Source organism: Camelina sativa, chromosome 19 (assembly GCF_030686135.1).
Source record: "Camelina sativa cultivar CO46 ecotype springtype chromosome 19, ASM3068613v1".
In the NCBI taxonomy this organism is placed as follows: Eukaryota; Viridiplantae; Streptophyta; class Magnoliopsida; order Brassicales; family Brassicaceae; genus Camelina; species Camelina sativa.
The window spans coordinates 18050239-18121138 of NC_141898.1; the positions used below are offsets into that span (position 1 = coordinate 18050239).

At 37.5% G+C, this 70900-nt stretch overlaps 7 protein-coding genes, 2 non-coding genes and 1 pseudogene across 10 annotated transcripts; 4 read left to right on the plus strand and 6 right to left on the minus strand.

Moving 5' to 3' along the window:
- Positions 1-2523: 2523 nt before the first annotated feature.
- On the minus strand, positions 2524-2630 carry LOC147920740 (small nucleolar RNA R71). Its single transcript, XR_015591850.1, has one exon. It is a non-coding gene; the product is annotated as a small nucleolar RNA R71 (small nucleolar RNA).
- Positions 2631-10390: 7760 nt separating this feature from the next.
- Positions 10391-10497, plus strand: LOC147920741 (small nucleolar RNA R71). Its single transcript, XR_015591862.1, has one exon. It is a non-coding gene; the product is annotated as a small nucleolar RNA R71 (small nucleolar RNA).
- A 20456-nt stretch (positions 10498-30953) lies between these two features.
- On the minus strand, positions 30954-33158 carry LOC104766706 (uncharacterized). Of its 2 annotated transcripts, XM_087500861.1 has the most exons (6): positions 32772-33158; positions 32271-32503; positions 32076-32131; positions 31658-31957; positions 31398-31564; positions 30954-31329 (listed from the first exon to the last, which is right to left on the minus strand). In XM_087500861.1, the coding sequence occupies exons 1-6, from the start codon at positions 33097-33099 to the stop codon at positions 31280-31282; spliced, it is 1134 nt and encodes a 377-aa protein (XP_087356987.1). In that variant the 5' UTR covers positions 33100-33158; the 3' UTR covers positions 30954-31279. The 2 variants fall into 2 exon arrangements, with proteins under 2 accessions (XP_087356987.1, XP_087356986.1); XM_087500860.1 differs by having other exon boundaries at positions 30954-31564; positions 32772-33157.
- Positions 33159-35230: 2072 nt separating this feature from the next.
- LOC147920742 (uncharacterized) lies at positions 35231-36229 on the plus strand. The gene has a single exon (XM_087501206.1). It carries the CDS (start codon positions 35231-35233, stop codon positions 36227-36229), a length of 999 nt encoding a protein of 332 aa, XP_087357332.1.
- A 16039-nt stretch (positions 36230-52268) lies between these two features.
- On the plus strand, positions 52269-55629 carry LOC104766705 (uncharacterized). The gene is made up of 10 exons (XM_010490642.3): positions 52269-52679; positions 53041-53108; positions 53436-53461; positions 53756-53846; positions 53941-54036; positions 54391-54459; positions 54655-54713; positions 54792-54914; positions 55001-55072; positions 55162-55629. The coding sequence occupies exons 1-10, from the start codon at positions 52590-52592 to the stop codon at positions 55224-55226; spliced, it is 759 nt and encodes a 252-aa protein (XP_010488944.1). The 5' UTR covers positions 52269-52589; the 3' UTR covers positions 55227-55629.
- Positions 55630-55861: 232 nt separating this feature from the next.
- On the minus strand, positions 55862-58300 carry LOC104766703 (triacylglycerol lipase 1). Its single transcript, XM_010490641.3, has 9 exons — positions 57938-58300; positions 57741-57845; positions 57483-57623; positions 57172-57282; positions 56946-57089; positions 56831-56871; positions 56646-56722; positions 56447-56542; positions 55862-56300 (listed from the first exon to the last, which is right to left on the minus strand). The coding sequence occupies exons 1-9, from the start codon at positions 58085-58087 to the stop codon at positions 55978-55980; spliced, it is 1188 nt and encodes a 395-aa protein (XP_010488943.2). The 5' UTR covers positions 58088-58300; the 3' UTR covers positions 55862-55977.
- A 1158-nt stretch (positions 58301-59458) lies between these two features.
- Positions 59459-60256, minus strand: LOC104766702 (uncharacterized; annotated as a pseudogene).
- A 3866-nt stretch (positions 60257-64122) lies between these two features.
- Positions 64123-64716, plus strand: LOC147920743 (uncharacterized). The gene has a single exon (XM_087501207.1). It carries the CDS (start codon positions 64123-64125, stop codon positions 64714-64716), a length of 594 nt encoding a protein of 197 aa, XP_087357333.1.
- Positions 64717-65383: 667 nt separating this feature from the next.
- On the minus strand, positions 65384-66353 carry LOC104766701 (Plant basic secretory protein (BSP) family protein). The gene has a single exon (XM_010490640.2). The coding sequence runs from the start codon at positions 66227-66229 to the stop codon at positions 65552-65554; it is 678 nt and encodes a 225-aa protein (XP_010488942.1). The 5' UTR covers positions 66230-66353; the 3' UTR covers positions 65384-65551.
- Positions 66354-66401: 48 nt separating this feature from the next.
- LOC104767992 (uncharacterized) lies at positions 66402-70203 on the minus strand. The gene is made up of 6 exons (XM_087501208.1): positions 69823-70203; positions 69460-69726; positions 68491-69378; positions 67525-68409; positions 66844-67431; positions 66402-66413 (listed from the first exon to the last, which is right to left on the minus strand). The coding sequence occupies exons 1-6, from the start codon at positions 70201-70203 to the stop codon at positions 66402-66404; spliced, it is 3021 nt and encodes a 1006-aa protein (XP_087357334.1).
- Positions 70204-70900: the final 697 nt, after the last annotated feature.

Below are 70900 nucleotides of genomic sequence, written 5' to 3' on the forward strand. Positions count from 1 at the left end.
ATTGTTTTTAGTCTCTTTTGCATAATATGCATATTTAGGTAGTTTTTGCATTGGTCTTGCATGCATCTTGCATATTGGAGTTATTTCAGGTATTTTTCATCATGCATTTCACATTCATCATGTTCTCTTAACTCATTGTTTTGCATTGTTTTTAGTCTCTTTTGCATAATATGGATATTTAGGTAATCTTTGCATTGGTCTTGCATGCATCTTGCATATTGGGGTTATTTCAGGTATTGTAGGAGATTTCCAAACCATGAAGAGCAAACAGGGAGCAGGAGAGAATTCCAACGACTCGATCTACACTACCCAGCGTAACCCAACCTTCCACGTCCTTGATCGAGTCGAGTGAAACTTTTACTTTTTGATTCATCCTTCGATGTCTTCATCAAAATTGTAGCGAATTGCGTCATCTTTCCAATGCTGTTGATTTCAAGCCAATCGGAGGCAAGGTTCAAAAGTTATCACCGTTTTAGTGGAAGCACGTACGTTCTGAATTCCGACTCGATCTGCACACAAAGAAGAGCTCCCACTCGATCGGACATGTTAGCACCGACTTGACCAAGACGTCCCAGGAGGACTCCTGAGCACCCTCTAGACGCGACTCGATCAGCAGCTCCCAGACGACACATTTCAAGCTGCCTCTCGATCGATTTTTTCAAGCTGCCTCTCTATCGATGATCTCAAGCTGCCACTCGATCAACGATCTCAAGCAACGATCTCAAGCCACCATTTGATCAAATTTCCTAAACTCCCACTCGATCGATACTCTCACAAAGCGACTTGAACGACGTTCTTAAACCGACGTCCTGGATTTGTTTTGAAGACGCGTCCGAGAAGGGTTCCTGAACCGCCTTTCTATTTTGTCGTTTTATGTTTTAGGGCTTTCCATGTTTTGCTATAAATACTCTTTTAAGTCTTTACTCATGGGATATAGCTTTTATCCTAGGGTTTTTAGGCAGCCACCAAAAAGTTTCTAAGTTTGTAAACGTTTCTAAGGTTGTAATCCTTTTAGTTTTTGCAATTGAATTCTTCTGCAAAATTGTTTATCTCATCTTTATCTATCTAGTCATGCTTAATTCTGTGTTTTCTGGGTTTTCTGGGTTTTTGATGATGATTGTTCTTGAGTAGTGAAATAGGGTTCTTGAGGATGGGATAGATTAGGTGGAAATCTTAGTCTAATAGGATGCCTAAGCTTAGATTGTTTGATTTTCCTTCTGGATTAGTGTTCTTACTGCTAATTTCTTACTGATCATTCGAGATTAGATCTTAAGCATCTCAGCACCCAAAAGGTGTTCCATGGGATGCTTGAACAAACTAATACCAAAGATTTGCATTCGTAGCCTAAGAGATTGGATGTCTAGGGTGTTTATTGATGTGAAAAAACTTGTTTGTCATGCCAGCTTAATCATGTTTCTCTAGCGAGAGTTAGGTTTGGAAGTGATTGAGTCTGAGTTGCTTCTATCAAGAGATTGAATTAGCTAAGCTGTGATGTTCGTTGTCTAGGGATAGCTTGATTGTGTTCTGTTAGGCGTTCTAGGTAGATTAAGAGACTCCACCAAAATCAATAACCCCATCTTTAAGGCCTCTACTTATCTGATTGTTTCTACATCTTTAAGATTGTCTTTTGTTTTAGTTGCAATAGGTTGCTCATTTGTCTCTGCTCGTTTAGCTTGTTTTTGCTCTCTTCTGTTTCTGCTAGGTTGTTAGACAAAAACTTATTTTGAATTTGGCTTAACTTGTGACTGCTTGATTGCATTTCGATTGTTAGTAAAGTTTCCCATTTGGATTTACACCTTCTGTACTACAACTGCATTAGGTTAATTGAGACCTTCTAAGAGACACAAGATTCTTAGTATCAATTTGGCGTCGTTGCCATTTAGGATTCATTTTGCTACATTTAAGATTTCAAGTTTTGCAAGATTAAGTTCTACTACACTTATCATTCCGAATACTGACTTGTTTTGGTTGTATGTGTGTTTGTTTTGCATCTCAGGAACCCGTTGATTGCAACCTTGCATGCACACCAGATCAAGAGGAACTCATAATCTCATTCCTGCTATTGACAACATCAATCGGTTACAAAGACCATGACAAGCTCCTCCTCTCACTGATCATCCCGCACCAGTCACTATGGAACCTAACAGACCCAATCCAAGACCGCGACACATTGGTGCTGGAGATGCATCGAACACTCATACTCAGCATGCTGAAATCGTCCCTACTGCTGTGCAGAACAACAATTTCGAAATCAAAAGTGGTCTGATCTCCATGATTCAAGTAAACAAGTTTCACGGGTTGCCTATGGAGGATCCACTCGACCACTTGGATGAGTTCGACGGTCTGTGCAGTCTCACCAAGATCAACGGAGTGAGTGAGGATGGTTACAAGCTGTGCCTTTTTCCATTCTCCCTGGGAGACAAAGCTCATCAATGGGAGAAAAACATTCCCAAGGGATCAATTACCACTTGGGATGACTGCAAGAAGGCCTTCTTGTCCAAGTTCTTCTCTAACGCCAGAGCACGTCTCAGGAATGACATATCTGGCTTTGCTTAGAAGAACTCAGAATCATTCTGTGAAGCCTGGGAGCGTTTCAAGGGTTACCAGAGCCAGTGTCCACATCACGGATTCAGCAACGAGTCATTGCTGAGTACTCTTTACCGTGGTGTGCTACCAAAAATACATATGCTGCTTGGCACTGCTTCAAACGGCAACTTCGTGAACAAGGACGTCGATGAAGGATGGGAACTCGTTGAAAACCTCGCCCAATCTGATGGCAATTACAACGAAGACTATGATCGCACAGTTAGAAGCGACGCAGGTTCTGAGGAGAGGTACAAGAAGGACCTCAAAAATGTCAATGAGAAGCTTGACCGCATCTTGCTCAGTCAGCAGAAGACTATCCACTTCGTATCTAAGGATGAACCTTTTCAAGTTCAAGATGGGGAGGGTGAGCAATCTGAAGAAATCAGTTACATCCAGAATCAGGGTGGATACAACAAGGCTCACAACCCCTATAAGACGAACCCACAATTTGTCTTACCGGAGTACCAACGTTGCAAATCCACAAGATCAGGTGTACCCTCCTCAATAGCAACAACAAGGTCAACAAAAACCTTTTGTGCCTTACAATCAAGGATTCGTGCCTAAACAACAATTCCAGCAAGGTTATCAGGCTCCCTCTGGACCACCACCAGGATTTCCACCTCAAAAGGTTCAACCTACTCAAGCTCCTGATCAGGAAATGAAGCAAATGATGCAACAACTTCTTCAAGGTCAAGCTAGTGGTTCTCTGGATACTGCCAAGAAGTTTGCTGAACTCAGTCAGCGGATGGAGTGCTCTTACAATGATCTGAACATCAAATTCAAAGCTCTTAATTGAAAGATGAGGTATATGGAAGGCGCTTCTGCTTCTACATGTGCACCAAAGCTGGAACAACTCCCAGGGAAGGCTGTTCAGAACCCTAAGGAGTTTGCAAATGCAATTATGCTGAGAAGTGGAAAAACACTGCCTCCTAGGCAAGGAGTCCCAGACTTCACTGAGGACAATGAGGAATTAGATGGGGGGGTTTCGTTCAAGATGAAGCTCAGATGAAGGATCCAGCCGAAGCAGTCAAGGAGCCAATTGAACCAGTGAAGCAATCCGAACGTGAAGCTGTTAAGGAACCTGCTGCTCCCACCGAAAAACCTGTGAGATTCATTCCTCCACCATACAAGCCTCCTTTACCATTTCCAGTGAGGTTTAAAAAGCAGCTTACTGATAAGTATAAGGCTCTGTTCAAAAAACAAGTCAAGGAGATTGAGTTGAGAATGCCTTTGTTGGATGCATTCGCACTTGTTCCTCACTACCAGAAATTCCTCAAGGACTTATTGATGGAGAGATCAAAAGAAGTTCAAGGCATGGTGGTACTAAGTCTTGAGTGCAGTGCAATCATACAGAAAAAGATTGTACCTAAGAAGCTCAAAGATCCTGGATCATTCACTCTATCTTGCACACTTGGACCTATGTCTTTTGATAGGTGTCTGTGTGATCTTGGCGCTTCAGTTAATCTTATGCCACTCTCTGTGGCTAAGCGGTTGGGTTTTACAAGATTTAAAGGTTGCAACATATCCCTCATCTTTGCAGATAGATCAGTGAGACTTTCACATGGTATGTTAGAAGACGTACCTGTCAGGATGATAGACGTGGAAGTACCAACCGACTTTGTGGTTCTGGAGATGGATGAAGAATCAAAAGATCCTCTGATATTAGGAAGAGCATTCTTGGCGACTGCTGGAGCCATCAGTGATGTAAGAAATGGCAAGATTGATCTTAATATGGGCGACGACTTCACTATGAAGTTGACATCAAGGATACCTTGAAGAAACCAACAATAGGAGGACAAGTCTTCTATATTGAAGAGATGGATCAGTTGGCTGATGAGTTGTTGGAAGAACTAGTGGAGGAAGACCATCTCAAGACTGCTTTAACCAAGTATGGAGAAGATACGGTCCTGAATGAAGAGACCACTTGTTACAAGAATTTGCTAGACTCCCATAGAAAAACGGATGGACCAGAGGAGCTCGAGCAGCTGCCTGATGCAGAAGAGGTATGTGCAATTGAGACAGAAACTTCAGGTCATGTGAACTCCCACTCGACCGGCGTCAAGACCCGACTCGATTCACCATCATCCTACTCGACCATGACCGCATCAGACTCCCACGCTGACGACTGGTCAGAATTAAAAGTACCAAAGGTAGAACTCAAAACTCTCCCTTCTGGACTCAGGTACATTTTTTTGGGAACCAAATCCACTTATCCCGTCAAGTGAATGCTAAGTTGAGTAATGAGGAATTGGAATTGCTAGTAATTGAGCTTAAGAAGTATAGAAAGACTATATGTTATTCTTTAGATGATATCAAGGGAATCTGAAGAAATTAAAGCTATGATGAAACTAGAACAGAGATAGACACTAAGCTAATGAACTAATGCAAGACAAGTAATGAACAGGAAACTACGTGAATGCAATGGAAATGAAACAGGAATGAAACAAGACAATCACAAATTAAAAACACAAGTTCTGGGGATGAACTCGAGCAGCACTCGACCGAGTGTAGGTCGAGTACGTGGTCGAGCTAGACTTAAACGTGAAAACAGAGCAACACAAGAAAAACAGAGCAATGCTAAAACTAATCAAACAACAAGCAAGCAATGATATTTAGACTAAGATTTCAATAAACAAAGAAGGCCTTGAGGAGGGATTCATGGGCTGAGCTAATCATTGTGGTTATCTAACTTGGTCAACAAATCTCAAGCAAACATTGAGCTGATCTCTAGACATACTATTCTAAGACATGTTTAATCCACTCTCATGGCAAGAAACAATCAAACCTATGCATTTCTAGACTTGTTCTCACAAAGAAAAGAATCTACACAAGCAGACATTAAGCAATACATCTCAAACCAAACAAGACTTCTAATCTCTTAGCAAGCCTAATGGTAAGCTCTAGATCTAGCCTTATCTATGCTCCTTAGACATTGGTGTGATGCTAAGATGCTTGAAATCAAACCCTACCTTCTCAGATATAGGATCAGCATTAAGATCATCTAGCCTAGAAGAGATCTACAACAATCAAGCTTGACCAAATCAAACAAACCACAAGATCAACCCAGCCTAACCCATCCTCAAGGTCCTAAACAAACTACTCACAAGAACACATGGTGAAATATGTCAAAAACCCAGAAAATAATGAAACTTGCATCATTAGAAAGATGAAACAGAGATCTACAATGTTGATGAAGGAATAAAACTCGAAATCTTAATACTTTGAAAGTTATGAAACAAACAAAATATAAGAATCTAGTCTTTCTCTCTCAAACAAGTACAAAATCTAAAAATAAAAGAAAGTGCAAAAGGAATAAAATCTAAAAAAGGTAAAAACTAGGTTTTAGACTCTCTAAAAAGCTGGACTCTATGGTGGCTGCAGGTACAAGGGCTTTATATAAGAGGTGAGGTGGAAGCCCTAAAAATACAAAAAGTCAAAGTAGTCAACGGCTCGGTCAACTCGACCAGTGCTCGGTCGAGTGGCTGGTCGAGCTGGCTTCTCTCGTGCATTCTCCACTCGGTCGAGTCCTCCTCATCACACGGTCGAGTGGTGGTCGAGTGGTGCGGTCGAGTTGGACTCCGGACCTTGATTCTACAGCCTTAACTCTCTTGTTTTCTCCTCAGGATTGCTTCACTTCTCCTCAGCATTGCTTCCATGCTCCTTAAGCTCCAAAATCACCTATTTATGCATGAAAAGATGCAAATACAATGCAACTATACTTCAAGGCATGATTAGTCCTTGATAGACTTAGCCATGTTGGTCACCTTCTTCTTCAGCTTATCAAACCTCTTCCCATGCCATTTGTTCCATTTTTGCAAAAGGGTTAATCTCTTGGTAGCCTCCCTCACTCCTCTACTATCTCTTGGGTCGAGCTCATAATCCTCAAAGTAAAATTGCTCCTCCCCATCAGCCATTTGCACATCTCCAGCTTCATCAACTCTAAGTTGAACTATCCCATCAAACAAATGCTCCTCAGCTGGCCAAAAGTCAATGTTGGCTCCTTCTTGAATGGTGGTGAGCTCTTGGTTAGGCAAAATCAGTTGCTTTTTCCCAAGTGTTGGAAGTTCAAAATTGAAAATGTGATTCCCTTGATGCATCTCCTTGGCTAGGATGAGAGTAGAGGTGAGGTAGCTAGAGTCAATCCATCTTGGTGAAACCCTTTCTCCTCTAAGTGGAACCTTAGCAGCTTGTAGGATTGGAGTAATGATGCCTCCAATGGTTAGTGCTCCTCTTGATCCTTTATTCTCCAACTTGCCTACCCAACTTCTCAAGTAAATCATGTGGTCAATGAGCACCATTGCTAGGTCAGTCTCCACAGTGCTCCCAAGAATGATGGTACCATTTCTTGCTTGGAAGATGACTCCATTGAGAGCCAAATCAATCATCTTTAGCTCCCCCTCATTAATGTTCCCAGTTTCCTTCCTAGCAAAGAAGGTGTTGGCAAGAGCTTTGTGGAAGTACCTTAGGACTGGGCTCCTTATCCTTGAACTCTTGGAATTGGAGGATGAGTAGTATTTGTTGTCCCCAATGGTTTCCCACACAGCATAAAGCTCTTCTCTTGGAATCATCAAACTCCTATTGCTCCCAACCTCAAAACCAAACACATTGGCTATCTTCTTCATTGAAAGTTCATACCTTTTCCCCTTTATTGTGAAAGCAATGTGACCAGCTCCAAACTCAGCATCCTTCCTTGCATATGTATGCAGCTTGACTGTGGCTAGAAACTCACAACTCTCTTCTTTGTAGCCCTCCATGCAAAGCCCCATAAACTTGGTTAGGTTGCTCTTCTCAAAGAGATACTCCACATCTTCACCAATGGCTAGCTTCTCCATGGTTTCCTTGTGTGGATATCTAGTCCCTAAGAACTCCATTCTCATGAAAGCATCATAGAGCTGCCTCTTTGACAACCCACAGGACTCAGCTTCTCCATCATCCTCTATCTCTTCTTTTTCACTTTCTTCCTCACTCTCATTCTCACTCTCCTCTTGTTCAACCTCAACTGTTGGCCTCTTCCCTTTGGCCTTGTGTCTCCTCATGAACCCATTGAGAGTTGACTCCCTTTCCTCCTCACTTTCAGTCCTCTCAGGATCTTCCTCAACTCTCTCTCTCTCCTTGGACGCGGCATCTGGCTCGACCGGCTGCTCGAACCACCACTCGGTCGAGTGCATGATCGAGTGGGGCGTCGAGTGGCCCTTCCAGCTTCTCCTCTTGATTCAAGGCTAGCATCATGACGTTCCATGGAGGTCGCAGCGGTTTGTTGAGACTTCCTAGTGATTCTTGAAGACATTTTTCAAATAGAACTGAAGGGAATAGACTCAAAGCTCAAAGTTAATAGGTTAGTGAACCAAAAACTTGAAAGAACTAAGCTTGAGCAAAAGATAAGCTATGAGAGAGACTTTAAAACTTGAATTCAATGGTTTTGAGCAAATGAGAGAATGTGAGAGGTATAATTTCGTGCAAGGTCTATATAAAGAAGCTATGGGGACAAAGAGACAAGGGTGGAGCGTCCATACCATTCAAATTTGAAATGGGAATCTTTGACCTGCTTTTTGCTGCCACTCGACCCCACACTCGACTGTACACGGTCGAGCACCTTGACTAAATTTTGAAATTTCAAAATTTTTCTTCTTGTTCTTCCCTCCACTCGATCGTTCTAGCGATTTGAAGATAAAATGGGCCTCAATTCCTTCCTAGCTCGGTCGAGTACCTCTCGTGGGTAGGTCGAGTGGGCTTGCGAGTCTCCTTCTCCAAGTCTAAATCTCTCCTTACCCAACTACATTTTCACCTAAAGGCCTGTCCAACACAAACATAAAAGAAAACACATCAAAACTACAAGGAAAATAAACCATATTTACAAAGGATACCTTAGGGACTTCCTCCGTAGTGAGCTTGTTTAAAGTCACTAAGCTTGACTTTGGTGTCCTTTTTAGACTTGGTTTAGATACCAAGGAGGTGATGAAATCCTCCCTGGAACCTCTTGATCACTGTGAAGTTGATCCTTGATCACCTCACCCTTAACACACAAACCATGTTTCTTCTTGATTTTGAGCCTTGGTCTTGCCTTCCTTAAGGACCTCTTGTTCAGCTTAACTTGAAGATCCTCAACCATACTAGTCAACTCTTGAACTGACCTCTTAAGCTTTTCCACAGAATCATCTTGAAAGGAGAGCTTAGCCTTTGGAGTTGCTTCACCACTTGAACCTTCTTGACCTCCCTTGTCCTTGATAGTAAAAGGTTGATCATCAATGGTAGGAAGGTTGGTTGGGTTATAGATGTTAAACTTCATGGCTATATCTTCAGCAATGTTCAAGGTCACAAGACCTTCTTTGACATCAATAACTGCTCCAACAGTGGCTAGGAATGGCCTTCCAAGAATGATTGGATCTTCAGGTTCCTTGTCCATCTCCAACACCACAAAATCAGTGTGAACCCTTGCCTTCCCTATCTTGACTGGAACATTCTCCAACCTTCCAATTATCTCCTTGTTTGACCCATCAGCTAGACATATATGAAGGTTGGTGGATTTGAAATCAGTTCTCCCAAGCTTTTGTGCTATGGAGTATGGCATCACACTTGTTGAAGCTCCCAAATCACAAAGGCATTGGTTGTAGTGAAGATAGCTAAGTGTGCAAGGCAGATAGAATGGACTTGGATCCTTAAGCTTGATTGGAATGATAACTCCTCCAAGGTCCTCAAGATCCTTCTCATCTTGAGCTTCAACCTTCTTCTTTGACAAATCAAGCAAAAAATCTTTGTAGAGAGGATATGGATCATACTGTTCCAAGGCAGGTCCTCTCTCCTCTTCTTGGTAAGCAATGGTGATCTCTTGTATGGCCAACACTTCCTCAACCACAGCTTCTTCAATCACAACCACTTCCTTCAAAACCTTCTCTTCCTCTTGTTGCTTAGCCATCATCTCCTTTCTCTCAATGATTTCCCTAAACTCCTTAATCTTTTGTGCTTTGAAACGTCCTGGGAATGGAAAAGGTGGCTTGTAAGCAGGACGAATGTACTTAGCAGGCTTGACAGCTTCTGAGTCTGCAACTCGATCGACCACTCGGTCGAGTGGCTGTTCGAGTACTTGGTCGAGTGCAATAACGGACTCCAGTTGCTTTGCACAAACGTCACTTGGAGCTTCAGTAACTAATGAATTCCCCCAAACTTGGACTTCACTGTCCTCAGTGACTTCCTCATCAGAGATATGAATGGCTTTTGCAGTGAACTCCCTTGGATTTTGAACAGCTTTTCCAGGGAGTTGGTTGGGTTTAGGAGCTGAAGTAGAGGTGTTGGCTGGAACACTTGGTGTTGTTGCTTGGGGATGTAGTTTTGTTGCTGTTGTTGAGGCTGAGGAGGTGGATAGACTTGGTCTTGAGGATTGGCCACATTGGTGCTCCTATAAGAGAGATTGTTGTTTTTGAAACCTCCTTGGTTGTAGCCTTTGAATCCTCCCTGGTTTTGCATGTAGCACAACTCAGCAAATTCAGGCTCCCCCTCTTGAACTGGAGCTTCTTCTTCACAAATGAAGTGAATAGACTTGGACTGGCTAAGGAGTATCTTGTCAAGTTTCTCATTGACCATCTTCAAATCCTTCTTATACTTGTCCTCTTGATCAGTTGAGGAGCTCCTTATTGTCCTATCATAATCCTCATTATAGTTGCCATCAGATTGAGCAAGGTTCTCAACTAATTCCCATCCTTCTTCCACATTCTTCTTGAGGAAGTTGCCATTAGAGGCTGTATCAAGAAGCATTCTTATCTTGGGAAGCACTCATCTATACAAGGTGCTTAGAAGTGACTCATTGCTGAAGCCATGGTGAGGACACTGAGTCTGGAATCCTTTAAACTTCTCCCAAGCTTCACAAAAGCTTTCATTATTCCTTTGAGCAAACCCAGAAATTTCATTCCTCAACCTAGCAGTCCTTGCATTGGAGAAGAATTGGCCAGAAAAGCTTTCTTGCATGCATCCCATGTGGTGATAGCTCCAGTAGGAAGAGTCTTCTCCCAAAGGTGACCTTTGTCTCCAAGAGAAAATGGGAAAGCCTTAACTTGAATCTATCTTCACTCACTCCATTGATCTTAGTGAGCCCACATATTCTTTCAAACTCATCAAGGTGATCTAGTGGATCCTCCATTGGCAACCCATGAAATTTGTTGGCTTGTATCATTGAGATCAATCCACTCTTGATCTCAAAGTTATTGTTTGCTACTGAAGGTGGCACAATTCCAGCCCTTTGGTTGTGGGTATTGGGTGCATCTCCTGCACCAATGTGCCTTGGTCTTTGTTCATGGATAGCTTGTTGCTCCATGATGTCTTGACCTTGTTGTTGTTGAACTACTCTTCCTTGCTTATGTCTCAAACCCTTTTGTAGCCTGTGGATGTTGTCAATAGGCTGTTGAAGACTGTCTTTGCCTTTTGACCTTGTGTGCATCAACAAACTCTACTACAGACTCGAACAGGTACACGGTCGAGCGCAGGCTCGAGTGGGTGGTCGAGTCGACTGGGAAGTAATGGCTATTTGGATCCGGCTTCTGGCTCGATCAAGTGCTCGATCATAGCTCGGTCGAGTGGTGGTCGAGTAGGTGGTCGAGTGGGTACCTGAAACACAAAACAGCCAAGCAAAGGAAGATTCGAGTTCAGTAATTTCACAAGTGTTTAAACGAACTTAATCTTAGACTAATAATGATCCTAAATGTCACAAAACACACTCAAATGGGCAACGACGCCAAATTGAAACTGACTTTCTTTGTGGTGTGGTGAAAGAAAGATGTATGGAATGATGATGTATGGAATGAATAGAAGTCAGGGTGTTTCAATTCCCCTTATGCAGTTGCAGTATAAGAGGTGTCAATCCTATCTGAGTGATTGTGAACAATTAAGATGTGCATATGAGTCTAAGTCAAGTCAATTGTAAAGATTGTTTGTCACTAACAATCCTAAAATGAGATATGAAATGCAAAAAGTAAAAACAACTAGAATAAGATACTAAATGCAAACAGAACAGACAAATTAAAGCTATGATGAAACTAGAACAGAGATAGACACTAAGCTAATGAACTAATGCAAGACAAGTAATGAACAGGAAACTACGTGAATGCAATGGAAATGAAACAGGAATGAAACAAGACAATCACAAATTAAAAACACAAGTTCTGGGGATGAACTCGAGCAGCACTCGACCGAGTGTAGGTCGAGTACGTGGTCGAGCTAGACTTAAAGGTGAAAACAGAGCAACACAAGAAAAACAGAGCAATGCTAAAACTAATCAAACAACAAGCAAGCAATGATATTTAGACTAAGATTTTAATAAACAAAGAAGGCCTTGAGGAGGGATTCATGGGCTGAGCTAATCATTGTGGTTATCTAACTTGGTCAACAAATCTCAAGCAAACATTGAGCTGATCTCTAGACATACTATTCTAAGACATGTTTAATCCACTCTCATGGCAAGAAACAATCAAACCTATGCATTTCTAGACTTGTTCTCACAAAGAAAAGAATCTACACAAGCAGGCATTAAGCAATACATCTCAAACCAAACAAGACTTCTAATCTCTTAGCAAGCCTAATGGTAAGCTCTAGATCTAGCCTTATCTATGCTCCTTAGACATTGGTGTGCTGCTAAGATGCTTGAAATCAAACCCTACCTTCTCAGATATAGGATCAGCATTAAGATCATCTAGCCTAGAAGAGATCTACAACAATCAAGCTTGACCAAATCAAACAAACCACAAGATCAACCCAGCCTAACCCATCCTCAAGGTCCTAAACAAACTACTCACAAGAACACATGGTGAAATATGTCAAAAACCCAGAAAATAATGAAACTTGCATCATTAGAAAGATGAAACAGAGATCTACAATGTTGATGAAGGAATAAAACTCGAAATCTTAATACTTTGAAAGTTATGAAACAAACAAAATATAAGAATCTAGTCTTTCTCTCTCAAACAAGTACAAAATCTAAAAATAAAAGAAAGTGCAAAAGGAATAAAATCTAAAAAAGGTAAAAACTAGGTTTTAGACTCTCTAAAAAGCTGGACTCTATGGTGGCTGCAGGTACAAGGGCTTTATATAGGAGGTGAGGTGGAAGCCCTAAAAATACAAAAAGTCAAAGTAGTCAACGGCTCGGTCAACTCGATCAGTGCTCGGTCGAGTGGCTGGTCGAGCTGGCTTCTCTCGTGCATTCTCCACTCGGTCGAGTCCTCCTCATCACACGGTCGAGTGGTGGTCGAGTGGTGCGGTCGAGTTGGACTCCGGACCTTGATTCTACAGCCTTAACTCTCTTGTTTTCTCCTCAGGATTGCTTCACTTCTCCTCAGCATTGCTTCCATGCTCCTTAAGCTCCAAAATCACCTGTTTATGCATGAAAAGATGCAAATGCAATGCAACTATACTCTAATGCATGATTAGTCCTAAAGCTACACAATAATGGCCTAAATGGATAGCAAAAGATGCAAAAGTTGTGAATAAACTAAGGGAAAACAAAGTAAAATATATGAACATCACCTGTCTTCCTCCACGCTACATCATTGCCTCTATCCTTCATTCCCATCCCCAAAACCATCTCCTCACCTTCCTAACCTCCAAGTATACCCAAATAAACCTCTTCTCGTCTCTAGGGCAGGAAAATGGCTGGGAAGAGAACCCCCCCCCTCCCCCCGAACAAGGCGTCTTCCCTTTTATAGGGAACTTAAAGGTATCTCCAAAACCACTAAACCACACAAAACCGGAGAACGAATCAAACCGACAACTTTAAAACAATATGGTGTCGAGCGACACCCCCTTGGTGTCAATCGACACAAACCTCTGAAACTGGAACTCAGTTCACAGGCATTATAATATTCTAGTATTTATCTTATATTAATTGTAAATTTTAAATGAAATATAAAATTTAGATTTCTGATTTTTGATAAACAAAAGCGGAAATTTACAATTCCTTATATAGTGTATCTATCTTTCTAAAACTATTTCAAATAAACAATACTTGTAAGTTGTTCTTCCTAAGCTTCCCTTAATCTTCCTTCTTTGTTGATAAGCATCTGAGAGATTAAGTCGCCAATCCAATTAATATTCCCTCCTTCTTCTTTCTATCAATTTAAGAGGAAGAAAAAATATTAGTCACAATATTATAAAAGTTAACCTAATTATAATTAAAATTCTTTCTTTTTCCTTTTTATTTAAAAGAAAAAAAATATTAGACAGAAACATTATATTATTATTCAAAAAGCAAAAAAAAAATATAATTTAAACTATTTGTAAACAGAAGTAAATCAAAGCTTTTAGAAAATTACCAAAAAAATTCCCTGAGAAGAATCCACCATGGTTATCTGCAACTATAACCATTACAAAAAATTGTTGGCATTAATAGTATTTTTTAAAAAATTAGTATTCGGATTAGCAGAAATTAATACGTGAAGTTTATGAAATTTAATTTTGTAGATCCACAATTATGATCCTCCATGAATTCACCTTTTTCTGTTATTTTTAAAAAATATATATTTATTATGCACAAACATTATATTTTCGAGAAAAATATAATTATAATTTAAATCTATTTGTAAACAGAAATAAATCCAAGTTTTTAGAAAATTACCATAATTTTTTTATGAATAGAATGCTCTATAGTTTTTCTGCAACTATAATCATTTCAAAATATATTAGTAACAATATTATTTTAAAAAGTTAAGAATTTGGATTAGCAAAAATTAATACCTAAATTTCATTATATTCAATTTTGTAGATCAATCATCCATGAATTCAAGAAATATAAGATCATCCATGTATTTACACATACAAAGTATATCAGCCCATCGGTAATCGTTGGCTTGTATAATCCTTAACCTTTTCCCAAAAAAAAAAAAAAAAGAAAAAGAAAAAAAAAAAAAATCCTTAGTCTTTTCATTGAGTGGCCTCTATAATATATGACTAAGAAATCTAATTGAAATCCGCCAAGAAAACAAACGAACAATATAATGACGCCTGTCGACACCTACCCAAATTGACATTATTTGACTGGTAAATGAAGCTCACGAAACACAGATCCTAGGTTTTAAAAATTAGTCACAACTCACAAGTAATTGGTTAAGACTTAACAGCATCATTAGTGGGGTTGCTCAGGAAGAGAATTGCTTAGAAAATAATATATAATAATAAAAGAGAAGAAAAAATTAAGAGAACTGATACTTAAGTTGCTCGGGCAAGAATCGATTCTCTTAGTAAATAGACAGGTGTCGTTTTTCTATTAGTTACTACAAATAAATACATTTTTTATTCTTTTAAAGAAACGTTAGAGTGTTCTTGGAGTAAAGATGGTCTAAGAACGTAGGATTTGCTTATAAACCACACACAAAAAAAACGAAATGTTTTTAAAGAAAATAGTAATAGTTAATCTCTCTTTTTATCAGAAAATAAAAGTTCAAACAAAACAAAAGAAGCAAAGAGGCATAAAATTAATGTAACGATGGCATAAATGGGACGCACAGATAACCACCGACTGATTCAAGTAGGTTACATATGAAGTAGAACCTCTCTAAGGCTCCGATTGGTAACGACTGTTACTTATGACTGTAAAGATTCAAATTTAAAAATATTGGCTGTAGAGAATTTGGTTGTAGATGTTTTGAATGTACAAACTTTAACTGTTAAAATTTGATTGGTAACAAACACTTTTAAAGTTGTAACTGTTATTTTTATTATTAAAAATATTGAAATGATGATATTAATTATGATAATAAAAATAAAAATAATTATTATTGAAAAGGATCTTAAAAGAAAGAAAAAAAATAAGAATAATTATTTTATAAAATAAAATATGTAATATATATATATATATAAACTTGTGGAGAGCTTTATTATTATTTCAATCATCATGGAAAATAAGAAAGAGAAAAAATAACTACATCTTTTTTTATTTATTTTTTAACAGCAAAAAAAAGTCTCACATTTGTGGCATTAAAAGTTTGTACGTACTAACTAAAGAATAGGCAGTTAAACTTTTAAGGCTTTTAAAAATAATAAAGCAATGAAAGCATAATTGGTAAAATTTTGGCTTTTAAAACTTTAAATTAATTTTAAAGTCTTTAAAGACTTAAAATTAATTAATACTCGCTATAAATTAATAAATTTTTCCGGTCCCGATCGTTGTAAAAAATTGACATATTTCGATAAAATAATAAAATAATAATTTTTTTGAAAATCCAATATAAAAATATGGTCCCATCAATATCATAAATTAATAATCGAATAAACTAATATATATATATATATATATATATATATAACTAAGAAAATCTAGTGAAATATGACTCTATTGTTGTTTGTCTATTCTTGAATTTGCATTATTGTTGGAGTTCATTTCTAATATTTTTCATTGATGTATTCTCAAATCGCATAAAAAATTGTGAAAAGTCCTAGATGCGATAAATGCTTCTTTAGTAATTGGTTTTCAAAGTAACGCAATATTTTTTTTGACTTCATCATTACCAGGAAGGATAGTAGTAGCGATTTCTTTTAAACTCTAAACTTCTAACATTTATCATTTTTACCTAGATAATCTAATAAACAATTGACATTCATCATATTACGATAACCAAGATTATAAATTAAGAAAATTCTTTAAAATTGTGAATAATAACAAAAGTATCTTATTTTGTGATAAAAAAAATTTCAATATGAAAATGAGAAAATCTCTTCATAAAATAATAAAATATTAATTTATCAATAAATTAATAATTATTAATTTATCGATAAATTAAAACCTCTATAAATTAATAAAATTTCACGGTCCCAAACTTATTAATTTATAGAGGTTTTTCTGTAAATAGAATTATAATTTAGATCTATATATGAATAGAATCGACCGTAATTTTTCTGCAATTATAATCATTACAAAAAACACTACAAAATTGAATATAATGAAATTCAAGTATTAATTTTTGCTAACGTGAACCTTCATTGTTTAAATAATATTGTTGCTAATGTTTTTTGTAATGATTATATTCAATTTTGTAGATCTACAGTTTTATTTCTGGGCGTCTGAGCAAAGACACTATTGTTGTGGTATAGGAGGCGGTAAATTCTATGAGGAGGAAAAAGGGCAAGAAAGGGTGGATGTTACTAAAGCTCTACCTTGAAAAGGCATATGATAGAATTCGATGGGATTTCCTGGAGGATACCTTGCTAGCAGCCAGTTTTTCAGAGGTATGGGTAAATTGGATATTGTGGTGTGTTTCTGGTCCGTCCATGTGTTTGTTATGGAATGGTGAGAAGACGGATCCGTTTAAACCACAAAGAGGATTGCGACAAGGGGATCCATTATCTACGTACTTGTTTGTTTTGTGCATGGAGAGACTCTGTGATATGATCGATCTGGCTGTTGTTGACAAGAAATGGAAACCAATAAGTTTATCTCGAGGGGGACCACAACTGTCCCATATCTGTTTTGCGGATGATCTCATTCTTTTTGCGGAAGCATCAGTGGCACAAATCAGAGGGGTGCTGGAGAAGTTTTGCATAGCCTCTGGTCAGGAAGTTAGTCTAGAAAAGTCAAAAATCTTTTTCTCTGATAATGTTTCTAGAGATTTGGAAAAGTTGATTACTGAGGAGAGTGGGATTAAGGCTACCAGAGACTTGGGGATGCTTGTTCTGCATAAACGCATTAATAAAGAGACTTTTCAAAGTGTTTTGGAGAGAGTCTCATCAAGATTGTCTGGATGGAAAAGTCAGGTACTGAGTTTCGCGGGAAGATTGACTTTGACTAAGGCGGTATTGTCTTCCATACTTGTACATACCATGTCTACTATTATGTTGCTGCAAGTTACGCAGGCTTGTTAGGATAAAATATCTTGTTCCTTCTTGTGGGGGAGCACACCAGAGAAGCATAAACAACATTTGGTGGCATGGGATAAGGTTTGTTTACCTAAGTGTGAAGGAGGTTTGGGTATTCGAGCAACAAAGGATATGAATAAAGCACTTATGGCCAAGGTAGGGTGGAGATTGATCATTGATAAAGACAAGCTTTGGGCTCGAGTGGTACAGAGCAAATATAAAGTCGGTCACATTCAGGATACGACATGGACTGGAGTTAAAAGCAACTGGTCTTCAACCTGGAGGAGTATTGGGACAGGTTTACGAGAGGTTATTGTTACCAGACATAGTTGGGTTATTGGTGATGGAAGAACTATCAAGTTTTGGACTGATAAATGGTTATTAAATGCTCCATTACAGGAGAGTTGTATAGACAACTTTTTACTTGGGAATGAAGGGTTATTGGTGAAACATCCGTGAACCAAATAGTAGAATTTGGGGATGGGTGTCGATCGACACCATGGAGTGTGTCGATCGACACCAACGTTTTCTGGTTCGACCAGATTGTTTTAATTTACGATTTTGGGTTTGTTTGGGTTAATTGGTTTGTCTAAACCAAGTATTTAAGGGGAGAAGCGACCCAGGTCTAGGGTTTGGTTGTTTTGTCGTGGTTTAGTGAGAAAGGAGAGAAAAAGTGAGAGTTTGTGTTCTTGAGAGATTTTGGCTTGTTCTTGGTGGTTCTTGGAGAGATTTGTTGTAGGGATTGCATTAGAAGCTTGCTAGGAGGGTATGGGCGTCAGTTTTGAGTCAGAATCTCCTGCAAAAGAGGTGAGTGCATGACCATGGCTTATCTATGCTTGAGAATTCTATGTTTTTTGTGTTCTTTGAATTGTTTGATTGATTCCTTGCTTGCTTGTGGTCGATTTGGGGTTTCTATGGCCTTATGTGGCATGTGGAAGAGTTTGGGACGCTTGGGAATCGTTTGGAGGTGGAGATCTGCAATGGAACTTCGGGGAAGACGATGTTCGACATCAGTGTCGATCGACACCTTTGGTGTGTCAGTCGACATTGGTGCGAGGACGGCTCGAGAATCTGTGAAATATCGATCGACACCATGTGGAGTTGTCGGTCGATACAACTTGGGTTTTCGGGAGGTGTCAAACAGGTGTCGGTCGACACCAGGTTGTCAGTGTCGATCGACACTCGTATAGTGTCGGTTGACACCAGCCCTCGTCGGTTGATGATTGCTTGTGTCTTGGTTTGATTGCAATTGATTGTATTTGTTTGATGATTGTTTGACATTGGATTCTCATTTGCTTGTGTGTATAGCCCAGTAGATGGGAGGATTTCCTCACTGAGTGTTTATGACAATACTCATGCATCTCAATATGTGTTTGTGGTGCAGGTAAAGGCAAAGTGTGATCGTGGAATCAAGGCGATGAGGAGGAGGATGTTCTAGAGGCTTGATTGATTGTGGTCTAGCTATTATTAGGTTGCTAGAGTTGAGTTGAAGGAACATTGTAGGATGTTGGAATCTGGTTATTGACTTGTTGGTTCATTTAATTATTATTGTTGGAATCTTTATTGGTTTATTGGAATTATTTGGTTATCCGCTGTGTTGATTGTTGCTTGGTTGTTAGTGGGTATAGGACCACTAGAGAATTATTATTATAAAAAAACGGGAAGGCTTGTTTCATTTTGGTAACAGAGCTCTTACGGTTCTAGGTCTAGGGTTCACTATAGTTTTTGATGTTGATGTTTAGGATTTCATGTTTGAGTTGATTATGTGAGTTAGTAAATTGTGTGTGGCATGGGGTCCTAGATCATCCTCTTTGAGCCTGCTGTGTGATTCCACGATGAGTACTTTTCTTGTGTAGTTAGAGAAATTTGTTTTGCTTAGCCTTCTGTTTATGATGGTACAGATGGCTAGAGGTGTGGGAGCTGCTGGTCACGGGCGTGATCTTGGACGGGGGCAGGTTCCCGAGGTCAGCGTGAGTGTGACCCAGAGCATGGCCAGTGAGGAGGTAGCAGAGTCACAGGTTCATCCTAGAGTGTCTGGAGACCACGCTGGTTTGGGTGACGGCAGAGCTGATGGGCCCGGTGTCGGTCATGGTATTGCCCCGAGAGTGGAGGTTGTAGCGGAGGGTGCTCCAGGTCGGGAGGATGTTCTGATGGGCGTTCTAGCTCAGGTTTTGGCGCAGCTTCCAGCAGTAGTGCCGCCAGTTGTTGGTGGGCAGGTTTCAGCCGTGCTGCTGGTGGTTGGTGGGCAGGTTCCAGTGGTGCCGTCAGTGGTTAGTGGGAAGGTTCCAGCAGTGCAGCCTGTGGTTGGAGTTCAGGCAGGTGTGCAGCCGGGGGCCGGGATAGTGGATTCACAGTATGTGCAGATGTTGGTGCAGTTGCGGCAGGTGGGTGCGGAATCCTTCGCGGGAGGTACGGACCCGAGTGCAGCGGATGAGTGGAGAGAGCGGATGGAGGATATTTTCCAGTCGCTCTGGTGTCCCAACCAGTATAGAGTAGAGCATTACTTGTCAGGAGATGCACGTGTGTGGTGGAGGTCGGTGACAACACGGAGGGTGCAGCGAGAGATGTCTTGGATGGATTTTGTGGGGGAGTTTAAGTCCAAGTACTTTCCACAGGACGCACAGGATCACATGGAGGCGAGGTTCTTAGGGTTGACCCACGGGAACCGTACGGTGCGGGAGCTGGATGCGGAGTTTAATCGGCTTGTGGTGTATGCAGGTCGGGCTTTGGAGCCAGAGTCGGCTCAGGTGCGAAGGTTCTTGTTGGCTCTGCGAGATGATCTAAGGACTCGGTGTAGGGTGAGGAGTTACACTACTACAGCGGAGCTGGTAGAGGTTGCAGCTGGGATAGAAGATGACCTGAGGTCATAGGTAGTGGTGGTCAGTCCTCCGGTGCAGCCGAAGCGGACCCAGCCGCATTTTGTTCCTAGCAAGGGCGGCAAGCCTGCGCAGGGGCAGAAGCGGAAGTTTGATGCTATGCAGAGAGCAGGGTCCGGTGGTGCGGGATGTTTTGGGTGTGGTAGCATAGACTACAAGGTGGCCAACTGTCCGTAGAGGGGTGAGCAGCGGACAGTGACGGAGCAGCGGGCAGTAACAGAACAGCGGGCAAATACCCGAGTGTGTTACCAATGCAGGGAGACAGGGCATATCAAGCCGAGTGTATGCTTGTGATGGTTTTATTGTACTTAATTGTAGTACAAATATTACTAATAGTAATGCTGATCGATGTTTTTTATATTTCATAAGTTCTACAAAAGTTGAAATAAATGTGTGGCATTCTAGACTTGGTCATATTGGTGTTGATCGAATGAATAGATTGGCTAGAGAAGGTTTAACAACCCATCCCGTGGACCCCACTAGTCCCCCGCTAGCTGCCCCCACAGACCCTAAGCTGGTCTTGCAGGGCATCGATGCTAACCCCTCACCGTGGAAAGGAACTCACATCCAAATCCACCAGTAGGTTATTGGTGTGTGAGGCGTTCCTCGAACCCTGGTCCCCACCCTTTAACAACCCTCCCACAGGACAAGCTGTCACCAATTGATCTGCAGGTCAATGCCCTGTGAGGGGTTAGGATCGATGCCCTGCAGGGCCAGCTTGGGGTCCATGAGGGCATTTAGCGGAGGGCTAGTGGGGTCCACGGGACGGGTTGTTACAGAAGGCCTTCTCGGCTCTCTCGCCCGAGTTTATCTTGACACATGTAAGCCATGTTTAGCTGGAAAAGAAATAAGGAAACCATTTGGAAAACCAACTAGAGCTGAATTTCCATTACAATTAATTCATTCAGACATTTGTGGTCTGATGAATGTGAGATCGAGGCATGGAGCTTCATATTTCATCACATTTATAGATGACTCCACTCGATTTGGGTATGTGTACCTGATTTCTTATTAGTCATAAGCACTAGAGTGCTTTAGACGTTATATCACTTTGGTTGAAAAGTAGTAGGAGAGGACGATCAAGTGTTTAAGAACAGATCGAGGTCGCGAATATCTATCTGAACAATTCAAAGAATTGTGTGATGAAAAAGGCATTGCCAGCAATTGACTACCCAATATACACCACAACAAAATGTTGTAGCGGAAAGAAGAAATCAAACGCTTCTAGAAATGGTTAGGTCTATGTTGGCGCAAGCTAACCTTCCAATTTCATATTGGGGTGATGCATTAATGATTTTTGTCTGGGGTGATGCATTAATGATTTTTGTCTATGTACTTAACCGTGTGCCCTCTAAGTCTGTTACTTCTACTTGTTATGAGTTATGGAAAGGGAGAAAACCTGACCTAATGCATATAAGACCTTGGGGGTCTGCAGAATTTGTTTGTGATACTTCTCATCCTCATGGAAAATTGGGTCCTAGAGGAAAGAAGTGTATCTTTAGAAGATATTCTCAGAACTCTAAGGGTTATGTGCTTATCGATGAACACTCAGATGGAGGTATAACAGAAATAGAATCACGAGATATTACATTCTTGGAAAATGACTTTCCTCGAAGGGGAGAGATTGATCAGGCGTTTCATCTTCAAGAGATGGCTGACCCGACTAATGTTACTTCTACTAACCAATTTGTGGAAGTTGATGAAAGTTCAAGAGAACTATCTCAACTTAGTGGGAGAGATACATTGGTTAGTGATTCTCATAGGAAGGAATCACAGGAGTCAGAGGTGCGTAGAAGTAGTCGTGGAAACATTCCTCGACGTCGTTTTGAGATCGAAGGGGAAGCTTTCATGGTTGCTTTACATGATGACTTAGAGCATGACCAACGGGGGTTTCTCACACCGCTCATAATTATAATAATAAAAAAAATAGAAAAGGAAGGAGAAAAAGAAAGAATCGTTTCTTATGTAAGCAATGTAGAAAACGTTTCTTACCATGTTTCTTGCCACTTGTCAATATGTGATTAGTTATTTTTTATTTTTATTATTAAAATTTTAAATAAACAACTTATTTATTACAATATGATTAAATGAATTCATTAAAGAATCTCAATTAATTCATTAAAGAATCTCACTGAGTCTCCCACCGTTGGTCATGCTCTAAGAGCCTTGAACTGTTTATGAGGCTCTCTCTTGCCCAAAATCGGATGAATGGAATGTTGCAATAGGAGAAGAACTAGAATCTATGAAAGTAAACCAAGTATGGGACTTGGTTGATCTTCCGCCAGAACCTCGCGCGATCGGAAACAAGTGGATTTTTAAGATCAAACGAAAGGCGGATGGATTCATAGATAGGTATAAGGCCGCTTGGTAGCGAAAGGATATACCCAACAAGAGGGTATAGACTCTGAGGAAACGTTTTCACTAGTGGTGAGGTTTGCCTCAGTTTTCCTTATTCTAGCCTTAGTCGCCGAATTAGATTTAGAATTACATCAAATGGACGTTAAGACTATGTTTCTTAACGGGGAACTAGAAGAAGAAATCTACATGTAACAACCATTCGGTTTTATTGTAGAAGGCCAAGAGCACAAAGTTTGCAAGCTCAAACGTTCAATATATGGCCTAAAACAATCTTCTAGGCAATGGTATTTTCGCTTTCATCGAGCTATTGCCTCTTATGATTTTACAATGATTAGTGAAGACCATTGGGTCTATTTCAAGAGCACTGGACCATCCTTTGTAATTCTATCTCTATATGTCGATTTCATCTTGTTGGCTGGAAATAATATGGATTTTCTCATGACTATTAAAAAATGATTACCATCTCATCTCGAGATGAAGGATATGGGAGAAGCAGATTATGTTCTCGGTGTTAAGATATACAGAACCGATCAAGGAATTTATTAGCTCTTTCAAAAGAGTCATATATTCGTACAATCTTTGAAAGGTTTAAGATGCTTGACAGTAACCCAATTGACACTCCAATTGCAAAAGGTGAAAGCCTAAACCTTGATATGTGCCCTAAGCTCCTTGAAGAGAAACGAGAGATGGAAAAAGTCTCATACTCTAGTGCTGTGGGAAGCTTGATGTATGCTATGATGTGCACCCGGCCGGATATTTGTTATGTCGTTGGCTTAGTAAATTGTTACCAGTCAAAACCCGGGAAGAAACACTGGCTCGCAGTGAAGAGAATTCTTAGATACTTAAAAGGAAAAATGGACTATTCTTTCTATTATCAAGGAAGTGATTTGCGTTTAATGGGATATACAGAAGCCGACCATGGTGGCGACATGGATGGATGCAAATCCACTTCAGGATATGTTTTCTTGCTTAATAATGGTGCTATCACTTGGAGTAGCAAGAAACAATATTGTACATCTCTATCCACGATGGAAGCTGAGTTCATTGCATGTTTAGCATCAGTCCAAGAAGCTGTATAGCTAAGAAGATTCTTAGAAAGCTTACAGATCACTCTAGAGACTTTGTGCCATGTGACTATTCATTGTGATAGTCAAGCGTGTATTGCTTTCTTGAAAGATCATAAGTATCATGGAAGGAAAAAGCACATTGCAATCAAAAGTAATTTCGTGAGAGACATTGTGGCAAATAAGGAGGTGGTCATTAAGTACATATCTACGCATAGGATGGTAGCTGATCCATTTACCAAACCAATCCCAAGAGATGTTTATTTCGCTCCGAGCTTTAGGTCTGCGTAGAATTTGATTTGTGTACATATGAAAAAATTTTCATTTGTCGTTGTATCTGTATTGGATGTTACATATATATTTAATAATATTTCTTTTGATATCATATACATCGGTCAATTTTTTTTTTATGTTTGCATATTACACACAAATAATAAGAAGTGTCACCAAGTAGGAGATTGGTTCACTCACATGAACAATCACCTCAAATTTCTTTGTGAGATGTTGAGATGAGACATGACCAGCTTGGTGCTAGTGGGAGCTTGCCTTTGTAAGGCTAAATAATGTTGCCTTGATAAAGAGTCAAGATGAGATATGCTTATTAAGATATCATTCATGATTGACCCAAAATCATGAATACTTGGAAGAGCAGGATAAGTACATAATCAGGCGCTAGACAGTGAACTGATAGTAGCTTGATCCACATAGTAGTATTTGGTTTAACCAATTGACATATATTTTTTTGAAAAGAGTTAACTACTATGACATGTGAGTCATACCCCATGTGCTAGACCGACAATATAAGAAGCGAATGATATTTTATTTGTAATCCCTATCATCTGCAATGTGAGTTCCTATAAACCATACGATGGTTTCAAGAGTTACCCTTGAACCTTCGTCTATGTTCTGAAGGGATAAGCTAATGTTCCCTACTTTAGTATATTTATCCAATGGTGATGGAATAATTAGACTTATGGGACATACTAGGAAAGCGGTTAGTTTGGAATGGATGGACATGAGTACGGAAGGGAAAACTATTTAATTTTACATTCACATATGTGTTTGCTGGCCAGCCACAATATCGCTCAATTGGAGTTTGAATATAGTGAACACATGATGTGAAATGTCTGACATATGTTGTAGGGATAATATATGTTAAGATTGATGTAAAAGATAAATGAGTTTGAGGGACAGCAAGACATGCTGAAATGCAATTATTTTATTTAGGGTTGTAGCAGTTATGTAACAGGTGCATAGTTTAGCTCCCAAGTGCAGGTGTACTTGCAGGGTCGCACGGTTTATGTGTTGTATGATTTCCATGTTTCGATTCTCGGGCTGAACTCTAAGATTTCTCTAGTGCTAATTATGCTCTCTATCATGTGCGAGTGGGAGATGTTGGTTTTTGGTCGGTTTGCGCCCATGATTTGGCAGCATACCAAACCGGTTTAATTGAACCAGTGTCATTGAGAAGTTGTTTTTCAAAAGATGTGAAGCTCGTTTGTGGCTATTCGTGAAGTCTCTTTCCTTGTATATAAAAGGAGGATTACGTAGAGACATGAAAAATAACTTGGACAACACTTGTGTCCATTGACATAGAGAGAGAGTAAAATGTCCTAGAGAGAGAAAGCTTCGAGAGAGCAAAAAAAACACTTGAACGGTGGCTTGTAGTTGATTTCCATTTGTGATTTCAGCCCCGATCTCTGCATCAATTCTCAGAAGATTTTTTGCCATATTCTCTGCATCAATTCTCAGAACACTTGAATGGTGCTACATAAATACATTGTAGACCCCTACGAAGTTTTGAGAGAGAGAGAGGATGTTAAAGTGAAAATTTTGCCAAAATTGTGTAGAACATTAAAGTATTATTAATGTAAATTTGAACACCTAATCGTTGGGGATTCGATTTGATATATTGTTTATCAATATTTTCAAAATTTTACGATGATAACGACGAGCTACATTGCGTATTATTTTTTACTTATGAGGATTTGGTTTGCATTTCTGGAAGTTGTTGGATAAAGTTGCCAAAGTAACGACTCACTAAATCCTATAAAAAGAGAGTTATTTAAATGTGGCAAAAAAGAGAAGAGGAAAATTTGAAATAAATAACAGTTTTATTTATTTATAAGTTTGTCCAGTTATATGTTTATTAATATTAGCTTGATAGACTATAATGGGGGATCCTAAGTCATTAGGATCGTATGAACTTCTTTTGCATTGCTTGACTACTAAAATAAGAATTCTCATAGCATCAAAGGATTGAGGAATGATAATGTAAAGGTTGAATTGCTGGATGATCTTATTCATTCTCATACAAGTAGAATATATACACAAGTCTAGGGAACTAGGATATACTACGAGAGTTAATGTAAATATATACTTTACATAATTACAGATTCTAATGAAATGATTGGTATCAAATCATATCCTTTGATTGCTCCTTAATAGATAAAAGACAATTCTAGGTAATGAAAAAACTTCATGGGAAAATATACCCTGACCCAATAGATTTGAACCTCTATAACATTTTAAGAGAGAAGATATGAAGTTCTAATTTTGCCAAAGTTGCAACATAAGATTTTTTTTTTGTCAAAATGATCCATTATATTACTTAATATTTGAATAAAGAGTGGGGAAGATCCTCTTAACCCTTACGTACTCAACACATACGAGAAATTAAACAACACCAATCACCACAAAGCAAACAAGATATAGAGACATCAAATCGATGGAATAACCTAGCAAGGGTTAAAGCTGTGAGGCTTCTCACGTAAAAGGAGATCTCGATGTGTCTATGAACCTTTCACACTTGAGAGGAAGATTCGTTGAACGGTCACTTTAAGTTGTCATGTCAAAAAGAAATTTGAACCTCCGGTTCTCGAGGATTAGAGATCCGTCGCACACATGTACAACATAAGAGTATAAATGTAACCATAGTTTATGTAAATCTTACTCGAAAGAATACAGCTGTTCTAAGCGTTCAATATGGCACAACTCCATTCATAAGTTCTACATGATACACAAAACATGATACAAGCAATACTCTTTACATGACCTAGTTAACCAAGCATCCATAAAGATTTGTTTTAGCATTATATTTGATAAAGTCATTCATCTGATAACCTTATTTCAAAACCGAATCATATATTACTAAAGTAACGAAGAATCCTAGATCAGTTTCTTCTTCTTCTACAGAAATCCAATCCTCAATCGTCTACAAGAATCCAATCCTCGTCTTTGAAACCTGAGATCGGAGGACCACCGGTTGCATACCGCCATTTGATCTGGTTCTATTTTCCTACAGTTTGGGCATTGCATTAAACTCTTTGCATTGAAAGTTGACCCAATACAATATTTACACAAAGCAACCATGCATGGTCCATGTGAACACGAAATTTCTAGATGTCTTTATGAAATAACAAAACACATAAAACATCTTAACTAATCTCATGATACTAACACACAATAGTTAATGATCTATGATATAAAAGGCCCAATATGTAATGAAGTTAAAAGTATACTATGATCTTTGGCTGCAAGCTATCTTACACACTGATTAGGTAAATAATCATAATTAAATATCTTGGAAAATTAGGTCAACGAAAACCCCAGTATTATTGTCGGAACACCCAATATTAATTGTAATACAGAGAAACCAAAAAAACCAAACATTGATGTACTTGTGGATGACTTGACTAGAAGTCCTTGACAAATAATTCTTTCAAAGCACGTATGTTTTACAACAAAAGCATATAGAGGGAAGTATTTTATATTACACAATCAACAAGAGCAAATCAATGATTTTTTTTTCCTTTTTCAAATGGAAATTCCATTTTCAAAATAACATAAAATTATGTTGTGTACAAAAAAAAAATTACCAAAATGAAACTTCTGGTTACATTGAAGTGTAACAAATGTTCGATGATCATCATTATTGTTAACTAACAGTTCGAGACAAACTAAACACAAATCTGAGCTCTCGAGAGGAGAATCACGATTGGCATCATCAACCGCTTCGACGTTGAGGTCAAAAGTCGATGGTTTGCTCTCATTTCCACTCCCTCAATACAAAGTCATAGTATTACTATTATCTAAAAAAAATCACAACCTAGTTCTAAATAGCTTTTTGTTTTCTTTTCCCGAAATCGAAATGAAAAACAACAAAAGAACTCCAACCCAATCTCAAATTTTGTTTTAATTAGATAACCATAACAAGTTATCTTAAATAGAACTCTTCAAAAAAGAAGAAGAATAAGAGAATCGCTGGACTCTTGATAAAATGTACGAAACTCCAAAATATACATATCATGATTATATAGATAAGATGTTACTAAAATTCTACTTTGTTTTTCATAGCTCTTTTGACACTTTTGAAATATCTAATTGTTAAAAATTAATAACATATTTCGCGCCAATAATTTGTTTAACAAATTTTTATGCAAATCGGACTTTCATTAAATGCAAACAAAGAGTAATTACAAAGACGTTATACAGAATTAGTGTAACACAATTCTTACATACGCTGATGTATGTGCCATACACTAAGAAAAATACAGCATAAGGGAGATTGACGATGCTTTCCGAAGAGTAGTCTTACTCGCTAATCGTTCATAAGATCAGTTATTGTCCAACTTCATATTTATTTTTTTTCTGTTACGATTCGCATGCAGCATTTTGTGGCTGAAATTTTTTTTTGCGAACCATAACTGTAAACCCGATGTGTCCAAACATAACTCTGGAATATAGACATAATGGTACCAATGATTCCATACTGAAGTCTTTCTGACATATCACGACTTTGTAATATTTTTCGACATATTCACAAATAGTTTCAATATAGTAGTAGTCTCTACCATAACATCCTTTGAGAATATTTTCTTGATAAAATTCAATAAATCTCTAAAACTAACCGGAGAAAGCAACAATACTTTGTTTGATCTCATACTTCGACCAACACCATCATCAACAACACCCAAAAAGTGATGAATTTGAGTAGCCATAGTGAGAAGTTTTTGATTCTGCAAATGTAAAATCATTGCCACTAGAATAAACCAAGTAGTCTCCATCTCTTGTACAAACTCGATCAACAACGTAACATGAACATCAACTAACACAACACAATTTTCTCGTGACCTTTTGTTGACAACAGAGTCCCATCTAAGCTTTGTTAAAACATTTTTCAAACTCCAGATCTGACCATTAATACCAACAATATATAGTCGCCTATATGTCAAGCACTCATTCAATTTTGATAACCCAATACAACAATAGCCAAATCAATGTAGTCCTAAATTCATCACCCAAACAATGGAGTCACCAACATTCACTCCCGATCTCAAATCCTAATTTGATCTATGTTTCTCATGTTGTTAAGATACAAATTAGATTGAAATATCCATATATGGGAGATGAAACAACAACCATCAATAGATGGAAAGAGACTGACACAATTACTGTTGGATTGAAGCTTGACTAAGATCAGAAATACACTCTTCTAGAAGAAGAAGAGAATGAAAACGTGAGTTGGAATAAAACTCCAACCGCGACAGAGACAAACGACACAACCCAAAAATTTATTTAACGACTTTTGCATGCTAATTTTATCTAAAAGATATAACTAAGTACCCTTCAAGACAAAAAAAAACAAATAAAGAGATTACTAAGTTAAAATATTTTGTGCCAGTTTTAGCTAACAATTATTAGGTGCTAATTATATCTAAGAAATATATAGCAGATTTCTATTTAAATTATTTTGCACCACCTGTATAACAGAGGAAATCATATACATAATATATTGAACAATATTACACCTTGATTTTGACAATACATATATATATATATATATATATATATTACACCTTGAATTTGATTATACTAATAAATCAGTATAATAAACATATACTAAGAAAAGATATTAATGCATTTTTTTTTTTGAAATTTCAACTTGTTGCTTGTTAAAAATAATTATTTACAAAGGAGGAGATGAATGAATTATGAATTTAAATCTAAGTGCAACAAAATTGGGATAGAAAAAACATTGCATCGTGTGAATAAATTTAAGAAACAGAGCAGTCCCTTGTACATATCATTTCCAACCAGTCTAGGTTCAAAGAAGAACATTCCACCTAGTGATGATCAGATCAGATCGTGTAGTTATAAGTTATTTGAGAAAATTAGGAGGAATTTTTAGATCAAATTTATTGATGGATGGAAGAGTCCTTCGTTGACTCTCTCCGCATCTCCAGTCTTGTGGGAAGCCACTCTTCGTATTAGAAATGTCGTCTTAGGATACCTAGTTCCGGTATTATGCCATATTTTCCAGCTAATTTCATCTTCATTTTTTGTCATATTTGGTAAAAATTTTAGTGTATCTTGAATTATTGTTCAAAAAATAATCAGATTATTAATTTGTTTAAAACACATGTTTCAATTTAAATATGCTGTACAAAAAAATAAAGTATAAAGAAAATATGGATGGATGTATAAACTAATTTTTTTACTGTATCTTTATAACAAATAATAATTGCAATTAGTAATAACAAACTTATTTCACATATTTTTCTTATTAATTGCACAAATTTTTCTTATTAATTGCACATATTTTCCTATTAAAATTAGTAATTTATTATATAACTTTCCTAATAGATTTAGTCATATAATATATTACTTTTGGTCTTATATACTTTGAAAATATATTAATTGCAATCCTTTTTTTTTAGAATTTTTGAATTTTCCTATAATCTTAAAATAAAATTTATTTTCACACGTTTCAAATTATTATGAGAATTTGTTAGAAATGTCTTTTTTGGCGTACCCCTTTTCAAAAATGCCCTTTTTTTGAACATTTTCATTTTTGCCCTGTTTTACACAATTACCCTATGTTAAATTAATTTTTAGAATTTGTTTTTTTAGGTTTGGGTTCCCAATTTACATTTAGGGTATAGTTTTTAAGGGATAGGGTTTAGTATTTGGGATTTAGGATTTATAATTTTGTCATTTTATATATTAAAAAGGGGTATTTTTGAAAATGGACACCATCAAAAGGTATTTTTGAAAACTGACATTGAAAAAGAGGTATTTTTGAAAATCCTTCTATTATTATCGATATAATTTAACACATGTCGCGATTATACGAATTATTAACTTTGAAAACTAAGCTTCCATTACAAATTTAAGAACAAAACATTTTTTTCTTTGCGTAGTTGATAACAATTTTAAGAACCGTGTGAGTAAACCAGATAACTCCGATCTAAAAACAAAAATTTCAATTATTAACCAATATAAACCGAAAAAACAATTTAAAGTTTTCTGAAATCACCAAAAAAAAGAAAAAAAAAAAAGAAGACAGTTCATTTTATTTAATAAAACAAGATAAAGATGCTTAGTACAGCTTATTACAGCCACCACAAACTTCAGCTTTAGCCACTTATCCCATTGCCGGTTCCCATTGCCACATCCACCAACGTTGCCGATTCCTCCGTTTCCATTGGTTCCTCCGCCTCCATGGCTGCCGCTTCCACCTCCATGTCGTTTCCATTGCCACCGGTCTCGTCTCTGCCGGCAGAACTGTCACCATAAACCATGGTGTAGAACTCGCTTTCCATCATGATGTGTTGCACCTGCTCCAAGAAAGGCTTATCAGTCACCCATACGTTAGAGGAGCCAATGCTATTGACTTGGTTCGAACCAGGTAACCAAGAATCTGAGATTCCTCTAGTCATGGTTGTTATGTCATGACCACGTGAGATCGGTGCCAAAAATGACGGATTAGAGTTTAGTTGCATTGTGCTGCTGCTTGGATAACACTGAACCATTGGTGTATTAACCATTGAGTTGTCGGTTCTTCCAAGGGTACTACAACAAATAGAAAAAAAAAATGAAGGTAAAGATATATATAGGGAATTTTATTGAAAATAGTCGATCGAATACGTGATATATTTTGTTTACCTGTGATTGTGATATGGATGGCAAATATAATGCCTAGCTATCATCACCCCAGGACGTGAGACCCTCCAGAAGATTCTTCTCTCAGATGGTACAGGAATATGCGGAAACAACGGATATGAGCCAGAGCTGCGATTAGAGAATCTTGCTGGAATCACAGGTGAAACATTGCCATTAGGGACTTCTTCAGTGTCGATGCTCCCTCGCTCCCTTGGATCTGAAGTCTCAATGACTTGAGGACGAGGAACAGAAAAGTGTTGAGCAATGAAGAAAGAACACTCTACATAAATACATTGTAGACCCCTACGATGTTTTGAGAGAGAGAGAGAGAGGATGTTAAAGTGAAATTTTTTTGCCAAAGTTGTAGAACATTTAAGTATTATATATTAATGCATGTAACCATTATTAATGTAAATCTTACTCATAGGGATAGCGATGACCTGAGTTTCCAAAAGGGCACAACTCTGATCTCACGACCTACAAGATACACAGAACATTATTCAAGCATTACTAAACATCAAATGTATATTAGATGAGGTCAATAGTAAGACAAGCATCGTTTTTGTAAATATCATTCACAGAATAGCATGAATTCAAAAGACGAAAGACGTATTACCAGATCAGAGAAGAATCCAGAATCATTGTCAGCTTCTTCTTCTTCTTCTTCTGCTTCTGCTTCTGCTTCTCCTTCTGCTTCTGCTGCTGCTTCTGCTACTGCTTCTGCTGCTGCAGAATCCATAATCTCTTGAATCAAATCGCCGTTTGCAAACCGCCATTGACCTGGTTCGACATTCCTACAGTTTGGGCATTTCATTAAGCCATTTGCATTATAGGCTGAGCCAAGACAATCTGCATACACATGAAAAATATCAACACAAAATTGTTACATGTCTATGAGATAACAATAACGCATCAGACAACAAAACGTACTAAGCTAGTGATAGTAACACAAAAGAGTGCATGATCTATGGTATATGATTGGGAAATTAAGGATTTATGTATATGACTCATATCAACAAGAGAAAATTGAATTTGTTTCCTTCATCACAAATCAAAAATTATATTCAATAAAAATAAAATAATTTGGTGTGCAAAGAAGTTCAAAGAAATTACGTACCCAAGTGAAATCTGTGAGCACACTTAAGCGTAACAAGTGTTCGCTGATTACCACCATTATTATTGACCAGAGCCTCCTGACATACCGAACACGAATCCGGATCACTGGGAGAATTCGAGTTATTCAGAGAACCACCATTCTCTTCACCAACAGGATTTCCTTGTTCAACAGGATTAGCTTCGTCAACAGGATTTTGAGAATTGTGATTCTCTTGATGAGCAGGTTCCACGTTCAGGTCAAAACTTTCATCAGCAGGTGGTGCTACGTTGAGGTCAAAAGGGAATCCCTTGCCTTCATTAACATTGTTGCTGCTTGAATTCTTAGCCATATCTAATAAAAATCTCAAACCCAATTCTGAAATCCCTTTTATCTCTTTACTAAACTCTATGAAACTATGTAATGGAGAGTTCGAGTTTATATAGATGGGCGTTACTCAAAACTTTATTATTCTTTGAGACTCTTTTTCCACTTTTTCAAAGATGGAAACCTTATCAATTAGTATTTAATATTTTTCGCGCCAAGACTATGTTTAGTGTATTTTATTTAATAAGTCGTCAAAGATATCACTAAAGTATCTTGAACCAATTTTAGTAAAGTATCTAACTCCATAATTATATATAGTGACTAGTGTCATATTGTATTGAATGTATATTTAACAAGTATCTTTTTAATTAACATATAATTAATATATTTTAATTAGCTAAAATTAATTTTATGAATAATTAATTAATGTTTGCTATTTTTTCAACATTTTTATTTTATTTTATTTTATGTAAAGTAGCTCTAAAAAGCTAAGATTTAAATAAATAGAAAAATATTATAAATCATCTCATATTTATTATGAGTTGGAAAAAAACACCAAAATAAGCTTTAAAAATTATAGTATATATCTATATATATATAATGTCATGTCTTTTTTGGCTTGGTCAACCAAAATTTCATATTTAAAAAAGCTAGTCAACTAAAGTTGATGTTTAAAATGGCCTACAACAAAGTTCATGGTTTAAATGGCCAAAATTTGAAAGTTCATGGTTTAAATGACATTTTTCCCATATATATTATTAATGGTTTTACCTTCTTTCTATTTAAATGCATTGAAAATTACTGAATTTATTACTGCTAACTAGAAATAGCTGTTTGAAGCCTTTCAATATTTCCACAAAAGCAAAAATAAAATTAAAACAGCTCATTGTCTTCTTTCTTTGTATCTACCTACGTGAATGCATTATTGAAAAACCTAGCAAGAAAAAACTAGCAAGTTTATTTAGTGACTCTCATTCCCGTACATGCCCGGTATAGCCCAGCAAACTGGTGCTTTAGGTATCATATTATGTGTTAACTTTAAGAAGCGTCATTATAAGAAACGTCTTATGATAATTTGATACAGTGCTTACTGTCATATATATTGCGCTAGAGGTGGCAAGTTCAAGTAGCAGTAACTTCATATTTATTTGTAAATGGGCAACCAACTTTTATTAGGCCATATATTTTGGCCGGCCTAGCCATGTCCCTCTAAGTTACAAAATTTCTCATAACATTTTCTGTTTTTTTTCTGGACAAACAATTTCTCATAACATAAGTTTTTTTTTTTTTTAATGACGTAAATATTATATGAAATGTTTAGATCACAAAAGTTTTGTCCTTACCCACAAAAAAACAAAAGAGGGAAAAACATGTATAGCACATTTGACATTTGTTTCAAACAAAAGGCTGCAGGGACTTACTTCCGTCGTATCGTATCGTCAAGGTTCTTCTGTTTTCTCAAGTTCTATCGTGGATTTGATCACAGATTAAATTATGGGTAGAAACCTCCTATTACACGGAATCTTCATGTTTCCCTGTTTAAATCATTAATTGACTCCCTCCATTTTTATATGCTTGTAATTGGATTTCTAGCCCTTATGATTGAGAGGTAGAGTGCCATTTGGACTACAAACGCTCATTCATCTTAGAACAATATGTAATGAAAATTAAATAAGCTTAAAGCATCTTAAGGACTTAGATACATATATATCTTACATTCAAAGTTCTTAGGAGAACTCTTGTTGACATGCAATTTAACTTTCAAGTTATAACTATGGGTAACAAAATCTAAGTCTAAGGCTGCTTTTCCTCATAGCTTCCATGATATCCACATTCAACCTGTATATGAGATTTTGACATGTGCTGGATGTTGGAGTAAGCTTGACGCACAAGCAAGCCTAAAGAGATTAGTTTAGGAAGTTGTGAGAAATAAGGAAATTGTCTTCCTAGAGAGATTAGGAAAGTGTTTTGTAGTTCCTTATAAATAGAGATGTTGGGTTGTGACTTCCTATTATTCAAGATTTGAGAGTTTGTGAGCTTTAGGTTTTTGAGGTATTTTTCCTAAAGTAATAAAGAGAGTTTTTTTGAGATTGTGTTAATTCTCTTTTCTTGAATCCTAGATTTGGTATCAGAGCATCTCGATATCCTAGGGAGCGATGTCCAAAGGTACTATAGTTGCAGCTACGCCAAAAGAAGGAGCAGGATCTACATCTATTCAATGCCCTATGCTTAACTCTACAAATTACACCGTCTGGGCGCTAAGAATGAAGATCGCATTAAAAGTTCACAAGGTTTGGGAGGCAATTGAACCTGAAACAGCAGCAACCGACGATGACAAGAATAACATGGCTATGGCTCTACTGTTTCAGTCCATATTTGAGGCTCTAGTTCTGCAAATTGGTGATCTGGATACGGCGAAAAAGATTTGGGATGCCATTAAAGCGAGACATGTTGGGGAAGAACGTGTTAAAGAAGCACGTCTACAAACACTTATGGCCGATTTCAAGAGACTTAAGATGCAAGATACAGAGAAAATTGATGAGTTTGCAGGAAAGATGTCCGAGATAGCCTCGAAGTCCGCTTCTCTTGGTGTAGTGATTGAAGAAGCCAAGATGGTTAAGAAGTTTCTTAATTGTCTTCCTCCCAAGAAGTTTATCAGCATAGTGGCGTCATTAGAACAAGTGTTAGACCTTAATACCACTACTTTTGGAGACATCATCGGACGACTCAAGGCTTACGAAGAGAGAATCGGTGAAGTAGGTGATGTGCAAGAGGATCAATCTAAACTCATGTATGCAAAGATGGAAACACAGAACTACAGTCGCGAGTATACAAGTGATTTTAGGAACAGAGGACATGGAGGTCGCTTCTACAGAGGGAGAGGCAGAGGACGATACAATGGACAGAGAGATGCGTCCCGCATCACGTGTTTCAGATGTGACAAACAAGGTCATTTTGCTTTCGATTGTCCAGATCGTCTATTAAAATTACAAGAAGCTCAAGTTCTGGATGTCACAAATACGCAAGATGCTGATGAACTCATGATGCATGAGGTACTCTTTTTAATGAAAAGCGTTGTATTCCTAGTAAGTTTGAAACCAACACAGGAGAAAACAACATCTGGTATCTTGACAATGGTGCCAGTAATCACATGACAGGTGATAGAAGATATTTTGAAAAGATAGATGAGTCTGTTACCGGGAAGGTAAGGTTTGGAGATGATTCTCGAGTTGATATAAAAGGAAAAGGTTCTATTTCACTCATTGATATGAATGGGGAGTTGAGAGTAATGCCAGATGTGTACTATATTCTGGATTTAAAGAGTAACATAATCAGTTTAGGACAAGCAACGAAAGCTGGCTGCGACATCAGGCTAAGGGGTGGATACTTGACAATGCGCGATGCTCAAGGTCTACTACTTGCAAAGGCTCCAAGGTCAAAAAACAGGCTCTACAAGATTTGTATGGACTTTCACGATAATGCTTATTTGAACCTATCATCCATCAGTGAATCCAGTCGATGGCATGCTCGTTTTGGGCATATAAATCTTGAAACTATAAAGTCTATGAAGTAGAGAGATCTTGTTCAAGGACTCCCACAAGTAGTGTGTGAGAAAGAAATCTGCAGTTCTTGTCTTCTTGGGAAACAAACGAGATAGACATTTCCACAGGCCACCACATACAGAGCTTCTTCAGTTCTCGAATTGGTCCATGGTGATCTTTGCGGACCAATAACACCAAGTACGGCTGCTGGAAATCGTTTTATCTTTGTTCTTATTAACGATCACTCGTGTTATATGTGGATCACGTTGTTGAAAGAAAAAAGTTCTGCATTCGAGAAGTTCAAGATTTTTATGAACCGAGTAGAGCATGAATCAGGGGCTCGAATCAAAACTTTTAGAACTGATAGAGGTGGTGAATTCGTTTCACAAGAATTCAACGAGTACTATGCAAATACCGGAATCCAGAGACACCTTACTGCACCTTATACACCACAACAGAAAAGTGTTGTGGAACGAAGGAACAGAACAATGATGGAGATGACAAGAACCATTCTAAAGCATATGAAAGTTCCAAATTACCTTTGGGGAGAAGCAGTAAGACATTCTACATATTTACTAAACAGGGTTGCAACAAGAGCGTTAACAGATAAGACACCATATGAAGTCTACAAGAAACAGAAACCTCGTATTGATCATCTAAGAATCTTTGGCAGCATTAGCTATGCGAAGGTTGATCAACATCTACTTAAGAAGCTTGATGATCGATCCAGAATGTTAGTCCATTTGGGGATAGAACCAGGTTCTAAGGCATATAGGCTATATGATCCACAAACAAGGAAAATTGTTGTTAGCAAAGATGTGATCTTTGATGAGAGTAAGGGTTGGAATTGGAAGAAAAATGCAGAGCAAGATGGTGACGAAAGTTTTAACATCACACTTGGTGACTTTGGAAATCATGGTATCGTGTTTGGAGAAGCAATAACCAATAACAACCCTGAACATGGTGATGACACTTATGGTGGTAACGAAGGTGACAGAAACAGAACAAGGATCAATGATCACACACCAGACATAATAGAAGACGAGACTGCAGAACACGAAGAGGAAGATGATGTTGTGGACAATAATCCACCTGTTTTAAGGAGAAGCCAGAGACAAAGCAACACCCCTAAGTATCTTGGAGATTATGTTTTGCTTGCTGAGGAAGAAGGAGAGACACTTCTCTTGTGTTTGAACAACGAACCAAGAAGTTTTAGTGAAGCCAAAGAATCGAACAAGTGGATAGATGCTTGCAACGAAGAGGTTAAGTCAATTGAAAAATTGCACACTTGGGATTTAGTTGATCTACCTATTGGAATAAAGCCAATTGGACTCAAATGGGTTTTTAAGCTGAAGAGAAATTCTGATGGTAGCATCAATAAGTATAAGGGATTGATTTTGAGGAAGTCTTTGCTCCCGTTTCACGCATTGAAACCATAAGACTTCTCATAAACATTGCAGCGGCTAATGGTTGGGAAATTCATCATTTAGACGTAAAAACAGCATTCATCCATGGGTAATTCAAGGAAACAGTCTATGTCACTCAACCTGAAGGATTTGAGAAAATCGGGTGTGAAGACAAGGTTTACAAGTTAAATAAAGTTTTGTATGGGTTGCGACAAGCTCCAAGGGCGTGGAACAACAAGCTGAACCAAATTCTTGAGGAACTACAATTCAAAAAGTGTTCAAAGGAGCCGACTGTGTATCGAAAAACAGAGGAAGCACAAACTTTGGTTATTGCAGTCTACGTAGATGATTTATTTGTCACTGGTACAGACAAGTCAATCATTTACAAATTTAAGGAGGAGATGGCTGCTAAATTTGAAATGAGTGACCTTGGATTGCTAACTTACTATCTTGGGATATAAGTAATTCAACATGAGAATGGCATTGTGTTAAGTCAAAGGAGATATGCTCAGAAGATTTTGGAAGAAAAAAGAATGGCGGACTGTAATTCTGAGTTGATACCAATGGAGGTTGGACTTATGTTATCAAAAGCAGAACATGAGAAGGAAATCGATGCTACAGAGTTCAGAAAGAAAATTGGGTGTCGTCGTTATCTAATTCACACAATACCTGACTTGTCGTACTGTGTAGGCGTCTTGAGCAGATATATGCACAGTCCTAGAGTGTCACATGGAGCTGCGATGAGACAGTGTTTGAGATATCTTAAAGGTACGACATCCCTCGGTTTAACCTTTGAAAGAAACTCGAAGATACCAAGGTTAGTCGGGTATAGTGATAGTAGTCTTAGTATCGATCCAGACGATGGTCGCAGCACAACCGGTCATATCTTCTACTTAGGAGATGTTCCTATCTCTTGGTGTTCACAGAAACAAGATGTAGTGGCTTTATCTTCGTGTGAAGCAGAGTTTATGGCTGGAACTGAAGCGACTAAACAAGCTATTTGGTTGCGCGACTTACTTAGTGAAATTACCGGGATTGAAGCCAAGAAAGCTATCATTCGGATTGATAATAAATCTGCAATAGCTCTCACAAAAAATCCCGTGTTCCATGGTAGAAGTAAACATATACAGAGGCGTTTTCATTTTATCAGAGAATATGTGGAGAATGAAGAGGTTGAAGTTGAGCATGTTCCGAGAATCGAACAAAAGGCTGATATACTTACTAAAGCAGTGGGAAACATGAGGTTTAAGGAGATGAGGGAGTTCATGGGAGTTCAGGACTTGGAGAAGATGCATTTCAAGCTTAAGGAGGAGATTGTTGGAGTAAGCTTGACGCACAAGCAAGCCTAAAGAGATTAGATTTGGAAGTTTAGGAAGTTGTGAGATTAAGGAAATTGTCTTCTAGGAAAGTGAGGTTTTGTAGTTCTTTATAAATAGAGATGTTGGGTTGTGACTTCCTATTATTCAAGATTTGAGAGTTTGTGAACTTTAGGTTTTTGAGGTATTTTTCCTAAAGTAATAAAGAGAGTTTTTTTGAGATTGTGTTAATTCTCTTTTCTTGAATCCTAGACTGGAATATGATGGGAATGATTGAAACTGGGGAATAAGATATGAGAAAGATGATGACCTCTGTAAGCGGGAGCAGAAGCGAGATCTGTCTGACAAACGCGACTAGAGACAATTGTCATCATGTGGAAGAAAACCATGAGCAAAACAATCACCTCCAAACAAGCCATAAATTCCATCAAGACCTTTGCGTCTTCTTATTTGTATTAATAAAGTATTTCATGAATCCATGAGAACCATGAATCCAATTTTACATTTCTTGAAATTTTATTTATATTAATAAAATATTATATAATGTATTAGATGATTGAAAAAAGATGAAAAATCAAATGAAACTGAGAACTTATGTTAAAATTTTATACGAAAAGACTTTTTTAATGAACTAACAAAATGCTAAGGTGACAAGAAAAAAAAGAAATAGTATGACATTTGAGAGTCTATTTTACTTAATATTAGGTTGAGTCTCCTGCGTTGGACGAGATTGTAATATTAGTTTGGTTTTTTTGGTTAAAAGTCATAAGGACTTGCTTAATTTCTTTTCTAATTTTTTTTTGAGACTTTTCATTGTGAAGAGCATACCAACAAAATTTATTTGTATCGAGAGACTAAATATTTTCTTGGTTAAAAGTCATTATGGCTTTGGAATTGTTTATTTGTATTCACTAACTATATAGTTAATTTTAAATGATCAGCTTATCATTTTCTCTTTTTTTTTGCTAGAATGTAAATATTTCATTGAAATGAAAACAGTTCAGGTTTACCATCAAAGATTATAAACCTATACAAATGGTCCCATGGCAAAAAAAAAGTAAAAACATGGAAGCATAAATTGTGGTACACAAATTTTGGTCCATCCACTCGACTAAAGCGTTGAAGCTGAAAGAGTTAATTAGATGAAGCGATGACGATTTTGAAGTTCTTCCTAGATAAGTAGCTGAAGTAGAAGGCTGACTGCAACTTGAAAACACCAAATTGCGCTTGAATCTTACCACTAGAAGCCTTTCACCGGAGGTCCGAGGATGGGCCGTCAACAGCAGAAACTCAAAGTCCTTGATCACATACTCCTCCCGCGTCATGTGAGAGCGACTCATCAATCAAATCCATGAGTTTTCCCAAAATGGAACCTCACGAACCGAATCCTGCGAAAGATGTGAGCTCCCTCTACCAAGTTCAATCCCTGAAGTCGGCTAGCGCAGAGCATGATTTAAGCTATTCATAACCACATCGAACACCATCGGTCTTACTAACTCCTCTAGAGTACAAATCAAAAAACAACCAAAGGCGAGAACTCATCGCAATACTAACTTCAACTCAAAGCAACCGCACTAGTTAGACACATTCAAAACCAGGCCTTGAAGCATAATCAACAAGCTAATAAAAACTTGTGACGTCAACAAATGAGACAGCAAATTAACCACCACCGGAAGCTATACCATCACCAAAATTCAACACCACTGTAGCTACCAAAGTCATAATCTGAGAACCGAGACGATGTCATACACTTGACACTTCAAACATGGTCACTCTCTTACAAAAACTGAAAGCTGTCCTCTAGCAGAAAATGCAAACAGAAAGATCTCATCCCGAAGACAAGCTAAATCGTCAAAGTTTGAGATCAGATTGAAGTCGTGAGGCAGCGGTGCCCTGAAACCTATCTGAAGGAGGGAAGCAAGAGCAATCAAAGAAGAGCACTCGGTGCCATCAGCTCCGACAGACGAGACGACCCACACGGAAGGGACAGGGGCAACAAACGTCAGGAACAATACCGTCAACCAGCAAGAAATCCCATCGGAGATAAGCCCAACCACCGGAAATTGCAAGTCGACGTGGCTGATTTCCAAGCAGAGACTTGAAAATTGAGAAACCCAAAGAGACGGAGAAGCCACGCTCCAGCAACGTGGAGCAGAGCTTGAATCCGTCGTAGGGTTTGCGAAGGAGGAGGAGTAGATCTGAAACAGATCCTCGCTGGTAGAAGTCGTGAGACGCAAATGAAAACGTTGGATCTCCGTCGAAACTCAAGCCGTCGACTAGCGAAGAGAGTCAAACGGAGGAGAGCCGTCAACACCACGAGGTGGCCGTCACAAGCAGCGAAACTACTCCCCCTTCACCGCAAGCTTCAGGGCACTTCAGAGGCTTGTCGATTCACACAAGTGCCAGAACCTGAGCTAAAGAGAAAAACGTGGTGGCCCTCTCACAGCGCCGGTCAAAACCGGACAACGGAGAGGCGAGCAAGATAAACTTATCATTTTCTTAATTATAAATAATTAGAAACTCTTTTAATAGTTTAAATATTATTATATTATTGATGTTTGTTTTATTGAATTTTAAATTGTATTACAGTTAATACGATTTATATTTTACAATTAAAACAAAATATTTTGTGATACATTTTTAGTTTTATAATGTTAGAAAACCGTTTGAGAGAATTTCTCTATAGAGAACAATTATATTAGATGCTAAATATGTAAATCATAATTGATATATTTCAGGAACTTTAACATGAAAGTTGTTCTCTTTATCCACCTTTTTGGAAAAGAAATTGTTTCTCATAACAAAATGAACAAGATTTTATTGTGAATAATAAATATATCTATTCAACATTTCAAACAACAACCAAACAAATTGCTAATTTGCTGTAATATATAAACAATCACACCTACAATTTATATTTAAATAGAATTTAATGTAAACAATACTCAATATATATATCAAACAATCAAATCATGTATATATATATATATACATAGATATATTGATTCTATCATAAGTTCATAACTATAAATGGATAAAAATATATAAACAACTAAAAATACCTCATCTACACTTTGCGGGCAATCATGTTGTTGTTTATAGAGAAAATTATGGTTCAAAACAAAAACAAAAAATCATTTGATTTAAATGTATAGATAATGAACAGATAATGTACCAACACTAACATATGAGAGTTATAAAAGTGCAATAAGTGCATATAATATATTTTAACAAAAACTGGTAGACCATTACTATGATAATAATATGGGGGTTACAAATAAATATATTTTTATATTAATCTTTAACTTATGATTATTTTAAAATAGTGGGCGATCAATACAATAAAACTAGTATGCTTACAGTGTGACACCTCAGCTTTAACATTCATGCTATTCTTGACAAATCAGATAAAATCAGTAGTCAATCAAATTAAAACAATTAATACACATCAGCTTTTTTTTGCCTAAGTGGACATAATGATGTTAAACTGTGTATTAAACCTGCGGACCTTAACGGGCCGTGTATAATATTTTTGGATCTGAACCATTATAAAATAAAGAATTTTATATGGGTGTACCAATTAAGCCTGATTACTGAGGTGAAATCAAACGGATAGCCCAATTTTTTAATTTTCTGTAATCTATAAGACAATCGACGATGTTTTATTTAGGGATTTTTGACTCTCTAGGATTTTTGTTTTCTTTTTCTTTTGGTGTGCCTCTGTCTCTCGGATTCAATTTGTGATTTATCAAAAATCTCACTTCTCAATTTTTTTGCTTTCTAATCCAGGCAAATTTTCAGCCATCGTCACGCTCCAAGCATACACAACCCTTTTTCGCCACCGTCAGTGGTAGCTCTATTCTTGAAGAGATGTAGGTTTTCCAAATGCTTTAAGAAATTGTTCTCTCGTAGCTCTGTCAAAATTTGTTTCCATTATTACCGTGCTGAATGTTATTAGCTTCGATTAGATCTTCATACTTTTGACTTTTGATAATCAATTAGTTTACTTTTTCTTCTTTTTGTTAATTAATTAACAAAATTTGATTTTAATAATTAATGAAAAATAAATACAACACCAAATAAATCATGATCTTTTATTAAAACATTACCAAGATAGTGAAGTTTCTATAAAAGAGCATATAATATACAGTATTTATCTATATTATTATTTTTGAAGTACACTTTGTGTTATGCCCTTGAAGTTTTGGTTATTTAATTTGTTTTATTTACAACATTAACCCCTAACTATTTTCCTAAAATAACAATTCCTGGAAACTCATTTAATAAAACTATTTAAATCGACCTAATTTGATACATTTATTGTTATAAATAGCTTGACAACATCTATACATTTCGATTTTTCCAAAAACAACTCTACGCATTAAATTTTTAATCCCATAAAAATCTCCAAACCTATTTTAATAGATCTTTAGAGACTGTATGATCTCTTAAATTTAAATGACACAGTCGAGTTTGGGTAACAAATGATTACAATCGCAATAATTATTATAACGTTAATAAAGGTATATTTAACTTTACCTTCAAGAAAAACATTTAATATAATATATACAATGTTAAGAAACTGAATATTATTATGCGATAATGTTATCAACTCATTATTGCTACGAATAGTAAACTCCTTACTCATCAAGCATTTTCCATGTATAAATATCAACTTCACAAACAAAACACAACACACAACCAAAACCACTAATATGACGGTTTTGACACACGGGTTAAACCACTAATATGACGGTTAGTTGTTATATAGCGGGACATGTTATTAACATGACGGTTTGAATTAACATTAGTATAAATATAAAATATTATTAATTCGGTTTTGAAACGAGGGTTAAATCTCCTTTAATTATTTGGTCAATACCACTAATATAAGAATATTAGACATTTAAATCAGGGTAGTTTAACCAAAATTTTGTAAAACAATTAAATCATTGGTAAAATTGTGACTTAATTCGACAATAGCTTATAAATTACATATTTAGGTATTTATTTCCCTTATTATTGTTCTAATAATTGACAATCCAAACAAAATTATTATTTAATTAAACAAAACAAACTAAATATATAAAACAAAAAAAAATGTTACTATTTTTTAAATAATTGTCCCGCGGTGCACCGCGGTTTAAAATCTAGTCATTTTAAACTTACACATACTCTTAACGGGCCCTAAACGGATATCAACTGGTCAATGTAAATTTAACAGGTTTAAATGGGTGACCTTCTAGGAAGTGACTGTCAGAACTGTGCGAGTGAGGACAAAACACAGGGAAAGATCATGTGGTGATTTGTAGGAACGGTAAAAAGTCTTTAAAGCCTCCCGGACGTATCAAACTGGCCGTCGGGTAGAGATGGGCTCACGGGCCTAGTGGGCCCATGGATTGGGATTGGACATGGGGCCCACTAAGAGGTGACGGTCCGGGCGTTACAAGTAGTACTCGATTTCTTCTTCTTCTTTAAAATTAATTTTGCGTTCACACACACACATATATATATATATATATATATTAATCTTGATGTCAAAGTTACTCATTAACAAAATCGTGACACTTGTCAATTGTATCATTCAGATGTTGACACTTGTTAATTCTAAATTTATTAAAAAATTTAAAAATAAAAATGTAAAAATTCAAAACCTACCATAAAATTTTATATAAAAGTAAAATAAAGAAAAGAAAACCTAATTTTATTTAAAATCTATTAAAGAAAAAAAACTTTTGTAAACTTCCAAATGTAAAACAAAAGTTTTGCTTTAACAGTTTGAAAATATTAAAAGGCAATTCTAAGAAAATTATAAAATTTAAACAGCTTAAAAATTTAGAAAAGATCATTATATGGAAATTATATATATATATATATATATATATCATAAAATTCGAAATTATATTATTGTTTACTTAAGTTGTGAATTTTACAAGAAAAATGATTACTTTTTTATATAAGATTAAAAATGGTTGTGAAAATTATGCAATTAATTACTGTTTCAAAAAAAAATGTAAATACACACCTTTACATTAAGAAAAAGACTGTTGAAGTTAAAAAATAAAATAAAAATAGATCGTCTCATATTTTTTTCACCAATCAAATAATATTTTTTAAAAGACTGCTATTGTCATATATAAGATATGAATATGTAAGACTAACGTATGCGTTTTTGTAACTATAAAAATGTTAAAGTGAAGAGACATATAATAAGTTATTTAATGTGTTTATAAAGACAATTTATTGGTAGTAGTAAATACTAAAGAATAAATTTTAACAGCAAAATATATTTGTGTGTACAAATACAATTTTAGTGGTAATGGAGATAGTAGTTTTGTAAATGGATATCTATTAGTGTATTATAGCAAAAAAAGAAAACAATTATTTTCTATAACTAAAAGTTTATCTCTTTACTTTTATACATTGTTTTTACTTACAAAAAGAATTAAATATAAATGCATTTTTAAATTTAATTTTATTTTAGTAACTTTAAACTCATCTACAATTATTTTCTTTAACTAAAAGTGTATCTATTTACTCTTGTTTTTTCAACCAAACAATAAATTAAAAGGAAATTCTTTGGTTAGTTGCCCAAGCTGGAGGGAAAGGGTTTAAAAAGAAACTTCAGAGATAAGAGAACACGAAGCACGTGCAAGACAATCTGCCTTTGTATTTGACGCACGTGGTATCCAAGAGATGGAGAATAGTGGGAATGACTCCAGCGAGTTAAACTCATCGAGCAGGTTGCAAAAGATGACCAATCTTCAGGGGACTGCACCATAGTGAGTAACTTAGCACAATCAGTCTCAAAATATTGACAAGCGATCCCTGCAGCACGTATCCGCTCCATGGACCACAACAACGCTTCTAACTCCGAATGCAGGGGGAGGGGCTCCGTCTTAGACACTTGGCCCCCAACAACAAGGTTCGCTCCAACGCAACACCACCAGCCCAATCCTGAATGCACATTGGTTGCTTTCCAAGAACCATCAATCTGACAACGAGGTGAAGAAACTTAGACATCCGAAGATGGAGATGGAGCTGACATGACTGTCGTAAAAGAGAGCGCCTCTCCCCAGGCTAACTTATCGCCCAAAAACCTGTGCAATTATATCATTTGCCTTGATTTCTAAACTTTGAAAAACTTTTTTATTTATGGTCTTTGAGATGGCCCATAAAATCTATGGTAATTAAAAAAGTTGATCAGGATCACCCTGTTGAGAGGCATCCCTCTAGAAAACAAAATCCAAATTCGAGTACACCGACACATATGGAAAACCCTCTGAAGAGACCAGTGTCGGAGATAAATCTCAAACTTCACACGAGCGAGGGCATTCAAAGAAAACGTGATTAATAGTCTCAACCGTAGAGTTACATCTTTTACACCAAATTTCACATTGGACACCTCCGTGTATCTATTTATTTTTATAGATAGTTTTTACTTACTAAAAATATTTACTTTATACTCATTGTTAAATTTTATTTTATTTTAAAAACTCTAAACCCGCACATCGGGCGGGTCCTAATCTAGTATATATATATATTAGAAATCGATTAAGGAAGCTTCACGCGGGTTCACAGATATCGTATGGGAGAAGTTCATTCAGGCCGAGTACGAAATTGTTTTATTGTATGCAAGCATTATTAGCTAGAGAACATGCTCGAGCTGAGTTCCATGACTGGGAGAATAAAGAGGAAGAGGTATAACTACGTGTCTTTGTTTTTGCAATTAGTTCCTCTTTTAGATTTGTTTGGTGTATGATGCTTGATATATCTCCTTGATCTATAGTTCCATTTCGATCAAAGCAAGGTGACGTCAAATATCAGATTATGTGAAGGTCGACTGAAGCCAATCGACGTCCTCTGCAAGCACTTGGATGGTTATGATTATTTAGATATCGAGCTTATTAAACCCAACATATTTTTAAAATTTTATTTAGATTATTTTGAATTGTAAAAGCATAGAGTGTTAAGTTATTGTGACAACCCATCCGGTGGATCCCACTAGCCCCCCGCTAGCCGTCCCCATGGACCCCAAGCTGGCCCTGCAGGGCATCGATCCTAACCTGATGTGATTCTCCCAAGGAATCGACGCTCTAAGGTAGGTAGACTGATAAGGCGTGAGATGAACTCGAAAATCCTTATGCCCCAAACTTTCTTAAAACAAACCAAACAAAGCAAGGCAGTGGAACTTTGGATAGAAGCTTCGCGGAGATAGATGACAAGGCGTGAGACGAATCCCGAAAATCCTTGTGCCATAGACTCTCTTGTAACGACTCTTCAATATTCAGCTAGTGAATGACAACGTCAAGTGCGGCGGAATCACTTGATATACTGAAAACTCTTTGATGTAACCCACCAAGGAGAAAGAACAAGTTCCAAAGGAACAAAGGAGTTTACCACTCTCAAATAAAAGATAAAAGACTTGTTGATTGAATGATTTTCTCAAATGAGATTACATGTGTTTATGTAGAGATTACAAAGCCAAATATTTCTTGAAACTAAAAGACATTAAAGATAGTAAGTTGAATGAAGATTCAACTCTTGGTGTAAGTATCCCTTCCCAAGGTGACTTGAACTCAATTTTCGTCACTCATCTTTGACCACAATTTAAAGTGATTATTTTGGGCTTTTTGGAGCTTGTATTAGGCTTAAAGTAGACTGGACTTGATAGATATCATCCCCAATAGAAATTATCATGCTCTCTTTGGCCATAAGCTCTTGAATTGACCCGGTAAGTGTTTCCTTGATCTTCTCTCTCTTTGACTCCTTGGTCTAACTTGCTGATGAGAAACAACATGGGCTGTATGATTTGTTCACCTTGGTCTTAGTAGAAACAACTCCTGGCTGCCAAAAATAATTCTGGAAGCACCTAAACCAATTGGACCTAAAACTCTTCATGTGAAGAACTAGATTGACCTCCTTTGGAAAATGAAGCGTAACTTTGTGGTTTGTTGGCCAAATTTTGTGTTCTTGCGCTTGTTGGAAACATAAGAGATCCATTGACATCCTCTAACTGATTTCGGGTCGAAATTGTTGCTGAGCTGGTCTGCGTAATACGATCTTTGGCTCAGACGTGAAACTGGAACTGGGATAGATCCACTGACTTGAAATATCCATATCTTTCACATATGAACTGATATTAATGTGATTCCAATTCTCCGTGATTCCATGATGGATCAAAATTCCAGAACAGTTTGGTTCATAGCTTGAATTCTTCTGGTTCGGTCGAAATCCTCCTTTGAATGCTCGTAGGTCCAAGTCGCGTAGCCATGAGTTTACCTCATTTGTAAAATGAATAACTCCTTCATCTGAACTTTGATTGGACTGATTTCACTTCGAGATATGCTCTAAATGAGGTAAGAATATATCTCAAATAGTTGTTTGGCTGGAAGAATTGATCTTCGACTTCGTTTTTGTTGAACAAGGCTCAAGAGTCGTCTTGGATGGTTTCATGATCATATCATAATCCCTCACCGTGGAAAGGAAATCAATTGGTGACAGCTTGTCCTGTGGGAAGGTTGTTAAAGGGTGGGGACCAGGGTTCGAGGAACGTCTGGCTCACCAATAACCTATTGATGGATTTGGATGTGAGTTCCTTTCCACGGTGAGGGGTTAGAATCGATGTCCTGCAGGGCCAGCTTGGGGTCCATGAGGGCGGTTAGCGGGGGACTAGTGGGGTCCAAGGGACAGGTTGTCACAGTTATATTACCTCGAGGCTCGAGGCTTATTAGTCACTTACAAACTTATGATCAAGTTCTTCCAAGCAACATTTTAAAGAAGACTAAATCAATCATTAGCTTGCCTTGATCAATCCATATAACTTCAAAGAAACAAAAACTTATTTTTGAGGTAATAAAATTTATAATATATTCAAAAACCAAAATTTATAATATCAAAAACTTAAATATCATATGATGATGTAAATAATAATAACCAAAAGAAGATTTGAAACAACCCGACCCGTTTTTTTATAATATAATATATAATTAAGCATCTCATACTACTTAATTAAACCAACCAAACCACAGTTCAATAATAACCCAACAACAACCACTATGCACAGCGGAAACATACCAACAATACAAAAACCAGCATAGCATTAATACAATAACATTCCTAACCATTCTATCCAACAACCTAACATAACTCTATCAAGGGATCCCACATTAATAACATAAACGTAACACCATAACCGATTCATGCTCACTTAAATTGACTAACTACTCATAATCCATTTCCATCACACAACAACCATTCACAACATCATGCACCAAGCAACAGGGAAATAATTCCACCAGTTAAATTCCATTAAATCTCTAACACCATACATTAACCCGCCCTAGAACCGTGAGGGCTCTGATACCAAATTGAAACAACCAGACCAGTTATTTTTTTATAATATAATTGATAATTAAGCATCTCATACTACTTAATTAAACCAACCAAACCACAATTCAATAATAAACCAATAACAACCAATATGCACAGCGGAAACATACCAACAATACAAAAACCAACATATCATCAATACAATAAAATTCCTAGCCATTATATCCAACAACCTAACATAACTCTATCCAAGGTTCCCACATCAATAACATAACCATAACACCATAACCGAGACCCTAAATCATCCTCCTCCTCATTGCCATGATTCCACGTCACATACCTGCACACCACAAACAACAATTGAGATGGATAAGTATTCTCACAAATACTTAGTGAGGCAATCCTCCCATCTATTGGGCTATACACAAGAGTAACTGAGATTCCATTGTTAAGGAAAACACAAACAACACATCAAACCAGGAAAACAAGTTTCAGATAAGTATGGTGTCGACCGACGCTAGGTCGGTGTCAACCAACACTGACACGACCATGGTGTCGATCGACACCGCCTTCGGAGGCACGATCTGCACGAAGCCGAACGTCGAACCTCCGTTTCAAATCGTCTCCAATCTGTCCCAAATGCTTCAGGAACCTATGGAAACATGAAACCAACCAACCCAAGCAAGCAAAACACCACACACAACAAAGAACAAAAAAAAAAGAGAACTCAGACTTAGATCAACCACGGTCAAGCATTCACCTCTTTTGCAGGAAGTTTCTGATCCAAACTGACGAATCCAACCCCTTGGAAGGCTTCTCCTTCGTTCCTATTACAAAATCTTCACTTCACAGCAACAGATCTCCCAAAACCAGCCAAGAATCTCCAAATCTCCCAAGAACACTCTCTCTTCTCTCTTTTCTCTCTAAAACAACAAAACAACTTCTTTTTCACGACCTAGGTCGAGTTCTGCCTTATATACGACGTTTAGGGCTTCCTAATTAAACCAAACTGAACCAAAACGACAATTTAAATCAATATGGTCGAACCGGAATTGCTGGTGTTGATCGACACTTACCCCCAAAATCCACAATTTTGGTTCACGAATGTTACAAGAATTAACATTGTTATCAAAAGATTCTAAACAACATATTAAATTATGAATTCGAGAAAAACGGGTTCAACACAATGTTGCAGTTTTGCATTGCCGCTTTTGAAGCCGGCCTATGATAATAGTTTTATATGTGTAATGAGTAATGACACAAACTTTTAAATTGTTTTGGTTTTCTCCACTAAATTTTCTACTATCTGCACTTGTTGTAAAACAGTTTATTAATTGAAAACAATTTTACATTTATACAAAAAAAAAAATTAAAAACAAATCATGAAATAATACAAAAACTAACCCCGTTGGGTAGTATATGTAATGCAATGTGGTTTTTGTTTATAGTTTTCCAAAAAAGAAAAGTAAAACTTATTGAAATATTACATATTAACAAAAAGATACGTGAATATGTTAGAAAATAATAAAACATCGAAAGTACGTACATAATGAAGATGAACCTTTTCAATTTCATTCCTTTTTTTTTGTGCTGATTGAAATTTATATTTCTAAATCTCCACCAATACATCTAAAATTTTTGTTATAGCTATAGAATCGTTTATTTGACATATGTTAATTTAAACTAAAAATATGAAAATTAAAGAATAAATAAGTATAATCTACTTAGGTGCTAGAAATAAAATAAAAATTGAAATAAATGTTAGTATATTTAGAATCAAACTCTTATATTGATGTTTTAATTAATTTTCAACCCATATTACAACATAAAATTAATAGAAAATATCTGAATATATTGGAAGATAAGAGAATGATTACTTATAAGATGATTATCTAAAATAGACAATGGAGATGAAACTTTTTTAAAAAAACAAAAAAAACACAATTTAAGTTACAAATCATGACATATAGAAAATAATTAAAAATTGGAATTAAACTCATACAACTACAACAAAACAAAATATTTCAGATTTGAGATATGGAGAAAGAGGGTGAGAGACTGTTAGAATGAGAAAGATGAAAAGAACGAGAGAATGAGAGAATTAAAGAATGAAATATTTATAGGAAGAGAAATGAAAATTTACGCTTAAAAAAATAAAAGTTATGGAAGTTAATATTTCAATTTACTATGTTTTTGAATAAAATTGAATGAAAAAATATAGTTAATGTATAATTTCTATGATTTCAGCTTTGTATTTGTATTAAAGTGTGAGTTAAATATATGATTAAATGTGTTTTATTTGTAGTTTGAATGATTCTTTTTTTCAAAATAAGTTGTCTTGCCAAATAGACTAATAAGGAGAGAGTAGAACCTTAATTTTATATAGCTACACAAATGAAATGTATTGAATTTATAGATTTGGTAAATTATATGCACTTTTCAGAAATTTGAATTTCAAATCCAAAATTAATTTACATTGTGTTATATAATACCAAAACGTCCAAATCGTTTTACGGTGTTCAATCCACCGTTAAATTTTGATGACATACGACATCGTTTTAGTCGTTCAAATAAGAGAAAAAATTGATGTCGCAAGCTAGGTTCGAACCCGCAGAATCAAAGACTCGATAACCTCACCATAACCAACTGTAGAGCGTTTAACCCAAGTAAATTCTTAGACCGTTTTTAGGGAAGAGTTTTTTATCTTTTAATGGAACGGTTTGTAAAAAACGCAGCCAAAAGAAGCAAGCGTCTGAGTGCGATTGCGGTATAAGCGAACAAATCCCTAAACCCGAAAATAACCAGAAAGGAACAAAAAAAAACGCAGAGAACCAGAGAGATCGATCCTTGGAATCAAAACGATCTCAAGAAGAAGGAGAAGAAGAATCAAAATCTGGATCAGGAACGAGGGAGGAGAAGATGTTGCCTACCACTTCCAGATCTCGTTCTTCATCTTCTTCATCCCGAGCTAATCCAATGTTCCTTCAGTATTTTCGCCGTATCGTCAAGGTTCGTGGATTTTGATCTCAGATTTAGATTCGTCATTTTCTTAGATCAAATTACGGGCAGAAACCTCGGGTTTAGCTGAATCGATTCTTTGGCTCCGCAGTGTCACTTAGCTTTAGCAATTTCTGATGTTGTAGATCACTTCCTAGAGATTCTGTTGGGAGTGTCATGATCTGATTAATAAACTAGATATTTTCAGGATACTGATGTAGAGATAGAGGTCATGTAGTTTGGGGGATTTGTAAGCGCAAGCATTGATAATGCAATTTTTATAAATGGTGAAATTGAGTCTATGATGCATTTTACATCATGTTCGAGTTTGACTTTTGGGCTATGAAACTCTTTTTTTGTGTGTTCATTGCAGTGGCAGCAAATGGATGTTGAGTATACTTTCTGGCAAATGCTTAACCTTTGTACATCTCCCAAAGTTGTGTAAGTCTTTTTAAAATATGTTCCAGAACTGGAATAAAGTCACCCAGGATTTTACTAGAGAGCTGTACTAGGATGGAATTACCATTTAACCGTTTAAGGTTCTAGGTGAACAAGAGTTTGGGATGGTTTCATTTCACCTTTGCTATAAGAATTTGATGGGAGTTTTAGATTTGTGCAAGGCTTTTATATGTACTATTGAGATTGAGAAGATCAATAGTGTAGTCTAATCCAACATGTTGGAATGTTTTTAGTCAAGTTACTATGTGGTTAGTTTCTTATTCTCCTACTTTTTGTATGTTTGTTTGCATGTGGGCGCTTTGGCATCAGCTATCAACACACTAAGTATCACAAACGTAAGCTCAACTTTCATTAGCAAACCCTTATGCTATGCAACCAGCTTTTATCTTTGCTTCTATATGATTTAGCTTTCTCTTCTGAAAATACCTTGAGACGTCCACATTTACAATGAATACCTAGCAAGCGGAGAATCCTTGTCATATTTTCTAGTTGTGCAGCTTTTTTGCGTTATGTCCTCGTCTTTACTCAAAATTTAATGTTAGTTCATGCTAAAGATAAGCTTAAGTTTCGTATGGCCTGAGAGTTTTAGTGCAGTTGCTTTAATTTCTCTTATTCTCCCTTTCTCTCAGAAACTAAGAACCAATGGGCACGTGATGACCCTGCGTTTATTGTGATCTGTAGCCTACTTCTTGCTGTTGCAACTGTAGCCTATTGTGCCACGTAAGTATTTTGTATATGTAATTATGTTTGATTATGACCATAATACGATTTAATTATGTTTCTTGTTGATTTTAGTCTGATGTTTATACTTCAGGTATGACCATAGTGGCTCTCATGCTGTCGTCGTAGTCGTTTCAGTTTTGCTCTCACATTTCTTAATCACCGGGGCAGTTATAGCTACATGCTGTTGGTAAGGTGTTTCTATCATTGCATAGACATAGACATTTGTTGGTGTCAAATCTTACGCGGCTTAAATGTTATGCTTGCTTGATATGTCTACTAGTTTCATTCGTGCTATAAACACTGTTACTCCCTTTACTACTAAAATTGCTTATCTTATCTTATTCTTGTTTTGCTCATTATATCATGGTAGAAAAACGCTCTTAAGATTTGGTACTGAAATCCCTCTTATGAACATTGCCAGTTTTGTGACAATCACTCTTCCACAAATTTGAATCCTTCTCTACAGTTTTCTTCCTTGTAGTTTTACACCACAGTTTATCAAATATACACTGTTTTTCTGACTTAAGATATGGATTACCAGGTTTTTGACAAACTCTTACCTTCGCGAGGAGGCTCCAAATAGTCATGTGGTGGAACAACGCGTTGAATGGTAAGTTTATGGACTATATCTTATCTTTTCACCTCCTTTCTTTTGGTTACTTTGTTCCCTCTCTAAGATGAGTTAGAACCTCCAAAACAGAAAATTTCATGTTCGTAGTTCAGTATTCATATTATAGTTTCTCCTATTTATAATCTCTACCTGTGTGAGTATGTTCATGAATAACCTCTATCCATTTTTCTATAGGCTGTATACATTTGATGTTCACTGCAACTCGTTCTTTCCAATGTTTGTGCTGCTCTACGGTAATTACACCTTCAAATACATTACTCAATTCTCAAACTGGGATTATTTATGACTTATACTTTCATCTTGTGTGGTAGTCATACATTATTTCTTATCACCACTCCTGATAACGCACGGATTCATCCCTTTACTGTTATCAAATCTGCTTTTCATGGTCGGGGCTTCGTACTACCATTATCTTAACTTCCTAGGATATGACGGTAAGTCTCATAAATTTCTTTCCATCCTTAATATATCTGCTGTATAATTTGGGGCTAACAGCATTGTTTGTTGTGAATTCATATAGTACTTCCATTTTTGGAGCGAACAACATTCTTCCTCTACCCAATCGGGGTGGTGATTGTCCTGTCCCCTATTTGTAAGTTCAATCAGATTCATTGGTTTCACAGATTCCTCTTCCTCAAAAAAGCGTAAACATCGTCTCAAGTTTGTTCTCCATTTTTGCAGTGATCTTAAGCGGATTCAACCCGTCAAGATACTTTATGAACATGTACTTCAGCCAAAGGATATAAAAAACAGCCACATCAGTGGAATCCCAAGGGCTTTTGCACTGCACATACATCATTCAAGTAAGGAACAAGAATATTGAGAGAGTATGATTTTCTTTTTTTATCCCGTGACAGATCATCGTATTGCTCAGTTTCTGGTACAACTTCAAAGGCTACTTACTAGGACCAGTAACATTTTCTAAACGTGACCCATTTTAGCAAGTGCGCTGTTAAATGTAGTGTTTTCTTGATATCTTCCTTTTCTCCCTTTTTTTATATTTTCAGTTTGCGGTAATTTATATGTTACATGTCTGCTTGCTTCTTTGAGCCTTAAGTACAAACTGATGATCTTTGCTGAAACTGGAAACGTGTAGTTAAGGATGGGTCAGTCAGATATTTGATTTAATGAGCATCTCTGTTAGGGCAACAACTCATTGTCATCTTTGGATGCAAAATTCGCGTCCAATGCTATCTAAATTTCAACAAAAAAAAAATTCTATCACAATTGATTTTGCATCCAAATTACAAATAACGAATCAGCCACACGAACAATCTCCAGACAGAAATGCTTAATTTTAGCATAATTAAATGTGTGGTAATTTCTCATTGACGTCCAATATATTTCACTTTAGTCACTATTCTATCAGTTCATATCTAGATTGGTGTAAAGTAGCTCTTCAAACAGCAACTTTAGTAAGGAGATATTTACAATAAGATGTGTGAATATAGTTGCAGAAAATAATTACGTGCAAGGCAGAACAGTGTATTGAGTATTTTACCAACTAGTAGACATTTTCCTTGCCCTGAAAAATTGAATCATGTGCTTATAGACATCTTCATTAGCACTTGCGCCGAGCACAAAGTCAATGTGACCATAATTCTCAAGATATAGCAACTCTGGTCGGGAAGGTAGTTCGGCGAGAGTATGTTCCACATCTGTCACATCTGCTAAACCATCAGTTCCACCATACCCCATCCACATTGGTAATGATCCCGGGATGAGGCTGAGTTTAAATTCTGGAGGTTTCGACATCCCATAAGTCCGGAGATTTTTGAAATACCCGTAGTCGTATTGTGCAAAAGTCCCCTTCCGAATCACTGGAGTAAATGATTGTAAAGATTGAAGGCATTATAATTGAATCAAAAGAGAGCATGAGTAGGTAAGCTAGGCCATGTAACACACAAGAAGTTATGGCATTAGACCAAGTTATATCAAGGTTTAAACTTAAGATAAGAGATCTTACTTTGGAAAAGGTGTCGAATATTCTTGACAGATGATGGGTGAGGCTCATAATCTAGATAGTATTCTATCTTCGAGGCATTGAAACAACAATTCGTCCCTGCCACTCGTTGATATTAGTCCAAAAGAAAGATTAAATAGGCACAAAATCATACAGTGAAAGTCTCACTACAGGGAGATTAGAGGAAAAGAGAAAAAAAAACCTGTTATGGATGTGAGGAAGTCAGTGCAATCCATATGCCCTTCACATAACGAGTCAACAAGTTTAACTAACATATCACTGAAAGCACAGATAGAAAATAAGCAGACCAGATGGTTAGTAAAGAAATGTGTCACTTTAACAACATACACGAAAAACTAGACGAGAAAAGGAAAAAAAAGTCACAACCTTCTAAAGTTTATTTGATGCAGCCCAAGAGCAACTACCATCTGTAAATAGTAGTAAACGTGTTAAACTTGATTCTCTGAAATCGCTTTGTATGACATTTGAGAGCCAAGAGTACCTGATCAAGATGCATAAAAACCATTCTTTCAACAAGTGGAGCTGTGACATGATCCAAATATGATATTGGACAAAGCAACGCTGCTGCTTCAACCATTTCTGCGACATGCGGCTGAGTAAGAGCAGCAAAAGACATGAGAGTCCCCTGTCAAACAAATTAACCAAAGTTCAATTACTAGAAATCAACAAAAAGGAACACACTTTTATAAATTCAGTAGAATGATGACCTGAGAATGTCCAACAAGGAAGATTTGGGAGTTTGAGACTGAATACAGATACTGAATCATTGCTGCCAAGTCATACATGGCCAAATCTTGCCAACTCCAGTCCCAAAATTCCTGCATATAAAAGCATTACTTTTCTTATCCTCCTTTCTCCACACTATAATGTCAACAACATTACCAACATCACCTGTTCTTGCCAGCATTAATCATTTTTATTGGCAATAAGTGGTTGTTGTACCAAAACTAAAATGAACATTTTTTAGGTAAAGCTCATACATACAGAGGAACAAAGACAAAATAAATCTTTGGCATACCTTATCACTTTCAGATAAAGTTACATGTCCATAACTGTAACGTGTACCACGAACATTACCAACCCATACATCAAACCCATGATCAGCAAGAATGAAACCTAGTGACTCTTTTGGTGAATTCAAGAACCACGCATCTCCAGCCTATCAACAACAACAACAACAACAACAAAAAAAAAGATTAATTTTTTAGCAATTGTAAACATAAATATTACCAAGAACAGAGATGTTAAAGCTAAAGCCTTTAAAACAAGATTTTACCATAAAGAGTCCATGCTGAAGCAGAACAGGTGGACCATATTCAAGTCTTGGGCCATGAGATGCCACACGTTGAAGTGCTAATATGTAACCATCCTTTGTTTCAATCTAAAAACCCAAAAAAATATAAAAAAAGCCTTTTTTTGCGACTGATTCAATGAAATCTCTGTTCTAAGATAAAAAAGATGAGACTACAGTACAGTGTGTTCGGTGCAGGAGTAATTAGCAGGATGAATGAGATCAGCGCATAGAGAATTGACCGGAGATCCACGGAGGAGATGAGACTGTGTTACGGCGGAGGAAAAGATCGTTGATAAAGCGGTCAACACGGCGACGAGCAACCATTTCATCGTCGCCGGAGACGAGACTGTTTCTATCACAAATTTGTGAAATTACTCTTTTGTCCTCTTCTTTGTAATTGGGTGTGTTTTTTCTTTTTTACTTGTCAACGAGTGTGAATCTTATCTTCTCGTTGATTTTTAAAAAGTTAAAGTGTTAGTATTATTTTTCTTAATAAGTATAGCTAATGGATGAGTTACAAGGAAGTGTTTTTATTCGACCACGACCACAACTTCAAATGTCTATCATTCTCTTTGACTGAATTATCAAAAACTTAACTTAAAGTATCAATTTTCGTGGAAAGTAGGCGATTACGCATTATAGCTGGTTAATCTTCGTGATTAAGCCTGGACATTAAAACCGTATCCGAATACTCAATCCGGAACCCGACCCGAAAAACCTGGCTGGGGTTGGGTACGGGTTTGCCTATAAAACTCTATTGGATTCTATTTTCTAATATTCGTAGGTTCGGGTTAGGATCGGGTAATACCCGATACCCATTTGGGTACCCATTAAACCTGAACATATAAACATATTTATAATATTTATCATTAATATAATGCAATTATCCCAAAATTATGATTATAATTTTGAATATTTCATTTAGTTTTATACCTAAATATCAAAAATAATCAAAATAACTCAAATATTTTGTCACATAAGTCAAAATTTAACTAAATTTATTTAAATTTAATTAATGTTAATTATATTTCTTCGGGTACCCGGTAGTTCGGGTACTAATCGGGTTCTAAAATTTGTAACCAAAACCGACCCGAACCCGATAGTACCCAAACCGAACCGAACCCATATATCTAAAAATGTCCAATAAGTTCTATTTTTCTAAACCTGTTTACCCGAACCCGAACGGATTACCCGAATGTCCAGCCATGGACGACTGAATTCTCGATACAAAGATTAGCAAAAGCATTTTGAAATAAAGCAAATATAACTATGTATGAGTGTATTTTCCCTATAGAATATTTTTGTTTGATGAACGAATTAATAGATAGAAAAATATGTTTTAAACGATTTTTTATCATTTATATACCATTATGCATGATTTCTTGTAAGGTAGATCATCTAATTAACTTTTAATTATGTCGTTTAATTGTTGCAAGACGTATAACTTTTAACATTCCGATAGATCTTGCTTTCCCTAGAATAAAGATAACTTGTGGACAACTTACAAGAAAGAGTGTTTTTGAGTCCACCAACGGTCACGAACAAACACTGCTTATCTGACATAAAATGTTTTAAATCAACTCTCAATATACTTATCTTTGACTATTTAACTTAACAATACCAATTTTCGCAAGACCTTATATTTTAATGCAGAGACGTCCCAACGTACGTATATTTGTCTAATCCAATAGCTAGAAAACTTAACAACACCATGAGAGATTACACATGATCATTTTTATTTTTTTCACTAAACGTTTTATTTCTTATTTTCAACACCATATTGAGATGGTTTTCATATTATTTGTATTCATTGACCATACTTAGCCTTGTACTATCTCCATATAGCTGATTCACGTCTTTCCCAAGCAAATCAACAAAGAAGTTATCACTATAACCATTCCTCATCTTCTTGTTCAGCTCGGCCACAAACCCATTCCTTAAACCGTTACAATAATCCAAGAACCTGGCGGTAACGTCATAGCCTTGGTCCCATCTATCACCACGACCAGGCCCAACCCAATGGCTCGGAGCGTAACCTGCTTTCAACCTCACGTAATCCGTTATCCCTTCGATAAGCCACGAGGAGCCCGACCCGCACCGTTCCATTGCCAAGAATGAACCACCTCGTGATAAACCACACCGGTAAATTCTCTCTTTACATCTCCCGATACACCCGCGAGATAACCCGCGTTAAAGTGTATCTCGTTTCCCGTGTTGTAGGCTACACCGTTACTGTTCTCCATGAACAGTGTGATCTTTGTAATGGACTTTCTGTCTGAAGGGTTGGTTTGTTGGAACAAACGCCACACGAAGTCCGTTGCAGATCTTAGTGACTGTGTGCCGTAGCTTACACCACCGATCTCTCCTCGGAATCTCCTTCCTCCCGGAGAGTCACCGGTGTTGTCAACAACTGAGTAGTCAACTGCATTAACTAATGAGACAACGAGCATCAGAGAGATTGCAAAAAAGATTTTGTGAAACTTCATCTTTGTATTTTGGTTTTGGGACAATGATCTGTTTAGATTTAGATGGAGGTCCCTTTATAGAGAGAAAAGAAATGGATTTATTTATTATGAATGGAAATAATCAAGAATGGTCAATGACCTTTTCTTCGGTAGTGTCCCATCAATCCATCATTATGTACAAAATACGACTTGGCCAAGTAACAAAAACAAAAACAAATTTGAAATGAAGTAGTTTTAAGACCGGTCTATCTTTTATTTTAAAGATAGAAAACTACACAATGTGTTACTATTCTTTTGCGAAATTTGAGTTTGTTAGTATATCTTTTTATATAAAAACTGATACCTAGTCCTCAGAATTTGGTACCCAAAAGATTCTCCGGATGTATCATTTCTAATTATATTGTTAGTCGAAGAGTGATTTGACTATGACACAACATCGGTGTAATTATTTTTTTGACGTTCATGTCATTACTTGGAGTGATTATAACTTGTGCTGTTGTGCATACGCATTTAATGCGGCCGTGTCTCTTACATTTCATCCCTCATTAATAGAAAACTAGACAATGTGTGTTTCTAACATATGAACTATGAAATATAAAGTATTACACATCACATATTGATTAGATCCCAAATTAACTAAGTAAAGTGTTTATATATATATATATATATTTATAACTCAAGAATGATCTCCAAAACTTTATAGGTCCAAACATTAATCTTCTGTGATCGGAAAAACCATGTTAAATTTCGCACTTCCGTGACCAATACTACTCAAATCTAGACTTACCAGTGGACCGGTTGGTTCCTTTTTGAATATTTTCTCTTCCATCGAAACTGATTATTTGTTTTCTTTTCACTTGCGTGGCTGCCATATAACTAGTCACCACCATATAATGGACTATGCATAAGCAAATTAACATACGTATATATTGCACACTTTACTTAATTTAATACCATAATGAAAGATAATTTATTTATTTTAATTTTTAATTATAATTACACTTTTTTATTTGAAATTTTGCATCTATTGTATATCTGATTAACGTCTAAATAATTGGTTAAATATTTTTTACACATGTTAAAAAATTATGAATAGATTTCTATGAATTAGCAACTTTAAACACCAAATTTAAGATAATAAGATAAGTAAAATAAAATTAATTATTTAGCACCGACTAATTTGAGAGGTAAATAAGACATTTGGTGGTAAAACCAATATCAATCTTGTTGAGACGGCAGTATAAGCCAGTTTTTGGCAGTCTTGTTGGGAAGTGTGTTAAGCAGCACAAGTCGCACAAGTATGTTCAGTCCACCTTTGCTGGTTGGAATTTTGAAGCTAATTATGAGTTTGCAGAGCTGGGTAGAATCTGGGTTGTATGGGATCAATCAGTGAAACTCCTTATTCATTCCAAATCGAAACAGATTAACTTGCATAGTTACTCTGCCAAACGAAGACAGTGAAATCATTGTCTCCTTTGTATATGCGGTCAATTGTCGATACGGGAGACAGCAGCTATGGGAGGAAGTTTGCTCGCTGTCCAGAGACTCTTCCATCAATTCACAGCCATGGACAGTGATAGGGGACTTCAATCAAACTCTTAATCCCTCAGAGCATTCCTCGGGAGGCACTCGAGTCAGGAAGGGGATGGAGGAGTTTAGAGATTGTCTTCTCTATGCTAGTCTCCAAGACCTCTCCATTTGAGGAAACAAGTTCACTTGGTGGAATAATCAGGAGCAGAACCCTATTGCTAAGAAGTTGGATAGAATCCTTATTAATGATGAATGGATGATCAAATTCCCTCTGTCATTTGCTCACTTTGCTGAACCTGATTTTTCAAACCATTCCCCCGTCATAATTGATCTTGACACGAGGCAAAGAGGTCGTAGACATTTTATGATTTCTCATTACCTTCTTTAGAATGAGGAGTTCCTCCCGAGGCTTCTGATGTTTTGGCATACAACTCACTACCAAGGTTCTGCTCAATACTGTTTGGCAAAGAAGTTGAAAGCTCTGAAAAACATCATCTGAGACCTCAATAGAGAGCACTTTTCGGATTTGGAGAATCGAACCAAGGAAGCTCAAGAACGACTCCTTCACTGCCAGTCTCTTCTCTTGACCAATCCTTCCCCTGTAGTTGCGGTTGTGGAGAAAGTGGCTCACAAAAAGTGGTTAACTCTAGCTATGGCAGAGGAGAAATTTTTGTACCAAAAGGTAAGGATTAAGTGGTTCGAGTGTGGGGATCTCAATACAGCCTACTTCCATAGATTGTAGCAACCAGGCGAGCCAAAAACCAGATTCACTATCTGGTAGATTCTCATGGGCAGCGATTAAGCAATATGGAGGATGTCAAGCAACACTGTGTATCCTACTACGAGGACCTTCTGGGAGGAGATTCTTCCATCCTCTCCCCTTCTGAGCTTGATCAACTTAGGGAATTCACGCCTTTCAGGTTGAACCAATCCCTCTCTGACTCCCTTACAGCTGAGGTCTCAGATGCTGAAATCAAGCAAGTAGTGTTCTCTATGCCGTCTAACAAGACTCCTGGACCGAACAGCTACACGGGGGAGTTTTATCGAGCCTCTTGGGATATAATTGGTCATGATATTATCGTGGCTGTCAAAGAGTACTTTAGCATAGACAATCTCCTCAAGCAAACAAATGCAACAACTTTGATCCTGATACCTAAAGAGATAGGTGCTGAGAATATCACCAGGTTTAGACCTATCTCCTACTGTAATGTGATCTACAAAGCCATCTCCAAAATAATTGCACGGCAGATGGAGAACATATTGCCCCTAATGATATCCAACCCCAATCTGTGTTTGTCAAGGGTAGGTTGCTCGTTGAAAATGTGCTCTTGGCCAGGGAGATGGTCCAAGGTTTCGGGAGAAGTAACATCACTCCTAGAGCTCTTTTGAAAGTGGACCTAAGGAAAGCCTTTGATAGTGTAAAGTGGGATTTCATCCTGAGAACGCTCGAATTTGCACAATTCCCTCCCAGGTTCATAGTTTGGATTAAGCAATGTCTGACTACCACTTCTTTCTCTGTCAATATCCATGGGGAGCTATGTGGATTTTTCAGAGGAACTATAGGATTAAGACAAGGGGATCCGTTATCCCCCTCTCTCTTTGTGATTGCTATGGAGGTCCTCACCAATATGCTCAACTCTAGGTTTGCGGCAGGACAGATAGGATATCATCCTCTCGGAAGAAATCCTATTATCTCCTACCTTGCATTTGCGGATGATCTCATGATATTCTATGATGGCGGAATCACTTCGATCCAAGAGATTGCTTCCTTGCTTGACAATTTCAAATATCTGTCAGGTTTGCGCATGAATAGAGACAAATCCACAATGTTTGTGGCAGGAGTCCCGTTAGATGGACTTGACCAACTCGACTACCCCCTTGGATCTCTACCGGTACGATATCTTGGTCTCCCTTTACTTCACAGTAAGCTCAAGAAAGAAGAGTATGCCCTGCTTCTAGACAAGGTTAAGGAGCGGTTCACTGCTTGGTCATCTAAAGTCCTCTCCTTCGCTGGTAGACTCCAGTTAATCTCTGCAGTTATCTACAACACAGTAAACTTCTGGTCCTCAGCCTTTGCCTTACCAAAAGGTTGCTTGAGAGCTATCGAGATGATGTGTAACGCGTTTTTGTGGTCTGGCAATATCATCAAACGTCCAGCTGCCAAAGTCTCCTGGAAGGATATTTGTTTGCCAAAGAAAGAAGGTGGACTGGGTCTCCGTAACTTTGCTATCTGGAATAAAGTGTTGACTATGAAGCTCATTTGGATGCTAATCACCAATAGTGGATCTCTTTAGGTTGCCTGGATGAAGGAACACATGCTCAAGAACACTGACTAATGGATAGCCGAGACAAATCAAGGCTCCTCCTGGATGTGGCGTTACCTTCATGCACTGAAACCGTTGGTGAAATCTCTCTTGGCGAGTTCCATAGGAGATGGCCAAACTGCGAGTTTTAGGTATGATAACTGGTGCGTCTTGGGCCCTTTAATTGACTTCCTTGGTCCTGTTGGTCCACGATTAATGGGCATTCCTCGGGATGCTAAGGTGGCGCAGGGAACTGGACCGCATGGTTGGAGACTTCCTTCATGCAGGTCCCGTAACCCTCTACTGCTCACAGTCCGGAACACTCTCAGTTTGCTGGACCCACCTTCGGATTCTAACAGACTAGATGTTTTTTCTTGGGGTCAAGATGGTTCAAGGAAAATTTTCTTCAGCACTAAGCTCACCTGGGAAGCTTTGAGACCTGCATCTACAACCAAACGCTGGCATAGTGCTGTCTGGTTCAAGCGTGGTATCCCTAAACACTCTTTTACTTTTTGGGTTGCGAATCTTAATCGGTTGCCTGTGAAATCTAGGCTTCACACCTGGGGAGTGACTGCAGACACTGCTTGCATCCTCTGTTCAGATGGTGAAGAGACAAGAGATCATATATTCCTTCACCGCAATTTTGCAGTACAACTCTAGAGTCAGGTTCTTTCTCGATTGGGCCTTCCCTCTCTCATTTTCTCCTCTTGGCAGACTCTGGTATATTGGCTCCTAGGTATCACAAAATACCTCCACTCAACGCTGAAGAAGATTGCTACTCAGGCTACCATCTATTCAATTTGGCAAGAACGGAATTCCCGACTTCATGAAGGACCTTTATCCTCCCCTGACACTATCTTCCGTGCGTTGGACAGATCCATCAGAGACATTCTCCTTGCTCACCAATACAATAGACAAGGAAAAGGTCTCCTGGCTAATTGGCTTACCCATATTAATGGCTGAAATCCCAGAATTTTTTAGCCCTGCTACTCTGCTTTTAGCTCCTTTCTCTTTCGAATTTGTACTAATGTTCGCTATGGCTTTTTTTTTTTTTTTTTGGACTGTACCTTATGATACAAACTCTTGTAAACCTCAAGTTCCATTTTGGTAATATAAATAACAGTTAAAAAAAAAAAAAAAAAAAAAACCAATATCAATCTACGCCAAAGTCCAAGTGACCGAATAGTCTAATAAGAGGGTTTTGATTTACAGACATTTAACCGATATTGAATGTACGATTAACAAAAAACGATTTAATATAGATTACATGAGTGAAGCATCATGTATGACGAGGGGATCCGGATCACAGACAGGTTCCAACCTTCTCTTAAACGAACTTATATATGTTATAATTCAACTTTAGCAGATACATCAATCAATACGTATATCTTTTTTTCAATGGAAAACTTACAGTTCACCAAAGAGGATGAAAAATTATTTTATTTCTTATTAAAGATTTATCATATTGTTGACCCCCTCAATATATATTTTGTATTCATTGACCATAATTGGCTTTGTACTCTCTCCAGAGCTGATTTACGTCTTTCCCAAGCAAATCAAAGAAGAAGCCGTCATTGTAGTCACTCCTCATCTTCTTGTTCAGCTCGGCCACAAACCCATTCCTCAAGTCATTACAATAATCCAAGAACCTCGCGGTAACGGCATAACCTTCGTCCCATCTATCTCCACCACCAGGCGCGACCCAGTGACTTGGAGCGTAACCCGCTTTTAGCCTCACGTAATCCGCTATCCCTTCGATAAGCCCAACGGGAGCCCGACCCCCACCGTTCCACTGCCAAGAATGGACAACCTCATGATAAATCACCCCGGTGAATCCCCTCCTTATATCTCCCGAGTCATCCACGAGGGATCCCGCGTTGTAGTGTATCTGGTCTTGCGAGCTGTATGCCACGTCTTTACTGTTCTCCATGATCAGTGTGATCTTTGGAGTGTCCCTTCTGTCTGAAGGGTTGTTTTGTTGGAACAAACGCCATATGAAGTCCGTCGCGGATCTCAGTGATTGTTCGCCATAGCTTACTCCACCGATCTCTTCCCTGAATCTCCTTCCTCCAGTAGAGTCGCCAGTGTTGTCGATGACTGAGAACTCAACTGCATTGACCAAAGAGACAGCGAGCATCAGAGACACTACAAGGAAGATTTTGTGACACGCCATCTTTTTTTGTTAGTTTGTTACTTCTGGCTGGTAGTTTTGGACAATTAATTATTTGTTTAGATTTCGAAGAAATGAAATGGATTTATATAGAAAAGAAATGGATTTTGGTCAATCGAAGACCTTTTCTACGGTGATATTATAAAAATCGTATGTTTTTTTTCTTTTCATTCTTTTATTTTTGTTTCTGTTAAGTACAACCGTAAGGTTAGTAAAGTTTAAAAAAAATAGCACCGTTTATCCAAGTTTTACTATAAGATCCGACTAATGTAATTTGAGAGGTAAAGTTTTCTATAAATATATTTGAAAATTAATACTATTAAACAAGGTGTATAGTATTAAACTATTAATTAAAGGTTTACTTAACGAAGAAAACTATAACAGCTTGTTTAATAATAATAGTTTTGCTGGTTTTTAAACGTTTTTTTTACTATTCTACCATTACTAGCTAATACTTTTCTATTACTGTTACTTGTCAAAAGCCAGTAGTACTTTTCATTTTTCAACTTTCTATTATTATTTTTTTTGTCAACAAAAGAATCAGCTTAAAAAAAACAATTGGAAGGAAAATTGTTTACAAACAAAATATAATGCGGAGATAAGCGCGCTTGGCGTACCAAAGAATCCGCTTTAACATTTGCATTACGAGGAATATGACATAAAGAAAAAGAAGAAAACTTCTCTCGATCCGTCTTGATTCCATCCAAATATGTTGCAAAGGTCGGCCAGTCATGAGGGAAAGACACCATCTTCACCAGATCCAAGCTGTCCGTAAAGAAAACCACATCTCGAAAGTCGTGGCCAATCATACACCGCATCGCCCAGCTGAAAGCTTCCACTTCTGCATGTAACGGGGATAGACTACGCCGATAATTGTTAGCGCCTAGAAAAGGTGACGATCCTTGCATAGAAGTACAAAACCATCCTGCACCTGCAAAAGCATCGGTCTCTTTCCAAGAGCCATCTACAAAGCATCGATAATCGGAGTAAACCAGTAAAAGGGGATAACTACCCCCTTGTAACCGAGAGGTAGGAACTACAGAGGAGGGGATAGCATCCTCACCCTCGTCTTCCACCTGTGCTTGGATCCAAGAGGACGCTTCCCCTTGCGCTACTTGCACAATGTCATCCGGGCGTTCTGTTTGATTCTCAAACACACATGCATTCCGCGCTTTCCAGATATACCACATTAGCCAAGGGAAAACCTCTATTTGGGAATCCGAATTCATAGAACCCAGAAAATGATCCACATTAGCATAAATAGATTATGTCGGAAAGTGTTGGAACCCCACATGTACATTGGCCAAAGCCCATGCCTGACGGGCTGGCGGACACACAAAAATAGCATGATTAACGGTCTCCACATCCGCCCCACACCTCATGCATCCGACATCACAATCTATGCCCCGTCGTCTCAAATTAACAGACACCGAAATACTACCCGTTAACACTTGCCACATGAAATGTTTAATTTTTGGTGGACACTGAACCCGCCAAATCCGAGCAAGAAGAGGGGTAATCTCTGGGCCACACCCAAGAGCCTGGAAAGTATTAGGAATACCCATATGTGCCGTTTCATACCCTAACTTAACCGTATATTTACCAGATTTTGTAAAGTGCCACCCTAAGGAGTCTGCCATCGGGAGATTACTGAAGGGAATAGCCTCTATCAAGGCAACATACATAGGGTCGAAATGCTCAATGAGCCGATCTCGATGCCAAGTATTCGTCTGAGGATCCATGAACTGAGTCAAACGAAGAGTTGGGTCCTTAAACGAATCGTTACTTAAAGCTGGTCTTGGAATTTGAGCTGGAACCCAGGGATCATTCCATATAGAAATGGTGTCTCCTGAGCCAACCCGTTTAATTAGCCCTTTGTTAACCAAAGATCGAGCAGATACGATACTCCGCCATCCATAGGAAGGAGAGTAGGACCGTATCGAATCCATAGGAATGAAATTCCGGTAATATCTACCTTTGAAAACCCTGGCGAACAAAGAGTCCGGAACCTCAATCAGTCGCCATAATTGTTTAGCCAACAAAGCCGTGTTAAAATCATCAACATTCCTGAAACCCAGACCACTCATCTGCTTGCTACAACAAAGCTTCTCCCAGGCGATCCAATGCATACTCCCAGACTGACCATTAGAACTCCACCAAAACTTCGCCACTGCACTAGTAAGCTAATATGTTATCGTTTTTGGCAAACAATAACAGGACATCACAAAAGTTGGGACAGCCGTCGCAACAGATTTGATCATCACCTCCTTACCCCCTTTGGACAAAAACTTGGCCGACCAGCCCGTCGTCCGGCCCTGTAGCCGGTCTCTAACATAAGAAAAAACCTTCGTTTTTGACCCTCTTAAACTCTCCGGAATCCCTAAGTACGACCCCATACCACCCAGATTTGTTACTCCAAGGACCCCTTGTATCTCCGACCGGACCCGGTCATCCACAGTGTGACCAAACTGAATCGAAGATTTCGTAAAATTTATCTGTTGCCCCGAAACACCCTCATATTGCCTGAGGATATCCAAAACCACACCACATTCTTCCTTATCCGCCTTACAAAAGAAGAGACTATGATCCGCAAACAACAAATGTGTTATTGGCGGGCACTTGTGTGCCACCTTTATGCCTGTAATCCGCTTATCCACCTCCGCCTTCTGAATATTTGCAATCAGAACCTCGGTACATAAAATAAACAAGTAAGGGGATAACGGATCACCCTGCCGTAGGCCCCTACCTTGGACAATCTGAATATTAGTTTGTCCGTTAATGAGGACCTTGTACTCCACCGAGGAGACACAAAACAGAATCCATGAAATCCATGTCTCCGCAAACCCCATCTTCCGCAGTAACGCCGCCACGAAATCCCACTCAACTTTATCATACGCCTTACTCATATCCGTCTTAATAGCCATAAAATTCCCTTTACATGAATTATTAGTTCGCAACTCATGAAACATCTCGTGAGCTATGAGGATGTTGTCCGAGATCAAACGTCCAGGTACAAACGCTGATTGAGTTTCCGAGATTAGGCCAGTTAATATCACCTTAAGCCGGTTACACAAAACTTTTGACAAGATCTTGTATCCCACTTTGCACAAACTGATAGGACGTAACTCTGCCAACTGGGTCGGTTTTGCCACCTTTGGGACAAGGCAAATATGCGTTTGATTTAACCGTTTGTCAAAAACACCCTCCTCAAAAAACTAATTAACCAAGAACACCAGATCATCCTTAACAACTCGCCACGCCTTCTGAAAAAACAAGGCTGTCATTTCATCAGGCCCTGGAGCTTTGTCCGGATGCATCATAAATAATGCCCGTCGTACCTCTGCCTCTGTGGCAGGGGCCATCAAACGGGCATTATCCGCCTCTGTAATAACCATGTTGACTTCCCGTAGAGCTTCCTCAAAATTAACCGGACATATCGAGGAAAACAGATCCTCGAAGTATGTTACCGCCGTATCGCAAATAGCAACATCCTCAGTAGACTAGACATCGTGTTTGTCAAAAAGATCGACAATCCGATTACGAGCCCGTCGCTGCTTGGTCTGGGCTTGAAAATACTTCGTATTCTCATCCCCCACCCCCATCCACCGGTTCCGACTCTTTAAGTACCAATGGACCTCCTCATCCCGATAAGCCTCTTTCAGGTGGCCATTGAGGTCCGAGACAACCTCTGGAGTGGCCAAAACATCAGCTTGTGCCATCTCCAATTGCCTTTTAAGATCCTCAATCAACTCCCGACCATACAGAACCTGCGTTTTACGCCATCGAGAAATCTCCCGCCTACAACTAATAATTTTCCCTGCAAAATCCTGCTCCGGATCTCCACACCAACACGATGAGATCGCATCCATTAAACCAGCCTTACCTACCCAGCGACGATCAAACATAAAAGACTGACGACCTCGCGGCCTCTTTGCCCCAATGCTGATCACGAGAGGTTTATGATCTGAAGCAATCATAGGTAAGTATTCTGTAACCGTGTCCAAAAATAAATCATGCCATTCCTCATTCCCTAAAGTCCTATCTAACTAGCATCATATAGGTTTCTTATCTCGCCAATCCCGCCATGATAGGCAATCCCCAAATAGGGGAATTCCAAGAAACCGCAACTTTCTATTACTAAAAGCTAAATAAGTTTTTCCATTTCGTGACGTTTTACTATTATTCATTTTGTTTTTACTATGTACTATTATTCTTCCATTACTTAATAGTTAATACTACGTCTTTCTTTGTTTAAGTCATTACTTGATACGCGCGTTTCTTATAATTTTTTTTGGTCAAAGCTAATAGTTTCAATTTTCAGGATTCTATTAATATGTTTGACTTAATGGAGGAAAATATAATATCATGTATAATAGATTAATAATTGTGATCCAAAAAGCGCATAACGGCACAAGACGACAGTGCAAATAGACTTCTTTTCTTCGGTAGTGTCCCACAATGGTAAGTTTTTACAATGGTAGACTCAGTCATGAGACGTACAAGACGGTGCAAGTAGACTTGGACGACACGATGACGACGACGAGGAGTAGATTTAGACTTTTAGTCATGCACGACTCACGAAAGAAATTTCAAACAAAGTAAGATTCACGGCATAATTGAAGACTAGTAGCCGAATTAAGAAATGTGAGTAAATGTATGATTTGAGATAGTGAA

What these genes read in the sequence shown, in the direction of transcription:
- LOC104766706 (XM_087500860.1), bottom strand. Translation starts at nt 33,099, where the DNA reads ATGGCTAAGAATTCAAGCAGCAACAATGTTAATGAAGGCAAGGGATTC. An exon ending in GGTCATCGCTATCCCTATGA is followed by an intron (nt 31,958 to 32,075) that starts GTAAGATTTACA and finishes AAAACATCGTAG; the next exon opens with GGGTCTACAATGTATTTATG. An exon ending in CATCCATATCACAATCACAG is followed by an intron (nt 31,565 to 31,657) that starts GTAAACAAAATA and finishes TATTTGTTGTAG; the next exon opens with TACCCTTGGAAGAACCGACA.
- LOC147920742 (XM_087501206.1), top strand. Translation starts at nt 35,231, where the DNA reads ATGTCCAAAGGTACTATAGTTGCAGCTACGCCAAAAGAAGGAGCAGGA.
- LOC104766705 (XM_010490642.3), top strand. Translation starts at nt 52,590, where the DNA reads ATGTTGCCTACCACTTCCAGATCTCGTTCTTCATCTTCTTCATCCCGA. An exon ending in ATTTTCGCCGTATCGTCAAG is followed by an intron (nt 52,680 to 53,040) that starts GTTCGTGGATTT and finishes TGTTCATTGCAG; the next exon opens with TGGCAGCAAATGGATGTTGA. An exon ending in ACACACTAAGTATCACAAAC is followed by an intron (nt 53,462 to 53,755) that starts GTAAGCTCAACT and finishes CCTTTCTCTCAG; the next exon opens with AAACTAAGAACCAATGGGCA.
- LOC104766703 (XM_010490641.3), bottom strand. Translation starts at nt 58,087, where the DNA reads ATGAAATGGTTGCTCGTCGCCGTGTTGACCGCTTTATCAACGATCTTT. An exon ending in TTCAGCATGGACTCTTTATG is followed by an intron (nt 57,624 to 57,740) that starts GTAAAATCTTGT and finishes TGTTGTTGATAG; the next exon opens with GCTGGAGATGCGTGGTTCTT. An exon ending in CTTCCTCACATCCATAACAG is followed by an intron (nt 56,543 to 56,645) that starts GTTTTTTTTTCT and finishes AACGAGTGGCAG; the next exon opens with GGACGAATTGTTGTTTCAAT.
- LOC147920743 (XM_087501207.1), top strand. Translation starts at nt 64,123, where the DNA reads ATGTGGCGTTACCTTCATGCACTGAAACCGTTGGTGAAATCTCTCTTG.
- LOC104766701 (XM_010490640.2), bottom strand. Translation starts at nt 66,229, where the DNA reads ATGGCGTGTCACAAAATCTTCCTTGTAGTGTCTCTGATGCTCGCTGTC.
- LOC104767992 (XM_087501208.1), bottom strand. Translation starts at nt 70,203, where the DNA reads ATGATTGCTTCAGATCATAAACCTCTCGTGATCAGCATTGGGGCAAAG. An exon ending in GTCGGAACCGGTGGATGGGG is followed by an intron (nt 69,727 to 69,822) that starts GTGGGGGATGAG and finishes CACGATGTCTAG; the next exon opens with TCTACTGAGGATGTTGCTAT. An exon ending in TGTCCAAAGGGGGTAAGGAG is followed by an intron (nt 68,410 to 68,490) that starts GTGATGATCAAA and finishes ATAACATATTAG; the next exon opens with CTTACTAGTGCAGTGGCGAA.